The sequence below is a fragment of the Protobothrops mucrosquamatus genome, unplaced genomic scaffold, assembly GCF_001527695.2.
Source record: "Protobothrops mucrosquamatus isolate PMUCROS unplaced genomic scaffold, P.Mucros_1.0 scaffold5, whole genome shotgun sequence".
NCBI classification, from domain to species: domain Eukaryota; kingdom Metazoa; phylum Chordata; class Lepidosauria; order Squamata; family Viperidae; genus Protobothrops; species Protobothrops mucrosquamatus.
In genome coordinates this window covers 2251453-2323541 of record NW_015386392.1, presented here as the reverse complement: position 1 = coordinate 2323541, position 72089 = coordinate 2251453, and the positions used below count along the sequence as shown (strand labels likewise).

The 72089-nt window shown below is 40.7% G+C and overlaps 1 protein-coding gene across 2 annotated transcripts; it reads left to right on the top strand.

Annotated features, from left to right (window-relative positions):
- Positions 1–12653: 12653 nt before the first annotated feature.
- On the top strand, positions 12654–48657 carry ACTR3B (actin related protein 3B). 2 transcript variants are annotated; one of them, XM_029282951.1, is made up of 12 exons: positions 12654–12773; positions 21224–21279; positions 21776–21900; positions 28755–28865; positions 29727–29822; positions 31410–31517; positions 32948–33091; positions 34242–34415; positions 36114–36206; positions 43523–43648; positions 45184–45267; positions 48259–48657. In XM_029282951.1, the coding sequence occupies exons 1-12, from the start codon at positions 12730–12732 to the stop codon at positions 48487–48489; spliced, it is 1392 nt and encodes a 463-aa protein (XP_029138784.1). In that variant the 5' UTR covers positions 12654–12729; the 3' UTR covers positions 48490–48657. The 2 variants fall into 2 exon arrangements, with proteins under 2 accessions (XP_029138784.1, XP_015688037.1); XM_015832551.2 differs by having other exon boundaries at positions 48255–48380.
- Positions 48658–72089: the final 23432 nt, after the last annotated feature.

The following is a 72089-nucleotide window of genomic DNA, read 5'->3' as shown; positions in this document are numbered from 1 at the left end:
TAATTTATTTTAGTAATGACTTTTTAAAAAGCAAATATCAAATAATTAAGTTTCAGCTCTTGCCTTTCTCGTCTCTATGGAAGGATCAGTGATGAAAACCCTTTGTACTTTAGAGCAACGGTGTAATTATTTTTTATTGCAGCTTTCCACTTTCAATTTCCACAGAAAGAATTTTGACAAACGAAAATAGGATAGACAAAATTTAGCTAACAAATAAATCAGTTTTCTCAACCTTTGTCTCCAAAAAGGTTGGACAGGCCGTAGAATGGAAAGAATGCACATTCTGGAGAGAGATACGTTTCTGAGGATGGGCTCCAGCGTGAATCCAAAAGCTTGGAGGACGTCCCGGTGACCGACTCAGACTGGATCCAGCAACATTATCCTGGGACACTTATATTTTGCTTTCATTCGAAATGCATACTCTGTCCATGTAAGACCCAAATTTACAATATTACATTATATCTCCAATTAAAAGATTAAAAGATCAGGTGGCTAGTTACAAATAAGATTCAGAGGCTCTAAAATACCAGCATTTTTTAAAAAAATGCTCTTGAATTGAGCTTAGCTTTTGTGTACTCCATATCCATGGAATACTTTTGGTAATGTAGACATGGTTTATCATTACCTTTTTTTCCAGGATCTTTTTAAATTTCCCAATCTAGAATACAGCTCTGAGGTTTCCTGGTGGTATTCTATAAAGCACTAACCAAGGTAGATTTTGCTGATCTTCCCAATTCCAGACAAAGTTAACAAGCAGCTGCAATCAAATGACTGACAGTTTGCCTTGGTAAATTTATTTTTTTTTAAAATTGCTTAGTTTCTGCTTTTCTAACTACTTTGCAAATCATTCTTGCTATTTATTGTGGATTAAATTGTAGAGCTCCCCTATTATGGGCAATTGCCCTACAAGGGCTTGGATATTTTTGACAGAGAAAAAACAGCAAGTCCTTAAGTGCCGATGCAAATTATTATAATAATTTAAACACTAATGCACCTGTGTTTTGCATTCGTGTTTACGCTCTGGTTTTTAAGGGAAAGTTAAGTGCAGTGATTTAGCATCATGCTGTGTGCACTAACATCCTGGAAGAGCCAGCTAACAGAAAGAAATAAAAAGACAGAAGCCATACCAAAGCCAACCACTGTCACCACAGTTTCAAGCAATATTAAATATTAATCTTCATAAAAGGTTGTACTTTTGATCACACTCTAAAAACAGATTTTTAAAAACTCTACTGGCTGAATAAATTGCAGAATAAAAATTCCACTTTGCTATCTATTTGAGATCTTTTAATCTCACTTTTGCTGCAAAGAGTTCTAGGCAACATCACTTTTGCTTTCCATTATTGTCACTTTATATTTCAGAAGGGGTTCTGAGTGCTGGATTAAATTAGGAAAATAAGCAACCTAACAGAAAGCCTGTCGACCGTTTTAACAACTATTATAACCTCAAGGGTCAACCCTTGAGGTTTTGTCATAATTCACGGCACATAAAAAAGTTTTTCAGCTGTCTCAAGAGTTGTAAAAAAAATAATGAAACCAAACTTTAATAAACTTTGTGAGTTGCAAAGCAGAAAAATAAAAAAACTGAGGACACAACTAAATGACAGACATCCACAGACAAATTGTTGATTTCTTAAAGCTTTTAAAGCTCTTAAAGCCAGCCTGCTGTCTGTTGCAGAGTGAAATCAGCTCACATATTGTTTGGTAAAAAGCTTTACAGTTTTTTTCCAACCTGGATGGACTTAGCAAAGTTTTATCCAGTTTATGTCCTTCTGTTCTTTGGGTTGTTTGAATGGCACATAAAAAGAGGACATGAACTTTGTACCAACAGCTTTACAACTGACCTTCTTACCTTTTCCACAGCTGCCTTTATTAATGTCCACACATCTTTTGCAGCTCTGTGTTTGTGTAAGTTCCATGCACTTTGCATCCTGTACTGCAGGCAGATATTTTAAAGCAGAATTTCTCAGTTTTAGCAACTTTAAGTTGCGTGGACTTCAACTCCCAGAATTCCCCAGCCAGCGTCGCTGGGGAATTCTGGGAGTTGAAATCCATCCAGTTTAAAGTTGCTGAGGTTGAGAAGCACTCCGCTGACTTCATTTCCCATAATCCCCAACTACCCCGATGAAACTAGAAGGCCAACCTTTCTGGATGGAAAGCTGATTTAAAGCAAATGGACGTTTTTAGGGCCACAGGTCCATGCAACAAGAACAAAAAGGGACACTGGAGATAAGTGAGGAAGGGCGAAAGGAGGTGAATCTTTCACAGCAGAATCATAGTGGAGCCTCCATTATCTGGAGCAAGTATACCATCTCGTCTGATGGACACTCTCCATCAAGAAACGGTCTCAGTCTCCTCCCCTTCCCGCGCAGGAGCCGGCGAACCGGTACCTGCCTCACCTGGGCACCCGACTCCGACTTCGACAGCCCGCTGGTCATCGCTCAGGCCAGGAGAGCGCAAAAGCGCCCTTACCAAGGCGGTCACTGACCACTGGACCTCAACGCCTCCAGCGCGCATGCGTCACCCCGCCATTCGAGCAGGCGCGTTCGGCTCCTCAAGGCCGCTTCGCCAGAAGGATCTTGGTTAGGGCTCTTTGCCCGACGGCCACGAAATTCTGATCTGCGCATGCGCAACGCGCACTCCGGCTCTCTTGCGCCCCCGTGCAGTTCATAGCGCTTTGCCTTGGGTGGAGATTTTCATCCTCGTCTCTTTTGCTGCAAGTTTTGTTAGGCGGCAGCCAAGAGCTACTAATGGTTGTGTATCTCTGCTGCCCCCTAGTGGTTATCTACATTTGGCAGCTCAGACGACATCGACAGATAAAGGAGAATATTGCACTAAATGCTGTACTGTAGTGTACTGTACTATACTTGTACAGTACACTACAGTACAGCATTTAGTGCAATATATACTTGTAGTATCTGCAAATTAGTCACTTGCAACATAATTCCACATTTTCTGTTCTTGTAAATCAATCTTGCTTCCCCAAGGCTGATGCACTCCTTCTTACATGGCCTTTTTTTAAAAAAAAATCTGTTTTTGAAGACATCATCAACTGCATTGAACATAGATTTCTTAGCAAGGATGGAATTGTTGATAGGATTTTGGCACTACAAATCTAGCCAATGGACCTTTTGATCAGTGCTTTTCAAACCTAACAACTTTTAAGATGTGCAAACATTTAACTCCTAGAATTTCCCAGCCAGCATGTATCAGTTTTGTTCTTTCCTGGAAATACTCTTGTCATGGTCACTTATATTTTAATCAATTCACATGTGACTTCACTTATAACTACTAGTTTAGCAACAGTTCAAAGTTACAACTATGCTGAAAGAAGTGTCTTATAACCAGTCCTCACACTTAACAACCGTTGCAGCATTCCTACAGTCACATGGGCAAAATTCAGGCACTTGGAAATTGGCATGTAATTGTGATGTGATCACCATTTGCTACTTTCCTAGTCAGCTTCCAACAAGCAAAACCAGTGGGGCAATCCAGATTCACTTAACAACTATGTGATTCACTTAACATGGCAAAAAGGCCATAAAGGTGGACACAACTTACTTAAAAAATACCTTACAGTGGTACCTTGGTACTCAACTGCTTTGAAACTCATCAAATTTGATACTCAATGCATTTCGATATGAAAATTTTGTTCCGGTACTCATCGTTTGTTTTTTGCTCAATGCACAAGCTAGAACTTGTCAATGTTGACTGCCTTGTGGCTCACTATGTTATTCCTTATGGGAAAAATTTGTTTGGTACTCATTGCATCTCCCAGGGCAAATTAATGATGAGTATTGGGGTACCACTGGGATGGAACCTCTGATCTGAATTGTGGTTGCAAGTTAAGAACTACTTGTATTACAATGTGCTGCATAGGGGGCTTCCCTTGAAGATCACTCAGAATCAGCTCAGCTCATGTGGCTGCTTTGGAATTCAGAGTGTGGGCAATTGAGGGTGTGTGTATACAGGTATTCTCATACATTATCTCTGCTGGGCCAGCTGTACTGGTTACCAGTAACCTTTGGAGTACAGGTCTACAACATGTGTAGAGAAAGGGCGGGGCTTTGAACATGCAGTTACAGTGGCCATCTTGACTTTTTCATGCTTTCCCTGCAAACTCTATACTTCAGTGGTCCATAAATAGTGCACAATCTATACCACTAAAATAGTGCACAATCTATACCACCATCATGCCTTACGGAATTTGAAAAGGATCGTTGCAATTGTGCCCAGAGCTGATAATTTCTTTTGTGTCATGTTTCTGCTTTCAGAGTCAGAATCAGCTATGTATTTTAAGAGCCAACAATGAGCTGCATTTGCATGCAAAGCTGACTCCTAAGTTTAATTAAGCATAGTTTCCCAATTAGCCCTTATTTTATTTTTGTTTACCTGACCCTTTGCAGCAGCATCTAATCACATGGCTGGGTTTGCACGGTGCAGTGATCCATTATTTATGTTGAGCGAGCCCAGCCATAACTTTCAGACTAAAAATCTTAACCAAAACTCTTTGTTTGTCAACTGAGTGATTCATACATCAGGCAGAGGCAATAAAACACAAAGATATGACAACAGATCAATTGTCAGCAGAAGCAGCTATAGGACTGAAGGGCAAGGAAGGGGTCAATGATGAAACATGCATTGAGGTACATGTCAATACCAACCCTGTAATTTATCCTTTTGTGTCTGACATCAGCAAGGCTGTTAAAAAAAGTCAGGATAATGGCTATGAGACCATGAGATCAAAGCACTGTCTTTTTAAACATGCATTATGTGCATAAAATGATAGTGCTTTGATTACAGTTGTGGCTGCCGTTTTGAAACCTTCTCCAGACACCGCTGAAGATGAGCTGCAAATCCAGAAGTCTTTGTGATGTTTGCCTTGTGATGCTAGAATAAACTTTTTCTTTCTTTCTCTCTTTCTTTCTTTCCATTCTCTCTCTCTTTCAGTTTGTATTGTATACCAATAGTAAGTAGTACCCTGTAGAGCACTGCAGTTCTTCAGAATAATTCAGAGGAGGTGCTGCATAGGGTGCTGAACAAGAGACTCAGAATAAACCTTTCCTGGTTTGGCGGCTGTAAAGAGAAGTACCTTCAATAGGTTCTCCTGCTTCAATGGACGGGAGGGGGGCTGGACTAGAAGACCTCCAAGATCCCTTCCAGCTTCTATTCTATTCTATTCTATTCTATTCTATTCTATTCTATTCTATTCTATTCTGTTCTGTTCTGTTCTGTTCTGTTCTGTTCTCTTCTATTCACAAACTTGCAAGATTCTGTTAATGTAGCATCATAATAAAGTAGAATTAGCTCATCTGGACATGTTTCTTGTCTGCTCTACCTAGTAAGGCTGGCATGGTATCACTTAAAGCACAATGCTTACCTGGCAATGGCTAATATGCAATAAAAACGTACAAGTAGTTTTTGACTTAGAACCACTTGTTTAGTGACAGTTTGAAGTTACAACGGCACTTAAAAATGTTACTTATGACCGGTTTTTACATTTACAACCGTTGTGGCATCCCTATGGTCACATGATCAAGATTTGAGCACTTGGCAACTGGAATATATTTAGGATGGTTATAGCATCGTGACATCATGAGATCGCCATTTGTAACTTTCCCAGCCAACTTCCAATAAGCAAACTCAATGGGGGAAGCCAGATTCATTTAATCGCCACATAATTCACTTAACACCTGCAGTGATTCGCTTAACAAGTATGACCAAAAAAGTCATAAAACGGGGGAAAGCTCACTTAACAACTGCCCCCCTTAGCAATGGAAATTTTTGGGTCAGTTGTGGTTGTAAGTCATGGATTACCCGTATCCAGTGTTCGGAAGTTCATCAGTGTTTTGAGGGAGAAAACCAAAATGAACGGTGATGTTAGTTAGATTCAGCACTTCTCCAGTGCTGTCTTCAAAAACAAGCTCTTAATGGATTGTGGTAGTTAAAAAAGAAGACATATATTAGATCAATACCTTTCCCCTGTCACAATTGAGCCAGGCTCACATTTATTATCTGCTATATGGGACAGAAAATCAATTGTACCAGGTCATAGAGTCTTTTGTTTCTGCCTCTCAGGGGCTCTCCTGCCAAATATGTGTTTTTGTAACAAGTGCTACCAACTACAGGGCTTGAGAAATATGCTGCTTCGGCAAACTGATTCATCCAAGTTGCTGCAGATCAAAGAAAACGCAGAAAGAAGGGGTGTTATGTGCTTAAAAGATGATGTGGGCAGAGGAAAACAGTATTAGCCTAGTTTTCATTGGGCTGCAAAATCTGATCAACATGATTGTAAGGACCATCTTGACCTACTGGCTGGTATTTAGACAACATAGTTTGGATCATAAAATAGATCACCACTTTTAAGCCAACTCATTAGGCTGGTTTATGACCATGACCATCTGGAAAATTGGGCTAATTGAGTAAACAATATGAATAGGTCATGTGAACATAGGTCAGTGATGGCGAACCTTTTAGAGGCCGAGTGCCCAAACCACAACCCAAAACCCACTTATTTATCGCAAAGTGCCAGGGCATTGTGGTGCCCTTAGGGGGGGCATGGTATGGCCCACTAGGTGGGCATGGCTGGGGTGGGCATGGCCACCTCGATGCTGCTCATGGGGGGGACACCTGTGGGGGGCCGGGCAGGATTGGGGGAGATCCAGGGGGTCTCTGGTGGGTGGGGCGGTGGGCAGGAGGTCCAGCATAGATGGGGGGAGGCATACAATCCTAGCTGGGATTGGGGGGCCATGGCACCAATGGGGATCCGGCTTTCCTTGCTTGGGGTGGCCTTTGGCTTGCTGGGTGTGGGCATACTCTACCACCTCTACTCGAGCTTGCTAGCTGTCCGCTTCGCCTCCTTTGTGCTGGGTGCGGCTGCACACGTGCCCAACACCCTAATGGACCTGCGCAAGCTGCTGGCAGCGGCGGCACACGTGCCCACAGAGAGGGCTCAGAGTGCCACTTCTGGCATGCGTGCCATAGGTTCGCCACCACTGACATAGGTGGTCCTTGAATTACAACTGAAATTTAGCCTGGAATTAATGTTGTACGTTGTGCTGATTGTTAAACGAATCACTATTGAACCATGCCAAATGCAGGCCGGTTGGCAACACCCAAAATACAATCACATGACCTAATCTGGGGCCCCGGATGTCAAAACTCTGATTCCGGGTCATAAGTAGCCACAGCCCTAGAGACATCTGTCCTAACTTCAACTGGTTGCTAAGCAACTGGGCATAAGTCAGGGACTCCGTATGTATGTATGGCTTTACTATAACAAGCATTGCATTTCACATATTGTTTTTGTAATACATGACTCCTTTATTGTCTTTGTTTTGACTAACCCAGGGATATCTAACAAGGGGTCAAAAAGCCAATAGGGTAGTTGCCACTGCATGACACCCTCCACCCCCACCCCAGATACACCATAGGACAGGGGTCTTCAAAGTTGGCAACTTTATGACTTGTGGACTTCAACTCCCAGAATTCCTCAGCCAGCCTGGCTGGCTGAGGAATTCTGAGAGTTGAAGTCCACAAGTCTTAAAGTTGCCAACTTTGAAGACCCCTGCCATAGGACAATCAACAGTATTATTAGCCTCCTGGAACATGTGTATAAAAAATTGATATTGATAAAGAAAATTAAACAAGCTAGTTTCATTATTATCTTATATTCAAAGACTTTCCACTCTCAAATACATATGACCCAAACTCACATTATAGGTAATCCTCGACTTACAACTATTCATTTAGTGACCATTCAAAGTTACAACAGCAAAAAGCAACTTACGACTAGTTCTCACACTTAAAATTGCTGCAAGCCTTCCAATGGTTCCATGGCTCAAAATTTGGAGCGTGACCAATGGCATGTATTTATGACGGTTGCCTTGGTAACCTTCCCAGCCAGCTTCCGACAAGCAAAGTCAATGGGGAAAGCCAGATTTGCTTAATGACTGCATGATTCACTTAACAACTGCAGCGATTCACTTAACAACAACAGTAGCCAAAAAGATTATAAAATGGGGCAAAACTCAAAATGTTTTGATTTCCAGCTAAAAATATTATCTTTCCGCTTATAATTTATATTTTCCAATCTATTATAGGGTAAGATTCTCTCTCCAATATTCAACAGACTTTTTGATGGTTGTTTTGGATTGTTGCCTGAGTCCATTTGCAAATGGTTTTGTGCTTGATGTAAAACGAATGCTACTGCAGAATTCTTTTTGCAATCAATTATTTAGGGTTTATCAACATTAACGCAAAACAAGGGAGAGAGGGTGAGAAACAGAGACACATTGTGGCCCAAGATTTCGGCACAGTCTGGTCAAAAAGTCAAAGTGACAGTTGCAATGATTTAATCAAAGCTCTGATTGTATTTATGAGTGTTGCATAAAAATTCACCATCTTTTTTTAACCGCACTCTGTACACACTCCTAATTGTAGCATATGAACCACTGGGATCAAACACTAACTTTCGGTTTAAAAAAGTTCTATATAAATTACAGCCAAGAAAACTACAAGGTTGTGCCCAGGAGTCAACCATCACTCTGGATATTCCCCAACTTATAACTACAATTGGGACCACAGTTTCCATTACTAAACAAGGCTAAACAGATTGTTAAGTTGTGCCCAATTTTATGATCTTTTTTGCCATGCTTGTTAAGAAAATCATTGCAGTTGTTAATTGAATCATGCAGTCGTTAAGCGAATCTGGCTTTCCCCATTGACTTGGCTTGTTGGAAGCCAGCTGGGAAAGTCATCAATGATGGATCACATGACCTCAGGACAGTCCAACCATCGTAAATACATGTGGGTTTGCCAAGTGCCGGAATTCTGATAAGATGGTCATGGGATGCTGCAATGGTTTTAAGTGTACCAGTTTTAAGTCACTTTTTTCAATACCGTTGTAACTTTGATTGGTTGCTAAATGAAAGATTGTAAGTCGAGGATTACCTGTACGTAATTTCCTTTAAAGAAGAGGTCCAAGAAGATAAATTGACTTGTGTAATCAGTTACCCTAGTTCTGCTCGCCCTCTTACAGCAAGTCCTATTTAACTGCTATTATTAATTATGGCAAATGCTCTTTTTTAAAGATCATCTATATTCAACTTGTTGTCCAGTTTAGCCATTAGGTACATTTCTCAGTAGTTATCATGAAAGTGAAGAAGTAGGTACACAGGTAGTCCTTGACTTACAACCACAACAGTTTTGCGATCATAAATTGTGTCAGACATTTTTATGACTTTTATTGCAATGGCTGTTAAGGGATTTACCGCTTTCTTTTTTTATTATTAGTTTTATAATATAAAATGTGAAAATACAAAAGTAAATAGATGGGGGACAACAGTAGAAAAAGGAGAAACAAAAAAAGTGTGAAGAATGGGGAGGGGAAGAAACAAAAAGCATTGACTTCCGACTCTGTTGCAGTAAAATCAGACATTAAAATCAAATCTCAACTTTTTACCTTTCTATAGCAGTATGCAGTAGCCATTTCTGTATCAGCAAATCGGTAAAATCCAAACTCATGGTATCATTTTTTTCCACCTCAAGCACAAAGTCCAGAAGCGGTTTCCAAGCAGAAACAAAAGTACTTATGCTCTTTTCTTTTATCAGCACAGTCAATTTGGCCATCTCTGCTAATTCCATCAGTTTTTGTAACCATTCGTCCCACAACCAGTTGTAAATGCAAGCAGGTTAGCAAATACCCAAATTGCGATCACAAGACAATGGGGTGTGTGGCAATTGCCTTAAGTGCCAAGATAAGTGTGAGAACTGGTCTTTTTTTTAACCTTATTGTAATATCAAATGGCCGTAAAATGAATGGTTGTAAATCGAGGGCTATCTATTTTTAACTTGGACTTATAGAAAAATATTGGCACAGGCCTGTGGTTTTCCTTAGATTACATCACATCTGGATGAAGGAGGAATCTGCTGCAGCAGAACTTTATCTGGAGAAGTTCAATATTCTGGAGGTGGTGGAGCAGAGTTAAGTAAAATCTCTTAAGTCTTGGGGACTTCATGGGTGTGTCCTTGCAGTTTTCACAGAGACAATATGTAAATACGTAATTTCCCATTTCCTTCTTCTGGACTTGTTTTTTTTCCCCTTTCAAGTTTACTGTCCATTCTAGAACTATAGAATTTACAGATGCTGCCCACTTACTTTGTAAATTTTCTTTGTGTAAACTTCCTCCGTCCTGAGGTCATTCCTTTCTCGTCCTCTCTCTGTTTAACATTTATCAAATGGATAAATCAACAGAGATATTATCCTTTAAACATTTTCAGATAGATTGCTTGCCAGGTTCTGACATATTGATACAAAGATCTATATCACACATACAGCTCTTCTCAGATTCAAATCTTAGCCCCAATATTATGAAAATAAGAATTGGGTTGATCCAAAATGACCACAAACGCATGATTGAAGTTATGAAGTGTGTGATGGGATCTTGACTTTATTCATCCCTCTGGAGAGCTTCCTGACTGCTCCACAATAATCTAGCCTTTTATCATTTCCAAGCTGTAATTTCAATGGTTCATACAGCCCGATCCAGCTGTTTTCTGTCCCCTAAAAAGCCCAGCTTGTAAAATATGGAGCAGATTAGCTGTTTTTTGCTTCACCAGTAAGGACTGTTTCAAAAGAAAAAATCATAACTCTGCATCCCCATTATATTTTCTCCATAAATCTTCTTATATAACTACTCCTTGGTATTCCCCGTCTTTTGCAATATTTAGATCCAATGAAATTCCATTTCTATTACATGTTCATCTCCTGTGTGGGAAACTCCCACTTTCTCAGCTTGCAAGTAACTCATTTCCAACTTAAGAGGCCTCTGGATGTCTATGCTGATTTTCCACTTCCAAAGTGGACACCTCTGACACTGAATTCCTGATGTGGCTGTGAAAGTATTTTGGAATCTGGAGATCAGCTACAATATAGATCAGTGATTGGCGAACCTTTTAGAGACCGAGTGCCCAAACCGCAACCCAAAACCCACTTATTTATCGCAAAGTGCCAGGGCTGCATTAGCATTGTGGTGCCCTCGGGGGGGCATGGGGACGTGGCCCACTGGGTGGGCATGGCTGCGGTTGTCATGGCAGACTGGGTGGGCGTGGCTGGGGTGGGCATGGCCACCTCGATGTTGCTCATGGGGGGGACACCTGTGGGACCGGGCAGGGTTGGGGAGATCCAGGGAGTCTCTGGCGGGTGGGGCAGTAGGCAGGAGGCCCAGCATAGATGGGGGAGAGGCATACAATCCTAGCTGGGACTGGGGGGCTATGGCCCTGATGGGGATCCAGCTTTCCCTGCTCAGGGTGGCCTTTGGTTTGCTGGGTGTGGGCGTACTCTACCACCTCGAGCTTGCTAGCTGGCCACTTCGCCACCTTTGTGCTGGGTGGGGCTGCCGCTCTGGGCGGCGGCGGACTAATGGACCCGCACAAGCTGCTGGCAGCAATGGCGTGCTAGCCCACAGAGAGGGCTCTGAGTGCCGCCTCTGGCACGCGTGCCATAGGTTCGCCACCACTGATATAGATAGTCCTCAACTTAACAATAGTTTGTTTAGCGACCATTCAAAGTTACAACAGCATTGAAAAAATGTGACTTATGACAGTTTTTCATAGTAATGACCTTTGCAGCACCCCATGATCATGTGATCAAAATTCAGATGCTTGACAAAGCTGGTTCCATATTTATGACCCAAGGTCACGTGATCGCCTTTTGCAACCTTCTGACAAGCAAAGTCAATGGGGAAGCCAGATTCACTTAATAACTGGGTTACTAACTTATCAACTTCAGTGGTTCACTTAACAACTGTGGGAAGTCATAAAATGCGGCAAAACTCATTTAACAACTGTCTCACTTAACAACAGAAATTTTGGGCTCAATTGTGGTCGTAAGTCGAGGACTACCTGTACTTAGCAGCTTGCATTGGGATTTCATACCGTTAATTAATTCATTAAGCACACTTAACTCAAGGCAATGCTAAACAATATATAAAAGCAATGCAACAATAATAAGCATTTAAAAGCTTCAAGTTAGTCATCTTCTTAGTCACTTCAGAAATAAGACCCTTATTATTTAGATAAATAACAATTAAATATAGACATTTTTATCAAATATTAAAGTGATGTTAAAAAAATAATAAAACATTTTTTTAAAAAAAGAAATAAGACCCTGCGGTTTCCCTGGCCACAATTTTTGAGGATGGCTTTCCCTCCTCGTCTTCTTCCTACTGTAGGACTGAGAGAAAATGACCCTTGCCTTTGTGCATAGGGTGAAATCGGGGTCTCCTGGTTTCTAGCTGATGCCTTTAACGCCACACCAAATTGCTCCCCTTCCAATAATAAAACACACTAAGGATATACAGTACATCCCTAAGGTTAGGGCATTGTAATAAATATAACAATCTTGAAATCAGCATGAGTTGTGTTGCTTTGGCAAGCGATAAGAACAGCTGCCAAGGACTTTTAGCAGGCAATTTCCTGCTTTTCGAGGCGCCCGGATTTTTTTTTCTCCAGCTGGGGTTTCTCGCCCTGGGAAGCGGGCGGGTTACTGCCCAGCGGTGCCACCTCCCAAGATGGCCGCCAGGCAGCCTTGGCACGCCGCACACGTGGGCACCGAGGCTGGGCGCAGGCGCGCGGCTCCCGGCGCTGCCGGGCTGCTCGTAGCTGCGGCGGTCCCCGGGAATCGGGTTCGGGACGGGCTTTCCCTCCTGCCGGATCCCAGCGTCGAGCATGGCGAGCCGCCTGCCGCCCTGCGTCGTAGACACTGGCACCGGGTGAGTGAGCTCTGCGAAAGCCGAGGGCAAAAGCCGCTAAGGCGCGGGCTGCCCTTCGCGGGATCGCCTCCTCCTCCTCCTCACGCAGCACTAGCGGCTTGGCTGGGTTGGGCAGGGCTGCCCTGGTAGGGTCGGGCAAGTCGCCGCTCTCTGCTCTTCTCCTCCCATCTCAGATTCGGAACAGGTGGGCGGTTTGGCCCTTTCCCTAACCTCCTCCGCCCCCTTTCCTCCGCCAGCACTAGCGCCTTGGCTTTGCTCTCCTGGTAGACGGAGCTTTACTTTCGGTCCAGACATATCGGCTCTCTGCACCTGCTCCAGCCCTCCTCCTTGATCTCAGGACAGGGACGCTCTTTCTACCTCCTCCCAGCCCTGCTCTGGATTCAAACTCTGCCATCCTCATCTCACCCTGTGGCTGTACTAGGAGAGCTGAGGGTCCTTGTGCCAAATGGGGGCTTCTTCACACGACGGAGGGCTGCGCTAAAAAGAACCACGTGCTTTGCTTCTACGCGGTTTCCCCTCGCAATCCTGAACTAGTTGCAGGGCTCCGTCCTGCTTCTCTGCCCTCGCATTCCTGTCTTTTCACGCCTCCCCGAAGGACGACTTTTTTCTAGTGCCTCTGCTTCCCCCTAATGCCAGATCCCGCCTCAGCCCCCCCAGCAGTCTCATTCTGTTGTTTTTAGGAATAATTAGCTGGAGGCCCCAGAGATTAGTGAGGATTGCACCCCTCTTGAGTCACTTCTCCCTGCCCTTCCAGCCTGGGACCCATAATTGCCTCTCCTTGACTTCCTTGCAAGGACACACACCAAGGGGCAAATAGCTGTGTTCCTTCCTCTTCTGAAAAAGCAAACAAATTTCAAACTATCAGAAGTCAAGTAGAACCAGCCATTCGTCCTTGATTATAGAAGGAGAAAAAAAAAACAGTTAAGCATCTGTTTCTCCCATCCTTTCCCAGTTTTGTTACTGTCTCTAAAAATACACACTGAACTAGTTCTCTCTTATTTCTCAGCTTTCTGCCACACTTTCTTGCAAGCCCTGGAAATCCCCACAAAAAAAACAGCTCTCATTTTATAGCTCCATTTTCCACTCATTTAACATATAGGTTCCATTTCTTAATAATAATAATAATAATAATAATAATAATAATAATAATAATAATAATAATAATAATAATGATAAAGTTGGAAGGGACCTCGGAGGTCATCTAGTCCAACCTCCTTTGTTCTCCTTCAGAGAACAAAACTTGAGAACTGGGTTCCTTTGCTAAAGATTCTACTTGTCGTGGCAACTAGCTCAGTTTGCCATTCTATACAGGTACTCCTTATGATTATTATTGAGCTCAGAATTTCCATTGCTAAGCGAGACAGCTGTTGTGAGTGTTGCCCCATTTTGCGACCTTTTCTTGCCATAGTTGTTAAATGAATCACTGCAGTTATTTAGCTAGTAACACGATTGTTAAGTGAATCCGGCTTCCCCATTGACTTTGTTTGTCAGAATGTCGCAATGGTTTGAGCACATGACCCTGGGACACTGCAACCGTCATAAATACATGCCAATTTCCCAGCGTACAAATTTTGATCATGTGACCCTGGGGATGCTGCAGTAGTTATAAATGTGCATAAAGGTCATACGTCACTTTTTTCAATGCCATTGTAACTTCCAATGGTCAGTAAACGAATGGCTGAAATTGTGGGCTACCTGTATGTATATGTATTAGTATATTGCCTTTATTATTTTTACAAATAATTCAAGGCTGCGAATATATCCAATATATTCCTCCTCCTATTTCCCCCCAAACAACAGGTCTGTGAGGTTGGCTGGACTGAGAGAGAGTGAGTGGCCCAAGGTCACCCACAACTGGTTTTCATGCCTAAGGCAGGACTTGAACTCACAGTTTCCTGCTTTCTAGCCTGGGTGCCTTAACCACTAGACCAGAGTTCTCCAATCTTTCCAGGCTCGCAGCCCGGAGGGGAGAGCACCTTCCAAATTACTGCATGTGCGCGCGTGTACACGGACGCAAACTGGTGCAGTACTAGCGACCGCATTCGCGCATGCAGCATGCACATGCACGAACTGGGCGTACACGCCTCTCTGCGCTAGCGTTCCTGTTCGCACCCATGCACATGCGCAAACAGGGCTATGGGCATTAGCACGAATGAGGAATGCGTGCCCACGTGTGTGTGCCCTGGCCAGCCATTTCTGCAGCCCGCTGACCAAGTGCCCATAGGTTGGGGACTCCTGCAGTAGACTAAAGTGGGTGTCCTCAACTTATGGCCACAATTGGGACTAGAATTTTCATTGCTAAGTAAAGTGGTTGTTAAGTGTCTGAGCGTCTGAGTTTGGGACATTTTTGCCATGATTGTTAAGCTATAATTATTATAATTGTTTCGTGCATCCGGCTTTCCCCCATTGACTTTGCTTGTTGGAAGCTGGCTGGGAAGGTTGCAAATGGTGACCGCGTGACCTCTGGACTCTGCAAAAATGCCAGCTGCCAAATTCCCAAATTTTGATCATATGACCTGTGGGAATATTGCTAGGGTCATAAGTGTGAGGGCCAGTTGTAAGCCACTTTTCCCAGTGCCATTGTAACTTGACTGATCTTTCATACCATTTCACAAATTATTTTCAAAACATGTCTCATTTGGGAAAGACAAATTTTGCAACAGCTGGTTGCAATGACCCTGACTATTTGTTTTCAAATGTGCAAAATTAAATGCACAGTTTATATTGCTCGGTTTCACATGTTGGATTTTGTGTTGAATTTTTCTTTTTAGTTCGTCATCAACACTTTTTTTATGTGATGAAGCATGAGCTTAGCTCTGTCGTTCCCCAAATAATATGAATTATTGGACAAAAGGAATCTTTGCTCCCTTGAGAAATCTTTCTTTTTTCTCAAAGGTTTGTAAATTCTGTTTATTTTGGTTCCTGGTTTGCTTTTTTTCTGAAGACGTAACATTAATAAGTAAAATTTCATTAAGCAGCACAAACTTCATCATGCTGTCACAATCTGTGAATGTTTTTATCCTGATCCTGAAACAGATCAAACATAGAAAAAAGACAAAACTTAATATATGAAATCAACATTAATTAATACATTAATCCAGACAACCAATGGGAAGAAATCCCAGGGTAATTAAAGAATTAAATTACACGTCAGGCATTATTTGCAAAACTATAGATAAGAGTAGAGAAGAGTGATTAAGGGCCTCCTTCTTTTATTACCATAACATAAACATGTATTTAAAGTCACCTTATTGTGGGAAGGAAACAGTAATAAGAGTGAAGCAATGAAAACCAAATCAGAATTCCTAAGATATAAGGATGGCTGTGCATCCTGGTTTTAGAAGTGCAGGGATAGTCCTTGATTTGCAATCATTCCTTAAGTCATTCAAATCATTCAAATTCATTCAAAGTCATTGCACTGAAAAAATAGACTTATGACCAGTTCTCACACTTATGACCGTTGCAGCAGTCCCACAGTCACATGATCAAAATTTGTGCGTTTTACAACCGTCATGAATTTGTAATGTTTGCAAAGTCCTGGGATCCTGGGATTATCATTTTCACCATTGCTTGCTTCTGACAAGCAATGTCAACGGAGGAAGACAGATTTGCTTAATGACTGCACGATTCACTTAACAACTGCAGTGATTTGCTCATAACTGTGGCAAAAAATCATAAAATGGGGCACAATTTGGTTAACAACTGCTTTGTTTAGTAATGGAAATTTTCTGCTCGCTTTTGGTTATAAATGTACCTACAAGCCCATCAGATGTATAATCTTCTATATGGACAATCTTTTCTTTGTTAATATAGAAGTGAAATAGAAAAGGGCTATTTCTGATTTCTATTGTACCTAATAATCAGTTATCCAAATTACTACAGTGGTTGCATCAGTCTGTATCCCTGATGGGTTGTAAGGATGTTAGATGCTAATAAATCTGCGTCTCTGTGTCATGCAGTCCAATATTGTTTTGGTAACTGATAGATCCTTTGTTCATTAAGGGCTTGTCCTCCTTCTAAACTCCATAGTATTGTTGGGATAGTTTTATTTTGGATTTTTTTTGTTTTAGATTTTTTTTTATCCTCTCTTTATTTTTATAAATAACTCAAGGCACTGACATACTTAATACTCCTTCTGTTTTTCCCAACAAAAGTAACCCTGTAAGGTGGGCTGGCTGAAAGTCATCCGGTTTTCATGCCTAAAGTGGAACTAGAATTCACAGTCTCCTCTGGTGACTGGCCCAAAGTCACCCAGCCAGCTTTCATGCCTAAGGCAGGATTAGAACTCACAGTTTCCTGATAATTGGCTCAAAGCCACGCAGCCGGCTTTCATGCCTAAGGAGGGACTAAAACTCACAGTCTTCTGGTGATTGGCCCAAAGTCACCTGGGGAGGGGACTAGAACTCTTAGTCTCCTGGTTTCTAGCCTGGTGGTTTAACCACTAGACCAGGGGTAGACAACCTTGGCTCTTTTATGACTCGTGGACTTCAACTCCCAGAATTCCTGAGCCAGCCATGCTGAGGGGAAAGGGAGAGTTTCCAAGCTGAGCCATGCTGGCTCAGGAATTCTGGGAGTTGAAGTCCACGAGTCATAAAAGAGCCAAGGTTGCCTACCCCTTCATTAGACCAAATTTAGGCGGATCCATTAATAGCTGCATAACACAACACTATCTGCCTGTTTCAATTCTCCTTTTAGTTTCTATCAATCCTCTCTCTTCTGCAGTTCTAGAGATCAGCTTACACATTGACCCTAAAGTCAGGAGGCATTCTGATCTATTTAAAACTTCCTAGATGGCATGCCTCTGATGTTATTCAATCTGACTGAGGTGGCATTGCATATATTAATGAAGGCCTAATCTAGTAATCCCATATTTAATTACATTTAGATGAGTAATCTGGTCAGCTTCCAGGCTTTTCATTTTTGGTGTAGAGTTTGCAATTGAATCAATATTGCTAAATATATCTGTATTTCAGGAGAAGGTCTCCATGAACTTGCTAGGACTTCTGAGAAACCTGCTGAGGATTGCCCTGTAAATCGATACAACCTCTCAGAATATATCTGGATTGCAAGATCAAAGTCCTGTATACCATATCAGATAATGACATTAATTCTAGAGAGGTAGTGACACGTTAGATTGATTTCACTTCAGGTGCCAAAACGTCTCTGAACATTGCATGCAAAGCAGGCATAACCAAAATGTGTTCCTACGGAGCAGAACCTGAGATTTGAAGAAAGAGGTTGGGAGCAGTCTTGAAAATTCCATTTTTAGGCATTCTCTTCTATTTTTGGCATTCTTCAGTTGGCTAAGACTAACAGTGAGGCTATGAGGCTGTATTTGTAAACTGTAGACATTTGGAGGGTAGCAGGTTGGTGAGGGTTGCCCTGAGTCCGCAAGGAGAAGGGCGGGATATAAATATAAACAATAAATAAATAAATAAATAAAGTGATTTAAGATCTACCATTTTGATGGGAAGATATGAGAGTCATACTATTTTTACTTATTTTATTTCTTAATTACATTTCGATCTCATCTTTATTACCTCATAAGTAACTCAAGGCAATGAATTTACTTAATACTCCTTCCTTATCCCATTTTCCCCACAACAACAATCCTGTGAGGTAGTTTGTGCTCAGAGAGAGGGAGTGACTCAAGTTACCTAGTTGATTTTTATAGCTAATGCAGGACCTGAACTCACAATCTCTAGTAATTGGCCCAAAGTCACCCAGCTAGCTGGGTGAGGGATTAGAACTCACAATGTCTTGATTTCTAAGTTAGGACTAATCAAACTGACAATTTTCTTAAAAATAAAGTTTCCTGTTTGTGTTGAGTTTTAACTCTGATCACTTTATGGCTGTAACCATGCAGATCCCTGAGGCAGGGTCTCAAAACTGGAAGACTGCTATCATGTCCCCCCTAGTCCTTCTATTCTCTAGACTGGCCATTCCCAAATCCTGCAATTAGGTAGATTAATCCAATTTGCTGGTTCAATTTTGATGAAATTATGGAACCAGCTCTAGATAGTTTATTTAGATAGTTTTCTGTGTACGTGTCTATGGGGGCTGGAATTAGATATTGTCTCAAAGCAAAATGCTTGGAAATTGGCATGTATTTATGATAGTTGAGGTGTCCTGGGATCAAGGGATCACCATTTGCATCCTTCCCAGATGGCTTCCAACAAGCAAAGTCAATGGGGGAAGCTGGATTCACTTAACGACTGCATGATTCACTTAACAGCTACAGTGATTTGCTTAATAACTGGTAAAATCAGGCGTGATTCACTTAACAACTGTCCTGCTTAGCACTCAAAGTTCTGTTCTCAGTTGAGGTCAAAAGTTGAGGACAACCTGTAGAGCTGTTACAAAGAATGATAGATCCTGAGCTTCAGTCCGATTCTTGCTTGTAAATCTAAAAGATCATTGTCTGACCCTTCAATTCAAGGTTCTCTGTGGCTGAGAGGCTAAATAAGATTACAGAGCCATCATCCTTGGAATTAGACATGGTGGCTGAACTTCAACCTTAAACTGGGCATAGATGGAAATATGGAGGGCTGTTCCATATAATCTTCTCAAGGACCTTCCAGGCAGGCCAGTTCTCAAAAGCACGGGAGATGATGCACCTTGTTCAGTCCACAGTTTTAAGTTACTCAGGACTAATTACTTCCATTGATTTTAGTGAAGCCAAAGCATTAATCTATAATGTTAAAATCAGTATATAGTAATTAGTAATCGAAAGAATTATAAATTATATTCAATCCAATAGTGAAGTAATCAAAGACTAAGCAGAATTAGGGATGATAGGAAACCAGGCCGCCCAAGAACACGGTGGCTGGACACCATCAAAGCTGACAGCAGAGCATAGAACAACTCAAAGAAGCAGTGCAAGATCGGAAGATGTGGAGAGATCAGGCCCATAGAGTCGCCAAGAGTCAAACATGACTGAATGAATAACATCACCACCATCGAGCAGAATTAAACATCACATTAATCTAATAATTACTCTTTAGACATTCTCGAAGGCTTATCATTTTGGGGCTCACTGACCCATTAGAAAGTTTTGCAAATATAAGCAATGGAAAAATTGGACATGCAGTTATGGTCTTTAGCCCTGGGCTTAGAGGATGAGGATCCAGGGGTCTTCAGACTTGGCCCTTTTATGACTTGTGAACTTCAACTCCCAGAATTCCTCAGCCAGACATGGTGGCTGAGGAATTCTGGGAGTTGAAGTCCACAAGTCATAAAAGGGCCAAGTTTGAAGACCCCTGGTGTGATCAGTAAGTGTGTTGTGTTGAAAACTGAATGCTTAGCATTAAAGCAAGGCCTAGAAACGCAGGTAATCAATAAACACATGGAATGCAGCCTATGTGTTTCTTCTTTCGAACTCATGCTTGCCTTCAAGCAGTAGTTAAAGTAGTTTAGTTTCCATGTTGTTCTTAGAGCATATTACAATATTCTAGCATATTTTGAGCTACAGTTTTATTACTAGATTTTCATCTGATCTTTATTGCTTTATCAGTAACTCAAGGTGACAAACACATCCAACACACCTTCCTTCTGCAATGTTCCCTACAACGACCAGGCTGGGCTGAGAGAGGGACTGCACAAAGTCACCCAGCTGGCTTTGATGCCTAAGGTGGGATTAGAACTCACCATCTCCTGGTGATTGGCCCAAAGTCACCCAGACAGCTATCATGTCTGAGGTAGGACTAGAACTTACAGTCTCTTGGTTTCTAGCCAGCACCTTAACCAACACATCAACCATCATTCTCAGGTAGAATTACTGATGACCAGGAATAAAGGAAGGCCAGTCTTCAAATTTCTATGGGTAGCAGGCCAAGATGTTGCTTACCTTTAAACTAAACTGAAATCCATTCTTCTCAGATTTTGATCAATATTCTGGTACCATCCTTCCGGACACTTTGGAACAAAGATACTCAATTTATCATTACCAAAATACCTTACAAACACACTTTAAAGCAGAGGTCTCCAACCCTGGCAACTTTAAGACTTATGGACTTCAACTCCCAGAATTCCTAAGCCAGCATGGAAGTTGAAGTCCACAAGTCTTAAAGTTGCCAAGGTTGGACACCCTTGCTTTCAAGATTTTAGCAGTGGTGATGGTGAAATAAGATTTATTTATGGCCATCCCTGTTGCAGATTGATTTTGAAAAAGGAGTCTTATATACATTTGCATTTGTTCCAAGTCTTCTACTGTTTATGTTGCCTTTCTCCAGGGCAGGTGTAGAAACCCAGCAATTTGGATGAAGAGGCGTATTTGTGCTTTACGAAATGTTATGCATTTACCTACATGAAATTCTTGATCACAATATGTCTTTATTTTATACAGAAAAAGCTGGCACAACATGATGCATTTATTTACAAGCTGATTTGTATACACTTGGCTTGGCTAAACCACACCGAGTCTCTGATTATCCACTTGCTTCTTATTCTAGGTACACAAAACTGGGTTACGCCGGAAATACTGAACCACAATTTATTATCCCATCATGTAAGTAGAGGGTGCTCTGTTTTCAAAATACGTGCTCATCAGTGGAAAGAGACAAGCATTTGGCTTCTGTACTGTCTAGTGAGTTTCCTTGGGGGGTTGAGGGTGGGATGTGTGGGTCTCTTTCTGTGAAGTAGTATTTACAACATTAGTGTCCTTGGCTAGTATGGAGCTGGAGAGACAAAGGTCTCCTTGCCAAGACTGGCCCTCATTAAGCCACTTTCTGGTTGCTATGACAAATCCTCTTTCCTTCCTATCTCTATTATGTGGCTGCCAGAGATCTGCCTTGACGAACAAGTGACTTCCTTTTTTACCTGACACCATGGATACAGCTTGAAAGACTTTTCACTTGGGGTACCCTGTGGGCAGCTTGTATTCTGAATTGAAGATGCCATCTGGCTGTGGGACAAAGCACCTCTCTAACAGCAAATATTTAATTGTTCCCCAAAGCAAGGATATCAACAGGCTTGATTATTTGCTTTGCAACTCTTTCATTTAGGCATTGCAATAAGAGAATCGGCCAAAGTAGGTGACCAGGCACAGAGGAGACTGGCCCAAGGCGTGGATGATCTAGACTTTTTCATTGGAGATGAAGCTCTCATTAAACCCACCTATGCTGTAAAGGTAAAGTTGGAGTGAATAATGGGAGTGTCGGGCACAAAGAATCAGAAACATATGTTGAGTTTTGCTTTCAGAAGATTTATTGCTCAAAACTATACTTGAGAATCTCATCAGTTAAAGTTCAGTACTAAATTGGCACCAGTTAAGAACAGAATTCAAGAGAGGTTGGACTTAGATGTAATGGGAACGTAATGACTCTAAGCTAATGAGGTGCTTAACTCCACCCCCCAGCTCTGCCTGCTCTTCTCATACATTGAGCTTTCAAAGGAATGGATCAGCAGCCAGTTCTTTGCATTTCAGACATCCGCAGAAAGGATTCAAATAAATCAAGATGATGGATGTGCCCACATGATTGAAGCCCTGCTCCTTTTTGCAGGAAGTCCTTGACTTATGATCAGTCATTTAGTGACCATTTGACAGACATAAAAAAGGCTGCTTACAACCTGGATTTGAAGTGCCAATGTACTCCCCAGGATCTTGTGACTGCATTTTTGGATGCTCAGCAACTTGCCTGCACTTATGACTGATTGCAGAAGTACATGGTCACATGACTGCAATTTATGACACTTTTGCTGGAAACTGATGCTTATTTATAGTTTCCAGCAAAAAAAAAAAAAAAAGCAAACAATGGGTTCACTTAATGACTGTGGTGTTTACAACTGCTGTGCTCTCTTAATGACCACTGTAAAAAAGATTGTAAAATGGGGTGTGGTCACATGATGACCTGCTTAACGACTGTCAGACTTACGATTGAAATTGCAGGCTTAATTACAGTTGTAAGGTAGTTGTAAGAACTACCTTTACATGCATATAAATTACATTGAAGTACCCGCTATCTTGATTGTTTTGGCCCTCCTCTGCAGATGTTCTTTTAACCCATGTAAAGTTTTTGGCACATTCTGGGTCCTTAATCTTTCTGTACCGTAGAACCCTTTGAGACTGCGGAAAGCTACGTATAGCTTCCCAGAAAAGTATATTTGAAGGCCTGCCATAAACTATATAGATGTAGATTACATCACAGAGCATTGATGCTCAAATACAGTTATCCAAATATTAAAGAATAATTCAGATAATTTTAGCGAGTGATACTGATGTTTTTGGAGTTTTTAGGCTGTCAGTTGACTTTGTTATCTAGTTTCATTATTGGATGGAAAATTAGAGAGTGGTGAAAATAAAAGTCATAATTTATTTTCCTTTTGAATTCATGGACCCCTAAAATCTCAGGTGAAAACCCCCTGCTTTAACTCTAACTAAACAACTTCTAGAATTCCCATTCAGCCCAGTCATTAGGCAGTTGTAGTCCCAGCCAATCTCGAAGGCTATTTGAAGTTCACTTCGAATTATGAATTATTGCATCAATTTTATCCCCGTTCCCTGAATTTTTTTTATAGATATTTCATTAGTTTTTAACTATAACAATCTCCAGTGCCTGGTGTACAGCGTGTTGTCTTGGTTTATATTTTAACAAGAAAAAAAGGACAATAATAATTAATTAATAATCAGTAATAATTAAATTTGATAATTTCAAAATTAATATATTAATTAATGATACATTACTTTGATCTTCCTTTCTCCCATTTGTATTCTCCTTCTTCAACCTTAGCCAAAATATAATTCTTATATTTTCAATATATAAATGATTAGATATAGGCATTTTTTATATTTATACAAATAATAATAATCTCTCTCTATATAACATTTTTTTCAGCTTATATTATTCTCATAACCATCATCTCATTAGTTCAGCATACATCCTATTTTTATAATTTTTGTTTGCTTAAATTCCCTTATATTCAATCCAATTCTTATCAGTCATAATTTCTTCATATTAGTCATCTAACTGTCCAAATTTTCCCATTTAAGTACCTCCCAATATTTTATATCATGCATTATAAAAATACTATACTTTTTATCTATCTTATAATATCTAGATATAACATCCTTTTTAATCAGTTTATATTTCACTTATATACAGTGCTTTTTTTCTAAAAAAAAAAAAAAAGGTGCCGGAACTCACACACATCATAAAACCCGCCTTGCCTACCCTACAAGGTTCCATCCAAAAAAGGTGCCGGAACTCCGTTCTGGGCGTTCTATGAGAAAAAAAGCCCTGCTTATATATTAATAAAAGTTACATCAACCTACTATTTTAACATTTCATATTTTATAAAGCATACTATATTACTTAAATCTCTTATCCTTCTTGTTATAAGGCCCCTTTGTGTTCAAAATTCTCTGTTCTTTTAGCCATATTCAAACAAATGTTTATTCACGTAATAGTCCATCTGGTAGGACGAGTCAAATCTCTTGTATCTGTCTCTACCCTTCTTCTTTTGCCGAATAATTTTCCAAGTTGATGTAATCCGCCTATCCAGCAGTTCCTGTAGTTTTACAAATGTTGTTGGGAATACAAAAGATGAAATAAGTAAGATAAATACTTTCTGCCTCCCCAACTTTGATGGCTCTCCTAATAATTCCATTTTTCTTGTTGTATCAGAACCTTGAAGCTTTTTTCCTGTTTGTGTCAAATTGTAATTCTTTTCCTTTGTTGTTTCATCAATTTGATCATACTCTTCTAATTTGTAGTCGGCTGTCTGATTTTTTTGTTCCTTTCTTATTATTTCCTGGGTGTTTTTTAATTGAAATTTAGATTGGAAATATGCTTATTTAAATCAACAAAGTTGTTTTGGATTTCCTTGTGGTTTGAGTCTATTGTCATTTGTATTTGTCCTAACATTATATATATTTTCTCCTGGAAAGTATTTATCTTGCTCTGAAGTGTTGCTTCTGGAGGCCCTTGATTTTCCAGGCTATGTCCTTCAGGACAAAATATTGAATGTGGCATCCTGTCATTTTTTGATACGTATGTGATATCCATGTTGTCTCCTCCCCTTCAAGTAATCTTTCATCAATGTTTTAATTCAAAAATAAATGTATCAGTCAGTCAAAATTACAGTTCAGTATGTTAAGCCACTTTAAATCCTTCCTACAGATTCTCCTCTAAAAGATTAGCCAAAAAGCCAAGGTTTTTCTTTTCCATAAACAGTTCTTAGATTTAAGCAACAATCCAGGTTTTTTTTTCTTTCAAACACTTTTTAATCTTATAGCTGACTCTTCCTTTGTTCCCAGCTGTCTTAAAGGTTATTTGCATTTCAATGGAACAACTTTTTCTTTGTTTCTAGGCAATTTCTGAGTCCTTATTGTTAGTGTTCTATTCTCTGAGTCTCCACTAAATGTCAGCAGTTATTTCTTTTTTCAGTTTTTCTTTCAATCAAAAAGTTATTTTTGTTATATATTTTTATAATTCGATCAAAATTTTTTTAGGGTATAATCTTGACAGTTTTTTAGTTCCTAAATTTGTCCAGACTGATGTATTTTAAATCAAATTTTAATATATTTCTTCCTTCCTTTAATATTAATTCACCGCTTCCATCTGTAAGGGAATGGGGATATAGTCACCTCCCTTCACTTCTGGAGGTTTTCTTCCTTCTGGGGATCTTTTCAAGGATTTAGATAGTAGATAGAAGAAAGAAGATCAATACTCTCACCAATTCCAAGCACGCTGTTCACGGATGTTTAGGTTCGTGCTCTGGGACTTTCGGCTGCAAGCAGCTTGGGCTAGATGCTGATCTCATGCTAGCCTGTCTCCTGTCGGGTTTGGAGGGCTTTCCCCAGATCAAACGAAGCGATTGCCGTCACTTTGTGATCCATGGGGTGCCCCTCCTTCACGGTCACCTCTCCGGGGCAACTTCAGACCATCTAGGGTCCCCCAAGCAGGAAGAAACTAGCTGTGGGGAGCGGAGGTCCGCTCTCGTGCGGCTATGCACTGCGGGCACAAAACCAGAAGTCTCCCCATTCCCTGAAATTTAGTTTTCCTTTGATCTCCTCTTCCAAAGGCTAATGTAGGCCTTTCTACTTTGCCCCGGCATTTGTGTATCTATGCAGATTCTTAGTCATCCAGGTCATGATTGTCTCAAAGGTGCTTTTTCGAAAAGCAGCTGGACTGTTTTTTTTCCTTGAGGAAGCCATTTTGTAAAATGTTTTTCTCAAGGAAAAAGGCAAAGTCTAGTTGCCTTTTGAAAAAGCACCTTTGAGATTAATATATCTCCCTGCCTCTTGCTTTCCCTAATACTTACAATAAAGATGCATTTATTGGAAGGAAGATCCAGCAGAAGAGATTTTTGAGGAAACCAAAGGCCATTTGTAGGAGTAGGAACAGATTTGGCAGAGAATTGGGTTAGAGATTTACCAGACCATTTGAAGTTACAACAGCATTGAAAAAAGTAACTAATGACCTTTTTTTTTAAAAAAAAAAATTTTAATTGATTTTTAATTGAAAAACAAAAACATAAATCTTTTATCACAATATCAACCAGAAAGAAAAAAAAATCAACACCAATCAATACATTCACGGACGTGTCCGGTGTCCCCCTCCCGCACCACCCTCTCACTTACCTACACCTTCCTCCTCCCTATCCTACCACCACTCCTCCTCCCTCCCTCTTACCTACCTCCCTTTCCCCCTCAGCCATCCCGTCAGTGCAGTTGGGGTATCACCGGGCACCTCCTTAGAAAATCATACATATATATACATATAAATCTATAATGCCAACCTACCCCTTTCCCCCCTCCCCCCCCCAGGACTTCCCAGAGCTAATCTAGGAAATAAATGCACAATCATCCAATACTAATCAAAACTACTCATTATTACTACACACTAGTACAAAATTACTGTGACTCTAAAATAACATTAGATTACAACAAAAAGAAAAATTTTAAAGTTATATCAATATAAATATACCTAATTTTATTCTAAGTTTTTAATCAAAANGTGACATTTCTTTTTGATCCAAATTGTCCATAATACCCAATAGAAATAACTGCGGTGTGAATTTTATCTTTTTCTTAAAAATCTGTTGAATATTCCACCAAATCTTAATCCAAAAAGCTTTAACATCCCTACATGTCCACCAGATGTGATAATAAGTAGCATCCATACTACCACATCTCCAACATTTTGGTTGCAGGTTTGGATACATGCAAGACAATTTTTGAGGATCTAAATGCCATCTATAAAACATTTTGTAGAAATTTTCCCTTAAGTTCTGTGCTTGAGTGAACTTGACATTTCTTACCCAAATTTTCTCCCAAGTTTCCAATTTAATTGGTTCTTGAATATTTTGAGCCCATTTAATCATACAATCTTTAACCAATTCCATTTCCGAATCAAATTCTATCAAAACACTGTATATTCTCCTAATATGGGCTCTACTTTGATCTTTAATCTGTTTTATCAAGTTCACATCTTCTATCATTAAACCCAATTTTTGGTCTATATGCCATCTCTCAACAAGTTGAAGATGTAACAACCAGGACTGGAGAACCTTATCCTGTTTTAACTCCTCCAATGATTTAATTTGCCAGTCCTGCCCTCTTAACCTAAGTAACTCTTTATAAACAATACCTTGTAATTTAACTCCCCTTACTATTCCTTGTATTGCATGTTCCGGAATAGCCCACATAGGGATCTTAAAATTTAACTTATGCGAATACTTTTTCCAAACTCTCAAAAGTGCAATTCTTAAAATATGAGATTTAAAAGCCCGATCAATTTTCTTATCAAAAAATAAGTAAGCATGCCATCCATAATATAAATCCCAACCCTCAAGTATCAAAATGACTAATGACCTTTTTTGATGCTTATGAGCGTTGCAGCATCCTCATGGTGATGTGATCAAAATTCGAGCCCTTAGCAACTGGCATGTATTTATTATGACAACTGCACTGTCCCAGAGTCATGTGATCACCATTTATAGCCTTCCAAGATGGCTTCAGATAAGCAAAACCAATGGGGAGAGTAGGATTTGCTTAACGACCACCTGATTCATTAACAACTGCAGTGATTCACTCAACTTTGGCAAAAAGGTTGTAAAATATGGCAAAACTCATTTATCAACTGCCTTGTTTAACAATGGAAATTTTGGGCTCAATTGTGGTCACAAGCCAAGGACTACTGGTATTGTTTGTTACAAATTCATTAGAAGGAAGAAACTAGTAAGATGTAAAAGGTTGTCCCAAAGGTGCTTTTTCAGGAGACAACTGGACTTTCTTGTTTTTCTTTGAAGATGTTTTGCTTCTCATCCAAGAAGCTTCTTCAGCTCTGACTAGATGGTGGGGAATGGAAGGATTCCCCAGATGTCTGCAAGAAATATAAATCCCTCCATTCCTCACCATCCAGTCAGAGCTAAAGAAGCTTCTTGGATGAGAAGCAAAACATCTTCAAAGAAAAACAAGGAAGTCCAGATGCCTCCTGAAAAAGCACCTTTGGGACAACCTTGACCTGGATGACTGAGAATCTCCATAGACATGTAAAAGGGAATGATGCATAGAATCTGATCTTTTCTTTGGGTTCCTTGAGCTGGGCTATGAAAGAAATTTGCAGGACATTCTTCCTAAGGTTGGATCTTGGAGAGCAAAAAGTATGGCTGGCTCAGGAATTCTGGGAGTTGAAGTCCACAAGTCATAAAAGAGCCAAGGTTCCCCACCCCTGGTCTAAGGCACTGGAACTGTCCCCTTAAACCCTTCTCAGATTTAACTGGGATGTCTATGTCCAAGTGAGGCCATTCTTTTAAAGCTCCATTGAACTCCTAGGAATGTGAAGGAACCTCTCGTTTTCAGGGCCATAGTATATCATGTATCTTTCATATCAAAGTCCGAGGCACAAGTTTCACCCAAATTATAATGTTGCACAAGGTACTGATTGAGTGAGGTGATAGAAGAGACCTTTGTTTCTTCAAGGTAAAGATGACAGTTTCGTTCATGGAATGATGCTGTGGTTCCTTTCTCCTTCTTTTCAGTGGCCTATCCGACATGGCATGGTTGAAGACTGGGATCTTATGGAAAGGTTCATGGAACATATTATTTTTAAATATCTTCGAGCTGAACCAGAAGATCATTATTTTTTAATGGTAAGACCAACAGGCCAATGGTACCCTATATCAGGGGTCCTCAACTGGCTGAGGAATTCTGGGAGTTGAAGTCCACTAGTCTTAAAAGTTGACAAGGTTGAGGACCCCTGCCCCATATCATGTTTAACCAGGGCTTTTTTTCTCAGAGAAAAGGTGGTGGAACTCACCTCCCTCCCCTGGCCACGCCCCCACCCAAACCTGGCCACGCCCTTCTTGCTCGGGCAGGGTCGCCTAGGAAACGGGCCAGGGGCGCGCCGACCGAGCCTCCCTATGGCCGCGGTTGTGAGCCAGGCAGGGGCAGAGAGCTGCGAGTGCGAGCGCCCCCCCCCAGATGTTGCGCCCGGTGCGGCCGGCCCGGAAAAAGGTGCCGGAACGCGGTTCCGCCGCGTTCCGGCTGAAAAAAAGCCCTGTGTTTAACTATTATTTATATCACATTTTGACATTAGTAATATAAGCACACACTTAAAAGAAAAAAAATGGGAAAGTCCCCATCACAAATGGTTGGAACTTGGAGCAGGATTTATTTGACAAATAGATTCACAATCCTGATTTTACACACTGTCCCTTTAAAAAAAAAATATCCTAAGAATCTCTATAAAAAGTTTATTAGAATCAGGAGAGCCAAAGTGAGAGAATATGTTAAGCAATAAAGAAAACAAAAAAGAGATGGTAAATATTCAACACCAGTTTAATTGTTGCCAATATATTCAAAAAATTTTAACCGTCAGTTCGCTAACTGTATTCTTGTCAAAACTTTAGCTGTCAGAAGAGAGAATTTCAATGAACACATATGCTATCTATCAACCTTGATAAAATATGTGATTGCTATCTTCTTTATTTAACTCTGTCTTTTGAAAATAGACTGAACCTCCACTGAACACACCTGAAAACCGAGAATATCTTGCAGAGATCATGTTTGAATCATTTAACATACCTGGACTTTATATTGCTGTGCAGGTAAAATCAAATCGGTTCTTCCTGTGATGCTGCTTTTGGCCCTGGAAACAAGAGGCTTCTCTGTGCATTTAGTTCTGTTTTTTCAGAATATGTTCTGGAAGAGGGTGTCCAAAAGATGAATATGGCAGTTGCAACACCTGTTAAAAAGGAACAGAGTTTGGATCATACAGTTGCAGGTCCCATCTTGACTTTTTTTTTAAACCTCCCAGCAAAGTTTCTGTGATTGATGTAGTGAACGTTACTGCTAAAGATCTGATCTTATATAAATAGAAAGAGGAAGCGATGTCATTCTTACAAAGTCAATTTGATTTTAGGAAGGAAGGAAGGAGGGAAAGGAAGAAAGGAAGGAAGGAAGGAAGGCTTTTGCTGTGATCTCACTATATTTTATCTCTGTAGCAAAGATTATTTTATTGAACTATTTTTCCAAATTTTTATGTTTTGCATTATTGCATAATTTTAGCCTTCCTTCCTTCCTTCCTTCCTTCCTTCCTTCCTTCCTTCCTTCCTTCCTTCCTTCCTTCCTTCCTTCCTTCCTTCCTTCCTTCCTTCCTTCCTTCCTTCCTTCCTTCTCTCCTGATCTGGTCTTCCACTACTAGATCTTCTGTCCAAGATTTACTAGGTCAAAACTTCCTTAGCTTTCCTGAGTTTAGCCAAGGTCAGCTAAATGCTATCCTTAGCTGAATTTATCAATAATAAAAATCCATATTAATTTCTTACAAATGTAACTGTCATCACTTTCCCCTGCTCCCAAACTTTATGTAATTATAATTTGCTGAAGATATTATTCCATTGATCCTTTTTATAAAATTAATATCTAAAATTCTTGGAAACAGAGAAAATTACTAGAAGAATGAGTCTTCCTTCCTTCCTTCCTTCCTTCCTTCCTTCCTTCCTTCCTTCCTTCCTTCCTTCCTTCCTTCCTTCCTTCCTTCCATAGCTTCACAAAGACTAGGGGAAACTGTTGGTTCCAGTTAATGTTATCAACATGTTTGGGGCCATTTCTTTGGAAAGATGTTTCTTCTTCCACCACAAATAGTGCCTTATTGAATCAAGGCAGCCCTGTTCCTTTCCTGTCTAGACACTGCTCCAGGAATCTGACATAGTCTTGCGATTATTTTGGTTTGTGGACTAACTAGCATGGGGACCAGAGAGAACATCTGTAGAAGTGGAAGGCATTATTCTAGGACAGTGTTTCTCAACCATAGCAAGACCTGTGGACTTCAACTCCCAGAATTTCCCAGTGGGCATGCTCGCTGAGGAATTCTGGGAATTGAAGTCCACAGCTGTTAAAGTTGGTCCAGGAAATATTGATTCAGGAAGACCAGTCTGCCATTCTACAGAAGGCATAGAAAGTGCTTTTATTTTTAATGTTATTTTATTAAAATGTCTTTTAGGTTTTCTTTTCTTTGGTTTTTTAAAAAAGAGGAAAGATTGATTGATTGATTGATTGATTGATTGATTGATTGATTGATTGATTGATTGATTGATTGTATAGAGTCCCACTTGGGCTGGGAATTTACCAACTCTTCGGGAAATTGGTGAGAAATTCTGTATTACTGTCGTATTTTTTCAAATTACCTTTCACAGGCAGTGCTAGCCTTAGCTGCATCCTGGACTTCACGACAAGTTGGCAACCGTACCTTAACTGGCACAGTTGTTGACAGTGGTGATGGGGTGACTCACGTCATTCCAGTGGTAAGTATGATGTACACGTAGCCCTCGGCTTAGGATCATTCATTTAACGATGGGTCAAAATTACAGTGGCCTTGGAAAAAATGATTGTGCTCTCAATGATTATACTCACCATTCCCACAGTCACATGACTCCTTATGGGATCACAATTTGGGAGCTTGGCAACCAGCTCTCATTGATGAGTGATTGCAGTGTCCTACAGTCACACAATCACAGTTTGCAATCTTTTATGCTGATTTTTGGCAAAAAGAAAATGTCCATTGCGAAAAACTGGATTTGGTTAACATGATTTGCTTAACAAGTGCAGTGATACACTTAATGTTTGCTGCAAAAATTGTCATAAATTTGGGTCCAAGTTGACTGCAATGACTTATTATGGAAATTCCAGTCTCAGTTGGGGTCATAAGTTAAGGGAGTACCTGTATGCTCTTAGTTTTGTTTTGGGGTACTGCTGGTTACACCAGAAAGTAAGTTTTAGGTCTAAAGAGGTGAGGAAATGTATTAAGATAGTGCAATGGCTTCGGAGGATGTACTTGGGAAGACATGAACACAACACCTGTGTGTGGCTGTTTAAAGCAAACACATCAGCTTACAGAAGCTTCTGTGTCATGCCTGAAACCATAGAATTTATTATCAATCTTGTAAATTCGCAGGATTCTTTTTTTCCGCCATGTATATGTATGTATACATTCAGACTAGACTGTGATGTTTCTCTGTGTCATATATGTGTGTGTATGTGGGTATATGCATAATGGTATTTTTTTGAGAGCTGAATGCAACACAATTTCATTTTAGTGTATGCTGATTAGTGTACATTTAAAGTGACAATAAAGTTCCTAATTCTATTCTATTCTATTCTATTCTATTCTATTCTTCTAAGGTGGTGTGCCATCTTGACTTTTTTTGTTTGCTCTTTAAAGTTCTATTAAGTAATATATATAGTTTTAACTTATAACCATTCATTTAGTGACCATTTGAAGCTACAAGAATGCTGAAAAAAGTGACTTACAACCAGTGCTCATACTTACAACTGTTGCAGTATCTCCATGATTAACTGATCAAAATCTGGGCACTTGATCAAAACCTGGGCACTTGGCAACTGGCATGTATTTTCGATGGTTGTCATGTCCTGAGGTCACATGCTCAATGGAGCAAGCTATGTTCACTTAACAACTGCATGATTCGCTTAACAACTGCAGTAATTCACTTAACAACCATGGCAAAAATATTATAAAATGAGGCATAATTCACTTAACAACAAGTGAATTTTTAAGCAACACTTGCTTAACAATGGAAATTCTGGTTCCAACTGTGGTTGTAAATCAAGGACTACTGTAACTGATTGAAAAGCAGGATGCACTCAGCCTCAGATTCTGAACTGGTTATACTGTTGGACATCTAAAGCTGAGTAACTTTCTCCCCCCCTTTGGAAGGCAGAAGGTTACGTAATTGGCAGCTGCATCAAGCACATCCCCATTGCAGGAAGAGACATCACGTATTTTATTCAGCAACTCCTAAGGGAAAGGGAGATGGGGATCCCTCCAGAGCAATCCCTGGAAACAGCAAAGGCTATAAAGGTAAATACTTTCTATTTCTCTAAATTCTCTAGAAATACTGAACAAATTGTGGGGGAAATGGGTGAAATGTAAAGTGTGCTTCCCATGGTTTCTGGATATACCATTTATTTTAAAATGATGGTACAAGGGACTTGTAAAACATTCTGTCACAAAATACCTCAATCCCAGAATAGGTTGCTCCAGCCTCAAAACAGATTGTTTTTCACAGAAGCGTTCCAACAATTAGTTCCAACATTTCCAAAATCCTTGGAATAGCCTGATTAGGAACTGGGATCTTCTGTGAAGGCTGCCTTTGGAGACAAGGAAATGCTTAGAGTGTCTAGTAGTTAAGGCTAGAAATGTGGAGACTGTGAGTCCTAGTCCTGCCCTAGGCATGAAAGCTGGCTGTGTGTCTTTGGGCCAATCACCAGGACACTGTGAATTCTAGTCCTACCTTAGGCATGGAAGCTGGCAGGGAGTCTTTGGGCCAGTCAGTCTCTTTCAGCCCAACCCACCTCATAGGGTTGTTGTGGGGAATATAAGAGGAGGAAGGAGTATTAGGTATCTTTGCCACCTTGAATTATTTTTAAAAATAGTAAAAGTAGGATTAAATAATAATAATAAAAAACTTTTAAGATAGTTGGACTTCAACTCCCAGCACACTGGGGAATGAATGTAAATGTCAGCCTCACTAGATGGACTTGACCAAGAAATCAAAACTAAAACTATGTTGATTGAGATTGGATATAATAACAGAATCTTGCAAGTCGGATTGAGCTGTAAGCCTGTCAACACTGCTAACATCGGATATTCTTGCTTTGACAACATATGGAGATGCAGCCATTTTCCTTCTTACGTTATATTCTTAGAATTAGATGATACTGGGGAGGGGGAGGAGGAAAGGAGCAACAGCAATTTGAAGGGGCGGCCTTGAAATGCAAAATATTGCCCAACCCCATTAAGTCAACATAGCTCACCAGTTCTCTGATCATTTTTTTTTACTCATGGCTTTCAGGTCCTGATAATAAACATTTTTTTCTTCAACATTGTACAATATAGGACCTCCAAATGAGCTGTTAGAATGCAGAATCACTTCCAGAGAAGTTACACTTTTAATCTTACCTTCTTTCATCCAATGAGACAATTCCCTTCTTTATTTTATCGTTTGCAGGAAAAGTACTGTTATATTTGTCCTGACATAGTAAAAGAATTTGCAAAGTATGATGTTGATCCCCACAAATGGATTAAGCAATACACAGGGATCAATGCCATCAATAAAAACACATTTACGATAGATGTCGGCTATGAAAGATTCCTTGGGCCGGAGGTTTTCTTTCATCCAGAGGTAAGAGACAAGATTGCTATAGTAGAAGTCATTGCAGTAGTAGTAGTAGTAGTAGTAGTAGTAGTGGTAGTAGTTGCAAGGGTGGTAATAAGAAAGCAGGAGGGCAGGCAGGAGGCAGACAGGAAGGAAAGAAGGCAATGGTACTCATGGGTGTAAGGCACCATCTTATGGCCAAATTATTTTCTAACAGTGTTAGAAAATGCACAACTTCCACTTGATATAGATTAGTCATTCTCAACCTTAGTAAGTTTAAGATGCCCAGAACTGAAGGGAGGCTGGCTGGGGAATTCTGGGTGTTGAAGTCCACCCATTCTAAAGTTCCCAAAATTAAAAAAACATTGCTTTAGGTACTGTAGAACTGCATCAAATTATTATTATTATTTTTGTTTTTGACATGATGTTTATTCTGGACAGAAGGCCGTTCATCTCTTTTGGCCACCTCTTCTTTGACCAGCAGAATTAATGGCTACAGTTAAGATCCACATTGTAGTATGGCCATATCCTTTATCATCCAACCCAGGCCTTTTATGTGGGGAAAGGTGAAAAACTAGCTGGGAATGAAGACTGAAGGGAAACAGATGTGGAAGGCTTATGAGTTAGCTGCTGTGGGGAAGAAAGGGGCATCTTGCAAGGGAAGAATAGTGGAGAGTGTCTGGGGCTGATTTTGCACTCACAAAGTGCTGGCCTTGCTAAACAACTGTTATTAATAATCCTACTTCACTAAGAAATGAAAAATCCAGGACAAACACTAAAGCAGATGGAATGCTAGGATAACAAGCATAAACTGAGATGATCCAAGAAAACCAGAATGGTTGGTCACCTTGTCCGTGAGAAACTCTTTTTAAGAAGAGATTGGACCACCATTTGTCTGAAACGATATAGGGTTTCCTGCTTGAGTAGGGGGTTGGACTAGAAGACCACCAAGGTCCCTTCCAACTCTGCCATTCGGTTAAATTTAAAGTGTCAGAGCTGTTATTGACAAACTCAGCTGGCTTTGTTTTTCAGGAGCTCTGATGATGTAAGTTTTTATAAATCAGTACAGAAAGTGGATGAACTTGTCAATTTTCTAACCCAGCAACGGGAGAAATAAATGATGCTTCCCTGCCCAGCTATGTGGAATCCAGAGAAGTTCCCCCCCCCACCTTTGACAGTTCCTTGTTATTATTGGTTGCATGTCACTTCTTTTGCTCACCTACAACAGATCTTGTCAGCTCCCAAGGAAGGACCTATGACAAGAATTGGGACCAGAATGTCTGCCACTATGTGATGATATTGTTAAATGAGTTGCACCTGATTTTGTGACCTTTTTGCCATGGTTCTTAAACAAATCACATGGTTATAAAGCGAATCCACTTCCCCCATTGACATTGCTTGTCAGAAACTTATTGGCAAGGTCACAAATTCCAATCATATGACTCCAGGATGCTGCAACCGTTGTACATATATGTGCCAGAATTTTGATCACATGACAGTGAGGATGCTGTGACAGTCGTAAACACAAGGACCAGTCATAAGTCACATTTTTCAGCAGCGTAACTTCAAAGGGTCATTAAACCAATGGCCATAATACAAGAATTACCGGCACACTTTTTTCAGCTGTTATAACTTCAGCTGTTATACGTTTAAACCAGTTTTCATAATTCCAGTGCTTTCTATATGTGCATTACTTGATTATCTGCCTCTCTTATTTATTTTTAGTTTGCCAATCCAGATTTTATGGACTCTATTTCGAACGTTGTGGATGAAGTTATACAGAACTGTCCCATTGATGTTCGGCGTCCTTTGTATAAGGTACACAGAGAGACAGAATTATTAAATGACATTCAGGTGAAATTTGAAGTCTCACACCATGTGTGTCTTCCTGCTGGTTTGATTAGTAGCTTGTAGATAGAGGGATAAACAGAAATAGATTACGATCTTGAAAACATACTTTTGGTAAAACTGCTTTTATTTTCCGTGTTGTTCCAACACTGAACATTTCTGAACATTATTAGGTGTCCAGCTATGGATTCAGCTTTTCTCATGCTTTTACAGTTCATCAGTTCTTGGAGAAGTAGACAAAAATCACACATTTATTTTTTATTTGTTTTATTATACTTAACAAATTTGGAGCCTGCTCATCTCACTGACAAGATATTTTTACCTTGATGGTTCCTGGTTTATGATCCAAGGGGCACTGATGACCCACAAAATATGGCAGGTGACTATTGAGGTAGGCAAAAATGAAATGAAGATATTATAAAAATATTTATATTTTAATCTAGTTGCTGGAGATGGCCTATCCTCACAGACTTTTGGTAGCCTCATAATTCTGAAAATATTATGAGATTTACTGATCTCGTGAAATTTCAGCTATTAAAAAATAAACTTTTAATAATTAAATCCATGCATATGTTTGTCGAGTCGAATAGAATGGAATTAGAATAGAACAGAGTAGAAAGAATAGAATATTTTATTTGGTCAAGTGCAATTAGACATACAAGGAATTTGTCTTACATAGCTTTATTTTTATTTCTTTTATTTTTATTAAAAAAAAACTTGTAGAGATAAACATATTTAAAATGGTAATGTAATTTAGCAGAAAAAGATTCATTTAAATTTCCTTGCCTACTATCTCTGTGCATTCTTAGCTAGTTTATTTCTTAGCCATCCTAGCACCCTTAAGTTATCTTGCTGTGATTAAATATTAGTTGGCATTTTCATACAAGTAAGGAGGTACATATTTCATTTTCTGACCTGGGAAGAGAAAACCTTTTGTAATGGAATGCATGGATAATCTTGGGGAAAAGGGGGAAGATATGTTGGCCAAGAAACAAGGTCATCATCTTCAAAGGCCTTTATAGCGTGGGTTCAGGGTATCTGAAGAATTGCCTTACTCCAATGGTATTAACCGCCCCACTCATTCCAGCAGAAAGGGCCTACTATGGATCCCGTTAGCCACAGAAATTTGGCTGGCAAGGTCCAGGAGAAGAGCCTTTTCTGTTGTGGCTCCCAGCCTTTGGAATAGTCTTCCATCAGAGGCCTTCCTGGCCTTCTGGAAGACTCTAAAAACTTGGCTGTGCTGCTTGGTCTGGGCCCTAATACAATGCGATTGGCTGACAGAATAGAGATGATTCTCACCTCCAGGCTGCCCATCATTTTGGTTCTTAACTTTTAATCTTTTTATTCAAATTTTAATTTTTTTTAGTACTTTTAAACTTTTTGCTATGCAGTGATAGCTTAGAGCTCAACTGCTTTGAAACTCATCGAATTTGGTACTCAATGCATTTTGACATGAAAATTTTGTCCTAGTACTCATTGTTTATTTGGTACTGTTGCTTGATTTGTTTAGTTTGTTTGTACACACAAACTAGAACTTGTCAGTGTTGGCTGCTTGTGACTCACTACATTATTCCTTATGGGAAAATTGTTTGGTACTCATCATTTTTAGTACTCATCGTGCGTCCTGGAACCAATTAACGATGAGTACTGAGGTACCACTATGTTGTAAGCTGAAAGAAGAGGGAGTCAAGCTATTTTCCAAAGGCCCTGAGGCAGGACAAGAAGCAATGGAAACTAATCAGTGAGAGAAGCAACCTAGAACTAAGGAGAAATTTCCTGGTAGAACAATTTATCAGTGGAACAACCTGCCTCCAGAAGTTGTATATGCTCCAACACTGGAGATTTTCAAGAAGAGACTGGACAACCATTTGTCTGAAATGGTATAAGGTTTCCTGCCTGAGCAGGGGGTTGGACTCGAAGACCTCCAAGGTCCCTTCCAACTCTGTCATTCTGTTATTCTGTTAGATGGGTGGAATAGAAATTTAATAAATAAAATAAAATAAAATAAAATAATAAAATAAAATAAAATAAACAACCAGGCAAGAAGGGGAGGTGCCCTCAGTAGCTTAATTGCCACAGATAGCAAGGATCCACCTTCACTTACTTATAACTGGGTCAAGCAGCTAAAAAAGGCTATGGGGAATTTCTACCCTTAGACTTGCAAGATTCTATTAATGTAGCCCTACAATAAAGTAGGATTGATCTATCTTGTGTCAGAAATTCAGAAATCTCCTCTTTCTTTCTAGAGATACCTCTGGTAGAATCTCATTTATTATGTTTCTAAGAGTTAAGGAAACATGACCTCTTTTAATTCCACTACTGCTTTTTTCCCCTTGAGAAGCATATCATGTGCAATTTTCTTTTTCATGAATTTATTCTGTAGATTTCGTTAATGTCCAAAGTTTTCTCTACTTCCAACTGAAGATAAGTGTTGAGCAAGTTTTCCATTTCGCTTTTGAGATTTTCTTTCACCCAATCCTTAGATACCCTGCTAAAGTTCTTTTTACTATTCTATTTCACTATTTCCAGTTTAGCTTCCAATATATTTGGAATAGAAATTTAATAAATAAACAAAATATTTAGCATTTTCAATTTCTCTGATTTAATGATGTCTTTTTGTATCCTGCCTACAGATCTTTTTCATTTCTTTATCCTGGTGTTCTAACGTGGCCATTCAGTTGTCCTATTTATCAATAAAGTCACCTTTAAGAGAATCCATTTTTATTTCAAAATCTTGTTTTAATTGTACCCAGAATTTCTTTTCATTAAAAAGCAATGGAACAAGGTACAGTTAGTCCTTGATCTATATCAGTCATAAGTCACTTATTTTTTTTAGTGTGGTTGTAACTTTGAATGGTCACTAAATGTATGGTTGTAAGCCAAGGACGACCAGTATACAATTAAGAGTAAGATTTAAAAAAGTGATACATAGATATAATATATAAATTCCAGATAATAGTGTGAGAAAAAAGATATAATGAAAACCCTTAAAAGAAGACTACAGTCTAGTTCTAAGCATTCAGTTCTTAAAAGTTTTTTAAAATACTGTTTATACTAAAACCCAAACTCTGTCTGCCTATCTTAATTTAAATTTAATTTCAAAATGGAAAACCCCCAAGTACTTATTCCTTATCTTGGAGCCCCCTCTTGTGGCAAGAAAACAATCTCATAAAGTTCATAAAAAAAGAATTTAAAAGTTTGATCAAATAATTACAGATGAAACAAAGCTGTTTGCATTAGGAATATAACCTGGTTGCAGGAAATAAAATAAAAATAAGATAAATAGAATCACAATAAAAATACATTGTTCTCAGATTAGTAAAATCATTATTAGTAAAATTGTATTGAAAATACAATTTCTTTATCAATCTGTGATGCTTGTTGAACTAGAAAGAGTAAAATAAAATATAAGAACTATTTCCTTTGCTAAAAACTTTCTAGCTATATTAATCAAATCTACTGTAATTTGCTACTGTCCATGTCCCTCCTATAGGCAAATTTATAATTTTAAAACCATTATTTTAAAAAATGTTAAACTCTCGAACACTGGAAAAAAGGAGTCAGTTGTAAAAATAAATAGGGCTGGCCTTCTGAATTCTAAAAACATAAATGTACAAATTCCAAAACTGAAGAGCAAAGCTCAAATGTTCAAAAGGTAGCTAATGAAAAAAATTCAAGTTAGTAGATTATTGAGTGAAGTAATCCTTAGTAAAGAGAGTTCAACTTTGCTGACACTTAGTCATCACTATCCATAGATGACATTTGGAGCAGGCTATAAATCACTCTGAAGATTTTATAGTGTTAACAATAGAAGAGAATATTTGTCGTTCATGGTTGAACTTTGGCGTCCTTGGTGCTCTCTGAATTTGGTTGTTTTCTTGCAGACGTTTCATTATCCAATTTACTAACATCATCAGTGCTAGTGGGTGTGGGGTTTGCTCCTGTACTTGCATTGATTATGTTACCTAGTTGGGTAATGAAATGGCTGCAAGAAAACAACCAAGCTCAGAGAGCACATGTTTATAGTGTTCTGGGGTCATCTTCTTTGGAATAATCTCCAGTTCTTCTCTTGGGTATCTTGACATTTAATCATAATCAAGAATGAAAAAGGGAAACTGGAAACAATTTGTCCACTGAAGAAGACCCCTTCTTGATTTCATGAATGAAGCAATACCGTTTTGTAGTAGACGTTGTCTTAAAGTACCTTCATAAAAGGAATTTCAAATGAAAGCCCTTTTTGTATATCTTACATATATATCTTTTGTATATCTTTTGTATATTTACTATTTACTATTGCTTTCTAGCCATAACATATTTGTGGATTAATTAGTTTTGTTGTACCATACACAATATAGGCATTTCTAGTTAACATTAACACCTACTTTATTACCCTTTTGTTTTTATTAACTGCTGGGCAAACTTTTCTCCATGAATAATGGATGGATCATCCAAAAGTTTCATTTCTGACCTTCAGTTTTATAGTACATTATTATTCAAATCATTTTTACCCCAGGTGCTACAATTCAATGTAGAAGTTATGGAGATTATTTTCTGCATCAAAATTCATCAGTTTCCCATATTCCATCATCAACTGGGTTTATATGTGCTGTAGTAAATTCTCTGATTCTCTTTTCCAATGTTTAGGCTAGTGATGGCGAACCTTTTAGAGACCGAGTGCCCAAACTGCAACCCAAAACCCACTTATGCATCGTCGGTTGCCGGGTGGCTGTGGCCCATTGGGTGGGCATGGCTGCGGTGGTAACGGCAGACTGGGTGGGACTAAAAAGTTCAATCAATCAATTCCAATTTTGCAAGATCTTTTTTTTTTCCTGCGAGAAGTTGAAATTGATTGATTGATTGAACCTCTTTTTTTTGTGTACACAGTGGCAGAGGCCTAAAGCGAAAAGGTTTTATAAAACCCAGCTGAAGGCCTAGGACTGGGGTGATGGCGTGCGTGCCCACAGAGAGGGCTCTGAGTGCCGCCTCTGGCACCCGTGCCATAGGTTCGCCACCACTGGTTTAGGCAGATCTTATTAACCATTCTAGATTTATTTGCTATTAGGTAGCAGACATTTTCTATGTTCCTTGACTTATGACCACAATTGGAACCAGAATTTCTGCTGTTAAGTCATGCCCAATTTTGTGATCTTTTTACCATGGTTGCTAAGTGAATCACTGCTGGCGTTAAATGAATCGCCCAGTTGTTAAATGAATACGACTTCCACCATTGACTTTGCTTGTCAGAAGCTGGTTGGGAAAGTTACAAATGGTGATCACGTAACCCTGGGATGCTGCAACGTTCGTACATACAGTATATGCTAATTGCCAAGCACCCGAATTTGTTCGTGTGACTGTGGGGATGTTGCAACAGTTGTAAATGTGAGGACCGGTTGTAAGTAACGTGTTTTCAGTCATGGTCTAAGGTTCATGAGCAGAGGACTGCCTGTATTGCTGTGGCTGAGATAAAGGAATTAATAAAGGCTAATTCTCATTAGCCTTTCTAGTCATTTGAAAGAAGTAAACCAACCATTTTCTCAAAATCCATATCAGTTTAATTAGCCCTCATTATTGCAATCTGCCATGTGAGGGAAAAGGATTGGGCCTTAAGTCTATTTAACATAATAAATATTACATACATGTGTACCCTTCTATAGACTAAGGTAAATTATTGAGGTGAGATAAAATGTCCATGACCTTCTCAGTTATGGAAATTTGGAATTCTTTGTTCTAAAATATCTGATTAATTTTCACCGTATCTTCAAACGCCCACTTAAGATCTTATAATGTGTTGGTTTGGACTACTGTTTCTTAACTTGACAAGTTTAAGATGTGTGGGCTTCAACTCCCACAAGCTGGCTGGGGAATTCTGGGAGTTGAAGTCCACCCATCTTATAGTAGCCAAATTGAGAAACACTGGTCCATGCTTAAATTAATGTGTTCCTTCTCCAATTTAGCTGCTGCTTTCTTTCACTTCTGATTCGATTCATTTTGTAATGGAGATCCTTATTTTAAGCTATATCTTGAATGCTAAGAGAGCTACCTCACACATAGCTGGAAAATTGTGATCAAAATAATTTTGAGAGACTGTTGCTGAGCTGCAGTAAGAAGGCTGTACTTGAGAGCAAATTTGCTGAGATTAATAGTGGGCAATCGCTCCTAATGGTGGGCATTTATATGTTTTCATTGCCTTTGCTGTAGATTAGAATTTGATAAAAATGTTTTAAATCAGGCATGTGCAACCCGAGACCCACAGACAGCTAGTAATATAGCCCAAGATATGTATACTGAAGAAGAATTGTCTTGGGCCGCATATAAAATATAGTGTAATTACTGTATATAAGTCACATAATAATGTTAAGTTAAGTATAGTTTATAGTAAAATATAGTTAGTGTATATAAATCACATAATTATATGATTGTATGATTTATATACAGTAACTATATTATATATTTTATATGCGGCCCAAGATAATTCCTCTTCAGTGCAGCCCAGGCAAGCCAAAAGTAAGTGGACGTTCAATGTGAAGGTAGATGCATCTATGGGGTATCTGTGTCAAAAAATGGCATCTTTGCACTAGAAACTCATGTAAATATTCATAAGTGAAATGCTTGTGAAATTTTGATTGCACTTTGTGCGGTGATGATGGCCACCAACTTAGTTTTTTTGATCTCCCTGCAGAATGACCATCAGTAGATCAGTCATGTCATACAGGAAGTCCTTCATTTACTACTGGTCACTTAGTGACCATTGGTAGTTACCATAGATCCCCCCCAACGATAGTTATGACTTGATTTTGAAATTATGATGCCCGCAGCCACATATACACTCCCTCCCTGTGGTCATGTGATCACATTTTGGGGACTTGACAGCCGTCTCATTTTTACAGCTGGTTGCTATGGTCTGTGGTCACATGATTGTGGTTTTCAATGTTTTTTTGCTGGTTTTCGACGTTTGTTTTAGTTTTCAGCAAAAACTGCCCTTGGGGTAAAATGGATTCACTTAAGACCATGGCATTTGCTTAACAACCGCCACAAAAATATCATAAAATCAGGCCTAATCATGTAGTGACCCACTTAATGACTGCAATATCTTCCGAACATAATTCCAGGCTCAATAATGGTTGTAAGTTGAGAACTATCTGTATGGCTGCACCTGACCTATCACATTTGTGTCCTGCTGTTCCTCAAGGAACAGCCTAGAGAGAGAAGATCTATAGATCTGATTGTTTTAAAAAAAAAGTTTGGTTGTATTGTCTAAAGCCCCAAAATGTTTCTTTGTCATGTAGAATGTGGTGCTTTCAGGAGGATCTACAATGTTTAGAGATTTTGGTCGTCGTTTACAGAGGGACTTGAAAAGAGCAGTAGATGCTCGACTAAAAATCAGTGAAGAACTCAGCGGTGGTCGAATAAAGGTAAATTGATTTTATTTCCCATTAAATGCCTGAACAAACAAAGGGAGAGCCCTGAACTGATTAGCAAGGCCTGTAAATCAGATGACATTTTTATATGCTAATTGCATTTATTCAGGCCAGTATCCCATTCTAAAATGATTGACAAAGAAGAACATTGTATTATTTATATGATGAGAGTCAGTTGAATTCTTCAGGTTTAAAGAAATGTCCAATATCCAGAAAATGCTAGAACATTTTCAGCTCAGCTTATTATTTTGTAACAAAAGTGAGATTTTCGGCAGTCAAAGGTCTGGTTGCAAAAATTTAGTTCAAAGGATTTCATTCTGGTTAATAGGAGTGGAGTAGAGGATGAATGAGAGTCATTTCGGTGTGGCAGTTAGGGCATCAGGCTAACAAGTGGGAGACTGTGAGTTCTAGTTCTGCTATCAAGGCTGCTAACATCGGATGTTCTTGCTTGACAATATATGAAGAAGCAGACATGTTTTATTTAACCTGTGTATCACTTCCAGAGTTAAAGTCAGACAATGTTAGAAGGGAGGGGGGAAAATATGTACTCGGGGGATAGTTAGCCATAACAATATTTCAGTACAGTATTTCCAAGGTCAGTTGTAACCAGAGGAGATACAGGAGGGAAAGTTCACACTTCAAACTAATTGGAGAACGTGATTGATGACTGTTAAATGAAGGAGTGAGTTATGCTTTATTACGGGTGATTGGGGGAGGGATAATTCAGTTTTTGGCTTCATTATGTACATGCAGAAGCTATGTAGCAATAAAAGGATTCTTTAAGGTAAACAAGGCCTCAAAGTTCTTTGAAAAGCTTCTTCTTTTGGAACCATGACATCTGCCTTAGACGCAAAGCCACTCTTTCTCAGCCCTAAGAAGAAGGCAATGGCAAATCACGTCTGAAAATCTTGCCAAGAAAACTGAGGGATTTTGTCCAGCTAGTTGCCAGGAGTCACGACAGGAAGGGAAAAAAAGAAAGAAAAAGAAAGAAAGAAATAGAAAGATCTAAAGTTAAGAAAGGAACGGAAGGAAGAAAGGAAGGAAATAGGAAAGGAAGAAAGAAAGAAAGAAAGAAAGAAAGAAAGAAAGAAAGAAAGAAAGAAAGAAAGAAAGAAAGAAAGAAAGAAAGAAAAAGAAAGAGAAAAGAGGATCAATATTTTCTCTTTGCTGGACCATATATATCCAAGCTGTGATTGTAGCAACAGGGTAAAAAGAAATAGCAGAACTCACAATATTTTAGGCGGGTGCTTGAATTCGGCAAATATAATTTTACATTCTTTCTGTTAGAATAATAAAGCCTCTTGCATTAGGAATGGAGAGCTCAAATCTTGAGTATTGGGCCATAGAGATTTGCAACCCACATTGCTGGAATCTGAGCCAGCTTTATTAATTCCGCACAGATGGTTATTCAGAATCTCTTCTTCCATAATAACTCATTAAACACAGTGTGCTGTTCCAACTGGTAGGCCTGGTTAACTCAGCCTGTGTTGTGTTCTGATAATATTCTGTTTTTGTTTTGTGTTTTGCAGCCCAAACCTGTGGAGGTTCAAGTGATCAGTCATCACATGCAGCGTTATGCCGTCTGGTTTGGCGGATCTATGCTTGCGTCGACGGTATGTCTTTTATTAAATCAGCTGGTCCTAGGAAAACTGCACATCATCTGTTCGATTCCTAGGCAAGGAATTGGCTTCTTTATTGTTCCCACCAGCAAATAAACTCACTGTTTTTCCCATTACTGGTTAGACTTACACCTTGCATTACTGTAATAAGATCAATATGGAGAGAACAAATTTTGTTTGGCAAAATCTGGAAAAAAATTACATTTCTCAGTTAAAAAAAGAATCAGGGACTGCTAAAGATATCTGATTAGATTTGTCTAAATCCAAAGAACATACAGGTAATTCTCACAACTGGTTCCTTAATCACCATCCAGTGTACCTCCCCATAGCTACCTATGACTCATTTTTAGGGCTACAATGATCACATCACATGAGCTGCATGTTGGGCACTTGGCAACCTGCTCACCTTTGCAGCTTTTGGCAGTGTCTCACAGTCACATAACTGTGATTAGTGACTTTTTTGGCTAGTTTCTAGTGTTTTACTTCCAATTTTCAGCAAAAAAATGTCTGTTGGGGAAAAACAGATTTGTTTAACAATCATGGCGTTTACTTAATGATTGCAGCGTTTCCTTAAAAGAAAGGTCATAACTCTGAATCTGATCATGTGGTGCCTTGGCTTACAACCACAATCTTATAATTCCGGACTCAATTCCGGTCATAAGTTGAGGATTTCATGCAGGGCACAAACTTAGATGATCTGCATTTAAGAAGTAGTCCTAAGCATCTTAAGATGTTTGCAATTGGCAATTGCTGTTTTCAAAGCCCAGGACCACATAAATACGAAGCATAGAATAGCCCAAAGCAGACATTCTGGTAGAGAGAAATTCTCTGAGGATGGGCTACAGCAGGAGTCTGAAAGCTTGGAAGACTAAATCTCTGGTTCCAGTGACTGACCCAGATTGGTTCCTTCAGCATTATCCTGGGACACGTATATTTGCCTTTGTTCCCCAGCAACTCTGCTTCAAATTCCAGTATTTGAGGGGCTGCAACAAAGAAGGCGGCAAGTACCAAAGCACCAGAAGGCAAGACAAGAAACAACGGATGGAAATTAATCAAGGAGAGAAGCAACCTAGAACTAAGGAGAAACTTCCCAACAGTGAGGACAATTAACCAGTGGAACAGCTTGCCTTCAGAGGTTGTGGATGCTCCATCACTGGAGGTTTTTAAGAAGAGATTGGACAGCCATCTATCTGAAATGGTATAGGGTCTCCTGCTTGAGCATGGGGTTGGACTAGAAGACCTCTAAGGTCCCTTCCAGCTCTATTCTGATTAACTGAAACTTCTCCAGCCTTGAGTCTTGGCTAACTGCTCTAACTGTACTGAATTGCTGTCGTAGAACACTTTTTACAATTCTGTAGTCAGTTCATGAAAACTCAGAAAGGTGCATCACCTTTTCACCTTCTAATTTGGAATAGCTCCTAGCCAATCTGAGACTTCCAAGTTCAGAACCAGCTCTTTCTGGTGGTAACTCAACAGAAGCAAAAATAGTAAGTCAGATAGGACTTTTGACAAATAGAACATAATTCTTTATTGGTCAACTGATAGCAGTGTTCCAATATCTCAGGGGCTGCCATAAAGAAGAGGGAGTCAGGCTATTTTCCAAAGCGCCTGAAGGCAGGACAAGAAGCAATGGGTGGAAACTAATCAAGGAGAGAAGCAACCTAGAACTAAGGAGAAACTTTCTGACAGTGAGAACAATTAACCAGTGGAACAACCTGCCTCCAGAAGCGGTGAATGCTCCAACACTGGAAGTTTTTAAGAAGAGACTGGGCAGCCATTTGTCCAAAATGGTATAGGGTTTCCTGCCTGAGCAGGGGATTGGACTAGATGACCTTCAAGGTCCCTTCCAACTTTACTTTACTATTATTATTAACTGTGATTGGACGCACAAGGAATTTGTCTCTGGTGTATAAGCTCTCATGTACATACAAGCAAGAAGTGATAAATCATGATCATAGTCATAAAATACAATCATCATAAATCATAAGATACAATATTCAGGGGTGATCATAGGATGCTAAATAAGCAATCAACATAAATCATAATAGGATACTAAATAAAAGCAATCAACATAAAATATAAGATACTACAGTTATAGTCATAAGATGCTAAACAAGACATCCCAGGGCAGTGGTGGCGAACCGATGGCACGTGTGCCAGAGGCAGCACTCAGAGCCGTCACCGCAGTCCTGCCTCTCCTCGTGGCCCCCTCCTCACCAGCAACCCCCCCAGAGGAGAGTCGCCCCGAGCGCGGCCCACGCAGAGCAGTGCAGCCAAGGACATGGCAGCCGAGCAGCGGGAATGAGACGCCGCCCTCGCACCCCGTCGCATGCAGATGATGCTATGGGCAGAGGGCATGGCCACCATGGCACTGCTGGGCTGCCTGAGCGATCTGCGGCGGGCCATGGAGGAGGTGAATGGCCCTGCGGGCAGGTGGGGTAGGGCGGGCTGGGGGCAGGGGCGGAGCTAGCAGGACGGGGTGGGGCAGGGCGGTAGCGATTTTTGGGCACTCAGTCTCTAAAAGGTTCGCCATCACTGTCCCAGGGCATAAGACAGTGTTGTGGGAATTAATTGTTTAGCAGAGTTATGGCATGGGAGATAAACTTTTATTCTATTTTGAGAAATCATGGCGTAAGAGTAGACTTCAGCAAGTTTTCATGCATGTAATGACTTTGCATCGTAGTATAACGTCTGCTAGAAATGGAACAAAGCCTTTCTGTATTACTTTCTTTAAATTTCTGTTCCTTGTCCAAAGGGCTTTTGCTAAAAAAATATCTTAAGTATATGTGTCTCTTTCTTTCAAAATTAACTGCCATTCTATCTTTGCCCTGTGTAGTAAATTCCTGCTATTTCCAAGGAAGATAAATGCACTATGAAGGTGATCATGTACTACCAATTTTTCTTCTGGATTGGTTCATTTTCTTGATCGTACGTTTTCACGTGCAGCAGCTTCTGATCTATCCTTAATTTTTTTTTCTCAGCCAGAGTTCTTTGACGTGTGTCACACCAAGAAAGCCTACGAGGAATATGGTCCTGGCATTTGCCGTCATAATCCTGTTTTTGGAATTATGTCATAAGATTCACAGTGCAGCATCAACACGGTGCAGCATCATGGTGCAACTCTGGGGTCTGATGGTGAACTTTCTGCTGACAAGGAGGAGAGAGACTTGGTGCAAATACCAAAACTCGGTGTGGTGTGGATGCTTCCCTACCTAGAATATGCATTAGAATCAGGGACTTCAAAGCAATGGACCGGCTAGAACTCAATGGAGAAAAATGACTCAACTTGATTGTTAAATTAACTCCTTTCTGCAAGTTAGCTTCTAGTATATAACATTCGCTTTGGTAGAAAGGGTGAAAGCAGAAACTGTTTAGATCAGTGTTTCTCAACCTTAGCAATTTTAAGATGTGTGGACTGCAACTTCCCATGCTGGCTGGAGAATTTTGGGAGTTGTGGTCCAGACATCTTAAAAGTTGCCAGGGTTGAGAAACAATAGCCTAGATCAGGGGTCTTCAAACTTGGCCCTTTTATGACTTGTGGACTTCAACTTCCAGAATTCCTCAGCCAAGCATGACGGCTGAGGAATTCTGGGAGTTGAAGTCCACAAGTCATAAAAGGGCCAAGTTTGAAGACCACTGGCCTGGATGAACAGAAATCCAGATAAGAACCCAAAACGTGATTTTGTTCCTCCTGAATCTGACATTAGTTTTAACCTTATATTGCAGTGTTTCTCAACTTTGACAATTTTAACCTGGGTGGACATCAACTCCCAGAATTCTTGGCTGTTATAGTGAATTTGGCAAGAGGAAAGCTTAGCCATTGTAAAATTGGTGTCTTGTTTCATTAAAAAAACACCCCACATTTGCAATATACAAAGGTTTTGAAAGTCTTATACTAATGATTATGTTTGTGGTTGGTTTTTCTGCATAAGAGTACAAATATCATAATGCCCAATTTGCGGAAGTGATCTGAGTGTTTAGGTAAGGCCTATAATATCATGTTAACAAGCTACCCAGTGCTATTTGAGAGTGAGATGAGCAGCTTATAAATATAATAATAAGTCTCCCTTGCCACTAGTACAAAACCTAAGATTCTTTGAAGATGTTATGGGTTTTTTTAATGGCAATGTTTATATTGGGCTGAACATGTTCTGCTTCTGGAATTAATTTGTAAGATTTATTCCTGCTATTTATTTGATTTTGGGGGTTATTGTTTTAAAAAGTTTTAAAAATGGGAATTGATGGTGAAATAAAAACAGTTAATGTGTTCACAAACAGCTGTACTTGTTATATTTTATCTTGTTAAGGCCCTTTTCTCCATTTAAAATAGTCCATATTTTGCTATAGAGTGGGGCTAATTTCTCAATACATTCCTGGAGAAGATATAATATGATTTTTTTGATTAATTTCAGGAAGAACCTAATGCAGTTGAGTGAAGAGTCAACCCAATGCTGACCTTTCTTTTTTTTAAATTGGCGACTAAAATTGTGGCTGGAAAGCAGTCATTTTGCCAATGAATTTTGGCAGTATATTACAGAGATAGTCTGGCAGTGGTGGGATTCAGCCAATTCGCACCAGTTCGGTAGAACTGGTAGCTAATTTTTTGTTGCCCAGGCCCAGAATGGACTTCCGGAAGCGGCATCCACACAGAGAACCGGTTGTTCACATATTTGAATCCTACCACTGTAGTCTGGGTGTTATGAAAGGGAACTGTGCTTTGCCCACACCTGCTGTGAGTGAACATTTGCTAGCACTCGTTCACCACATTTGTATAAACAGCAGGTTCAGTGACCCAGTTCTTTCCCTCTGCTTAGCAAATTCTGCTAAAAGATTATTCCAATTTCTGGTCTTGGGCGGTTCAAAGCAGACAGAATCTTTTGTCCCTGGATTCTTTAGTGGAATCCATTTTTATTTTTATTTTTTAAACAAGCCTTTAAATAAGGCTGTAAGAGGACAATTACAACATATAAAATATTTGCAATTTCTTTCAATTAGACTAGTTTGACACATCCATGCCTTCACTGGATCTGATTGGACAAAATAACCTTTTAGTCAAATACGGGACCTGTCTTCAGAATTATTTCATTATTATAAGATGTGATTACTTCATCATGAAATACAGACATGGGCCGGATACAGTGATATTTATGTAATAGTAGAAAACCCATGAGCCACTGGATCGTGGTTTCAGAGATGTTTCCTTACCTAACAATAACAACAACAACAACAACAATAAAGTTGGAAGGGACCTTGGAGGTCATCTAGTCCAACCCCCTGCTCAGGCAGGAAACCCTATACCATTTCAGACAAATGGCTGTCCAGTCTCTTCTTAAAAACTTCCATTGTTGAAGCATTCACTGCTTCTGGAGGCAGGTTGTTCCACTGGTTAATTGTTCTAACTGTCAGGAAGTTTCTCCTTAGTTCTAGGTTGCTTCTCTCCTTGATTAGTTTCCATCCGTTGCTTCTCGTCCTGCCTTCAGGCGCCTTGGAGAATAGCTTGACTCCCTCTTCTTTGTGGCAGCCCCTGAGATACTGGAACACTGCTATCATGTCCCCCCTCGTCCTTCTCTTCATTAAACTAGACATACCCAATTCCAGCAACTGTTCCTTATATGTTTTAGCCTCCAATGCCCTGATCATCTTTTTTGCTCTTCTCTGCAGTCTTTCTAGAGCAGGGGTGTCAAACTGCTGGCCCGTGGGCCGGACGCATCACGAAACCTCGCCCATCCCATTCCCGGCAATGGGGAAAAAGTTCCGATATGTTGCGCGACATCATGTGACGTCGCGAGTTTGACATGTCTGTTCTAGAGTCCCAACATCTTTTTTACATTGTGGCGACCAAAACTGGATGCAGACCAAAATGTGGCCCCGCCGCACCCCCCGACCTTAGCAATGCCTCCCTTGCAGCCTTGTGCACCATCCCAACCTGTGCTGTGCTCATGCAACCTGTGCACCTTCCCTGACCCGTGATGTGCTTCTTATCCGCCCTTGGGCACCTTTCCTGATCCACATGGCACCTCTCTTGCACTCCCACACATCCTCCTTAACCTGTGCAGTGCCTGCCATGTACATACAGGTAGTCCTCAACTTACAACCACAACTGAGCCCAAAATTTATGTTGCTAAGTGAGAAATTTGTTAAGTGAGTTGTTTTGCTCCATATTGACGACTTTTCTCTCCACGTTTAAGTGAATCGCTGCAGTTGTTAAATTAGTCACATGGTTGTTAAATGAATCTGGCTTCCCCACTGACTTTGCTTGTCAGAAGGTCATAAAAGGGGTTCACGTGAGTCCAGGACCCTGCAGCTGTCATAAATGCGAGTTAATTGTCAAGCATCCGAATTTAAATCACATGACCATGGTCATAAGTATGAAAAACGATCATAAGTCACTTTTTTTCAGTGCCGTTGTAACTTCGAACAGCCACTAAATGAACTGTTGTAAGTCGAGGACTACCTGTATTTGCACTCTTGTGCATCCTCCCTATCCCATGTGGTGCCTCCTTGCACTTCTGTGCTCACCCTCCTGAACCCGCTTGGCACCCCTCATGCATTCGCCCCCTTGTGCATCCTCTCCAAATTATGTGGTGTCTCTCCCTCCCTCCATTGTGTCCTCCCTGACCTACTTGGTGCCTCTTGGACACCCCCACATCCTTCCCCACCTGCACCCACCTCTTGTGTACCCTGTTGCTCTCTTGCACAACTTGCCCATCCTAGGCAGGGCCCCTCACACACACTTCCTGTCCTGCATAGCGCTTACTCTGTTACCCCTGCACACCTCACTCTGTCCTTGAAAATGAAACAATCACAACTTTTCCAAGTTTCTGTCCTATAGGAGTGATAGGTCCTGGATTTGGGATGCATTCTATAAGCTCATTTGAGATAAATGTCATGCACCAGTGAAATCAGAAGATCCAGGCAGTTCAGATAAGAATAAAGATTTATTCCAAGCTTATGTTCTCTGCAAGAATCCGAACTACTAACGGCCAAAGGAAATTGGAGGTCGATAAGAGTCAAAGGAATTCAAGCTGGGCTGGACTTAGACCTCTTGTGGACATGAAGGGACTCGAGACTGATGATGCGTTTGACCCCTCCCTCGGGTTCAGCAAGGTCATCTCCTACAGATACCTTGGTTCAAAAACCGTTGCTCTATGATGTGCTGTTTTCCCCAGCTAAGGATCACAAACAGACACAAGAACTGTAGTAGTAAATAAACTAAAAATTGCTAACACTGTAATAGTTTAGGTAAGTTAAACCTTTAGAGATTAAAAAAGATTATATCAGTATTGGATATAAATTCTGAAATTCTGAAATGTTAATATATATTATATTGGGTTGCTTGAATTGCATAATTAAAGCTGAGTATAGCACTTAGTGACAATTGCTGTTGTTTACTACTGTGGGATCCCATCGCTGGATGAATGGTAAGATCATGGATCTTACCCAGTTTTACTCTAAGGATGTGCAATAATCAGCAATGGGGAAGGACTGGATGAGTCAGCCAAAAATGTGCACGTAATAACTTTTGTTTAATCATCCTGATTTGACATTTTTAAGAAATATCTGGTTGGCTTTCCATACACTAGCTATCCTCTAGGCTGCCTCACTGGTAAATATTTAATGACCCTTGGGGTTCTTTGTGATAAATTTGAAAAATGTGGTGCATATGTCTCACCATCAAAGTTTCAATTAGACTCAATTAGCAAAGCTTTGACGTGATGGGAAGTGCTGATCCTTCTGTAAATAATTCATTCTTTATGATCACGCTGTTCTCTCTTGTCTAGAAAAAGAGCACAGGGGTGCCAAACGAGTGTCTGAAGGCACTAAAGCGAAAAGCTGGCTCAGATTCACCCTGGAGAGCAACAGAAACAGGAATAAATAATCTGCAATTTAATTGTCAACTGGAAAGCATTACATAACACTAGAGAGTGGGAAACAAAGCTACGAACTCTTGCTTTGGAATATGGCTGTGAAAGGCCTATTTTGTTTAAGGTCACATAGTTTGAGTTGAGCAGTCTGCTGAATCAATTAATCAGAATACAAAATACAGAATAACAGAATTGGAAGGGACCTTAGAGGTCTTCTAGTCCAACCCCCTGCTCAAGCAGGAGATCCTATACCAGTGATGGCAAACTTTTTAAAGACCGAGTGCCCAAACTGCAACCCAAAACCCACTTATGTATCGCCGAGTGCTGGGTGGCCCGCTGGGTGGCCGTGGCCCGCTGGGTGTGGCTATGGTGGTCATGGCAGATGGGTGGGCAAGGCCAGGGTGGGCGTGGCCAGCTCACTGTTGCTCCTGGGGAGGGACGCCTGTGCAGGCCGGGCAGGGTTGGGGGAGATCCAGGGCATTTCTGGCGGGTGGGGCGGTGGGCAGGAAGCTCGTCCTGCGGGGTGAGGCGAGGCAAGGCAAGGCAGGGCAGGGGTGCCATTGTCTCAGGGCAAGGCGAGGCAGGGGCCAGGGCGGCTGCTGCCTGACACCATTGGCTCCCGCATGGGTATTGGGATGCATCCGGCCATGTGGGACCTCAACGAGTTAGCAGGCGGCTGGTTGAAGAGGATGGTTGCCATCTCCAGGGCATGGTGTGCATGCCCATAGAGAGGGCTCTGAGTGCCGCCTCTGGCACGCGTGCCATAGGTTCGCCACCACTGTCCTATACTATTCTGGACAAATGGCTGTCCAATCTCTTCTTAAAAACCTCCAGTGATGGACACCCACAATTTTTGAAGGCAACCCCATTCACTGATTAATTGTTCTCACTAGTCAGGAAATTTCTCCTTGGTTCTAAGTTGGATCTCTCTTTGATTAGTCTCCATCAGTTACTTTTTGTCCTGCTCTCTGGGGCTCTGGAGAGTAAGTTGATCCCTTCTTCTGTGTGACAGCCCCTCAAAGATTGGAAGATTGCTTTCATGTCACCCCTTGTCCTTCTCTTCATTAGACTAGACCTACCCAATTCCTATTACCATTCTTAATATGTTTTAGCCTCCAGTCTCATAATCATATTTGTTCTTCTTTCCTGTGATCTTTTTAGAATCTCAACATCCTCTTTTTGTATCGTGGTAACCAAAACTGGACACATTATTCCAAGTGTCATCTTACCAAAGTGGTATAAAGCAGTACTAACTTTGATACTACCCTTCTGCAACATAGGACTGCAATTGAGTGAAATAATTAATCACATAGTCAAATTTTCATTTAGAGGACCTTGACATAGCAGCCTGCATGTGTGAGGTACTGGTGCTATATATGTAAAGAAGTCATTTCTGTGAAAGAATGACAGAAAAGAATGCAAATGACATACATTGTGCCATTTGCGTGACGTCATCACACTAATGACGGAGTTCTGCAGTTATTTGCTGTCCAATTTGACAAACATTTGTGATGAACGTCTGCTCCCTTCCCTATTGTTATAATGTGTAACAGTAGTAGTAATAACAACATTAGTGAAATGAATATCATTTTTATGTATTTAAATAAATGAAAAGAATGTATTTAAATAATTTTTAAGGCCATCCAGCTCAGTGCAGTGACTTTAGGGGACTAATAATGCATTAAATAAAATGACCATAACGTAGTACAGCACAATGTGACTAAGTCTCTAAACCAAGTATACCTCCATCAAGGATTTTTTAAAAATAAATTTGTACGATCACCCAACTCCCTAACAGCTTTGGGTGGCATATAATAAAATCAATGATAAAAACAATGCAAATAAAAAACCCACCAATGTCCAGTAGAAGCAAAGCATCCAATCTAAAAATTACTGTACATAGGAACTAACAGTGCAATCAGGCCCAGATTCTGGTGCTGCTTAGGGGCCTGATGGATCTTGGGGAGAAACTTCTCCCAGAAGGCTGGTGCTGTGAGGCCAAAGCGCCTGAAGACAGGACAAGAAGCAACGGGTGGAAACTGATCAAGGAGAGAAGCAACCTAGAACTAAGGAGAAACTTCCTGACAGTTAGAACAATTAACCAGTGGAACAACCTGCCTCCAGAAGCGGTGAATGCTCCAATACTGGAAGTTTTTAAGAAGAGACTGGATTGACCAAGGGGTTGGACTAGATGACCTCCAAGGTCCCTTCCAACTTTATTATTATTATTATTGTTGTTGTTGTTGTTGTTGTTGTTGTTATCTTTATCCCACTTATTAAGCCCCTCAAATGTTGTTATTTAATGGAAGAGACCTGGAACATTCCAGTTCTTCTGCAAGACTGGCAGAAGTAACCTTAGACAACCAGATCCCATAGATGACCAGGTCCTCTGCTAGTAGGATTTCTCCAGAGAACATCAACTTTCCTGGGGACAAATATGTTGTGACGTACAACCACAATTGAGCCCAATATTTCCGTGGTTAAGCAAGACTGTTGTTAAGTGCGTTTTGCCTCATTTTTCAACCTCTCTTGCTATAGATGTTAAATGGATCGCTGCAGTTGTTAAGTTAGTAACAAAGGTGTTAAGTGAACCTGGCTTCCCCATTAACTTTACTTGTCAGGAGGTCGCAAAAGGGGATCATGTGATCCCGGGAGGATGCAACTGTCATAAATACATGCCAGTTGCCAAGCATCCAAATTCTGATCACGTGACCAGATTGGTGCTGCAACGGTTGTGTGAAAAACATTCGTAAGCCCCTTTTTTCAGTGCTGTTGTAGCTTCAAATGGTTACTAAACAAATGGTTGTAAATTGAGGAGTACCTGTATTTCTCAGAGAACTCTAGATCCTCCAAAGACAGATCTTCCAGTGAAACTTGAGAAGACAGAATGGGTGTCTTGTTGTTGTTCTCAGTTCATATACTGGAAGTCCTTGACTTATGACTGTAGTGGAACCTGGCCTTCGGGGCCATAACTCATGTCAGTCAAAAAATAGGTCAGTCACATGACCAACCTGATTTTACTACCTTTTTTATGGCAGCTGTCAAGTGAAGGTGGTGATTGTAAAGTGACTGCCATGTTCACTAAGAGACTGCCATGGTTGTTAAGTAAACCAATGCTTTGCTATGGGTGCAGTTTTGCTAAATACCAGAAGGAAATGCTAGTTTCCCACAAATTGTTGTAAACCACAATCACAATAACTGTGGGATTCTGTCAAAGGCCATAAATGCAGCCTGGTTTCCAAGCTTCTTAATTTGCTCATGTGACCACAAGAGGGGGAACAACTGCTGGAACTTTGAATCCGCATTGTAAATAGTTCAGGTAGGTTAATTGTAACTTGGAATGGTCACTAAATGACCATTTGTAAGTTGTAGGAATAAAAGTGAAGAAGTGTGGTAGATAGTTCTCTTGGTCCTGATCATTATCTGCCTTTCCCAGCAATTATAATTATTCCTGAGGGAAAAGCCCACACATTTTATATACTAGGGCTTGTGCAGCACTCTGGATTTGCTCTTAACAAAGGTGCTTCAAAGCACCTTCCTCCCACCTTTAATTTTCCATGTCATCTTGGAAATAGATGTGGCTGCTTTAAGCTGTTTCTGACAGGAGCTCCACTGATGATCTTGTAGGTTCTAGAGCAACATCTGGAGATTGATTAAAAAATGTCCCACGGATCTATTCAATACATGAATCTTTTGTCCCATGTCTAAAATAGAATAGAATATCTTTATTATCATTGTGTATCTCACAACGAAATTAAGTGCTGTCCACAGTTCTTACACACAAGTAAGAACCATAAGTAAAAGCATACATCATATACAGACATCCTTCACATTCTATTCACCATTGCGCTGCCCCTAATATTGTACTTCAATGTTGCACTATACAGTAGTATTTAATATGATTACAGCTCTGGGAAGAGAGGGCAGCCAATAATCCTCTGGGCGATGGTAATGACCCTCTGGAGCACTTTCCTATCTGCTACCGTGCAGCAGGCAAACCACACACAAATACAATAGGTTAGAATGCTCTCTATGGAGCAGCGGTAGAAGGTCACCAGCAGTTTTTCATTCAGTTGTTGTTTCCTGAGAAGTCTCGAGAAATTTAATCTCTTCTGGGCCTTCTTAACCAATGCTATAACATGAGCACTCCAGGTCAGGTCCTCCTTTATGGTAACACCTGGAAACCTAAAGCTGGCCACCTGCTCCACATGGTCTCTGATGATGATCAGGGGCTGAACGTCTGATCTATTCCTCCTGTAGTCTACTATAAGCTCCTTGGTCTTAGTGATGTTGAGAACCAAATTATTGCCTCTGCACCATAAGAGCAACCGCTCCACTTCATCCCGGTAGGCAGACTCATCCCACTTGGAGATAAGTCCCACCACTGTTGTATCATCCGCAAATTTAACAATAATAATATTGCTGGGATGAGTGGGGTGCAGTTATAAGTGAAGAGAGTGTAAAGTAGGGGGCTCAACACACAGCCCTGTGAGGAGCCTGTATTAAGAATATGGGCTGAAGAGATATAGTTGCCTAATCTAACCCTCTGGGCACGGCCAGACAGGAAGTTCATAATCCAAAGGCAGATTGAATGTGAAAGTCCAAGGTTGACAAATTTAGACACTAGTGTGTATGGAAGAATTGTGTTAAATGCAGAGCTAAAATCTTACATAGGTCCCCCGCTGCTCCAGATGAGTCAGAGCAGTCTACTCGGTCTCTCAGCTGCTCTTGGCAGATAATGTGACTTTTCTCCTTCTATTCCCTTATGGTAGATAAGTTCTCCCTCACTTCTTCCATCGATCCATGCTATGGCCTGGCCTTCAATACATCAAATGCTGGTGGCAATTAAAGGATTAGAGGCAGGCTATAATTACATTCCTGTGCAATGAAGTTCTTCAGTAATTCTGCTGCTGCCTAGGCCGTAATTATACTGCCTTTGCCCTGATGAGCCAGGATTAATGGGGGGGGGGGGTCATAATCAGTAGTCTTGAATATGTACTTCCAAACTAATTCTTTATACACAACCCAAGAAAATTATTGCTTGATTCAAGCAATATCTTGCTTGATTCAAGCAATATCTTGCTTATCTTGGTGGCCATCAGAAATGAATAAGACATAGATACAACGAACATGATATTATAGTTTCCCAAGCTTCACATTTTAAAGCAACCTCCATAACTGGCGCCCTCCAAAGATAATGAGACTTCAATTCCTAGAATTCCTTAGCATGCTGGCTAGGAATGTTGGTAATTGATATAAAAAATTCTTAAAGGATACCACTAGTAAGCTTGTCTGTCTGTCTGACCACCTTCTTCAGGAAGTCAGGGTTGAAGCCTCAAAGGAAGGTGAATATATTCCAACTGATCTTGAATCCTCAGGGTCTAGTTAGGATCTTCATCATAAATGAGGAGATAGTGATCACTGTGCATCTTCTAAATGCAGTAAACAATGCTTCTTTGAGTGAGTAAGTATCCCCTGTTACCTCTGAAAGCAGCTGTTTTCACCAGTTTTCAGGGATATCCTCAGCAAATTCTAGCAACCTGTGAGTTCCAAATTGAGGACAGGATTTGGTGATGGCACAGAACCAGGAAATCCTCAATATCTACTGTGTTTCCCTGGAAGTAAGGCCTACCCCAAAAATAAGCCCTAGCTTGATTTTTGCGGGGTGGGCCTAATATAAGCCCTTCCCCAAAAATAAGCCCAAGTTTTGGGATGAGTCACACACTTAAAAATCAAGCTGGAATGGGGGTGTGGCAGCCAGGCCTCTCCTCGCTGGTCCTCTTCTTCTGCGGCGTCTTCTGCAGCAGGCCTGCATTTCTCAGTCACAGGCCTTTCCGGAAGGCCTCTGCAGCCGAGGACCTAGCTATGGATTCAATCCATAGCTTGGTACTTGGCTGCATAGGCCTGATTGCAAAATTCAGGCCAGAATGCAGCTGCAGAATGAAGTTGCTCCTTCGGTGGCAGAAGAAGTGGATCGGCTGGGCGGGGCTGTCGGTGCTGAAGGTGAGTAAGATATTCCCTGAAAATAAGACCTGGTGCCTCTTTTGGAGGCAAAAAAAAAAAGAAGAAGACCCGTTCTTATTTTCAAGGAAACACGAGTAATTATGGAGGGCTATATTTCCCATTGTTACTTAAGGTATGCCCCAAACCAGCTACCAGTCCCTAACATTTATCTAGTCAGCTGTTTTGTGTCAGCTGTTTGCCAAAGTGCGAAATAAGGTATGAGCGTCCTTACCTCCCAGCAAGTAATGGAATTAGAGATGGAGCCTTCTGGTGTATTTCAACAGAATGATTGAGAACAGTCCTAAAAACCTAGAGAGCCATTTCCATGATAACCCTGTTCAGAAATTTTAATTAGGAACAGAAATTGGGATTTTTCTTGTGTTGCATTGGTGCTTCCAACGCCACAGGAAAACAATTAACTTTCTTATTGGATCCATACATTACTTCCTAGAGAGGGTAAATACGATAGTGAAAGCTTCTTTGTATTAATCGCTGCCTTTTGGCCTCCATAGAAAACCAGTTAGTTGGAGCTGATGAAACTATTAGGAAGCTAATATGAACATAAAACTTTTATCTTCTCTACCAAAAAGGATAGGATACTCAAAAATGCTTTTGTGCTATGTATACGATTCCTGCACAAGACTTAAATTCTGATAAGAAGGCACTTAACTGAAACATTGATTGAGGAAATGCCTGGGACATCAATCTCTACATTGTCATAGCAATGAGATATACAACATTTTCAAGATCTGTTTTTGATAGCACTGAAGACTTCAGCTGAATCTGGCCTTTTGAGGAATAGAGGCAGGCCCATTGTTCAAAGCTCTGAGTGAATTTATATTTTAGAAATTAGATTCCTGCCTCTATTCACATGAACAAAGTAGTCTACCCAGAAATACATCCTTTGCATATTGATGGGGTTTTGTGCTTCTCCAAAAACACATTTTCCAAACTGAATTAATTAATAAATAATTCAAATAGGGGTTGGTGGGTTTTTTGGTGGTTTCTTAATTTCAAAAAGCAAAGCAAATCCTCAGTCTCCATGTACCACTATACATGAATGTCTATGGGATTTCTTGTGTGTTTCATGATATCTTCATGCAAATAACATGAATGTCATCCCCCACATCATTCACATAGTGCTGGGGTGTCAAACTCAATTTCTTTGAGGGCCACATCAACATTATGGTTTCCCTCAAAGGGCCAGTTGCTGTCCCCTTCTCTCCCTCGGGCTTGCCCCACAGAAGCCTCCCCTATTCTACCCCCTTCTTTCCTTTGGGTTTGCCCCACAGAAGCCTCCCCTATCCTATCCCCTTCTCTCCCTTTGGCTTGCCCCACAGAAGCCTCCCCTATTCTACCCCCTTCTTTCCTTTGGGTTTGCCCCACAGAAGCCTCCCCTATTCTACCCCTTCTCTCCTTCGGGCTTGCCCCACAGAAGCCTTCCCTATTCTACCCCCTTCTCTCCTTCGGGCTTGCCCCACAGAAACCTATCCCCCCTATTGTACCCCCTTTTCTCCTTTGGGCTTGCCCCACAGAAGCCTCTCCTCTCCTCCTTTTCACACAGCGCTCATCGGCTGGAGCTGCTTGCGCTGATTCTGGGGTCCCAACTAAGCCCCGACAGCCCCTCAGCTCCAGCTGACTTTTCTCCCAAACACTGCATGTGGCTGCTGGCCATCCCCAAGGCAGCTGGAAGCCCCAATCAGCTGGAACCACGTGCACTGATCCCGGGGCCTCAGCAGTACCCCAGCCACACCGCAGCTGCAGCTGACTCTCCCCTGGGCCTCTCTGGCACTGCTGCTGCTTCAGCTTACCCTCTTTCCCCATGGCTACATAATCAATCACCTCCTCCTCCTAGTCCAGGGCTTTTCAACCTTTTCACCCATTGTACCACTTTTAGGATATGGCAATATCCGAGTACCACCAGTCGCCTAGCAAGGTGTCAAAAACACGATGACCAAAAAAAAAAAAAAAGGGAAAAAGTGATAAAGTACAGGTAGTCCTCGATTTACAACAGTTCACTTAGTGACTGTTCGAAGTTACAATGGCACTGAAAAAAGTGCCCCCCAAGCCACAGCCGAGCAAGACACCTGCCTACCCACCCGGTGGCATTCTTCCTCCTGTACAAGGTTTTCATTGTTGTGAGGCATTTCTGTTGGGGGATTGGCAGTGGGGGTGGGGTGGGGGGGTGTTTGGTTTTTATTCCCCCCGTCTGCTGGGTGGTTGCAGCAGGTTTTGGTCACTTCACATGACCCTGGGACACTGTGACCATCATAAATATGAATCAGTTGCCAAGCATCTGAATGTAAATCACAAGACCCTGGAGATGCTGCAACATTCCAGCTGATCAGCGCTTCTTCTGGGCTCAGCGGAAGTGCCAGGATCAGCGCCGAGCTCCAGCTGGAGCCTGGCACCGATCCTGGTGCTTCCACTGAGCCTTGATAGCCCTGCAGCTCCAGCCATCTCTCACTCAGGCTTGTGCGGTGCTGCCACTGGTTCAGCTCATTCCCTTCCCCCGCTACCACTTTTCTAGGATGTTCGCGTACCACCTGCCAGGTGCCAATGTACCACAGGTGGTACCCGTTCCACTGGTTGAAAAGCCCTGTCCTAGTCCACCTGCGAGCCAAATCTAAACACATTATGAGCCGGATCTGGCTTGCGGGCCTTGAGTTTGCCCTGTCTGATCTAGTGTATCATCTAGATACAACTGATGCTACAACTGATGCTAGTGACAACTCATTTTAAGTGATGATTTCATGGTATCTATTGAAGGCCTACGCTACTGGAAGAAACATTCAACCTTCAGTAGCTGTAAATAGATTTTCCTCAAATACTTCAACCGCTGTGGGGATATGGAATGTTTAAAAATGCAACACTGCAGCTGAAATTAAATAGTTGATAGTCTAGGGCTCACCTCCAGATGGAGTCATTAAGATAAAGTGTGTCAGTGAGAACAATTGATCAATGGAACGGCTTGCCTCTTGGAGTTGTGGATGCTCCATCGCTGGAGGTTTTCAAGAAAAGATTGGACAGCCATTTGTCCAGGGTGGTATAAGGACTAGAAGACCTCCAGGGTACCTTCCAGCTGTATGATTCTATGTTCTGTGCATTGTCATAAAATACAATTGCAAGAAGAATTAAACAGGAAATGGGGATGTGAATGACAGTCCAATTGTCCATGCAAATGAAAAAATACATGAAATGAACACTTCCAAATGTATACATGTGCTCATGTATACATGTGCCACTTATGTGTGTGTATTTTAAATTCATAAATTTATATTTTTGTTTATTAAAGCTGCTAAAAGAAGTCTATCAGAAAAAGAAACAAGACCAGCACATTACTAATTTCACAGCTTTACCTGTTAAATAGACTCAGAGACATTAGCTTTAATGAATTACATCTCAAATTACAGTAAGCTTTGAGGTCTGCTAGCTCTACCCAACATTATTCTTTCCAGATTGTTTAGGATGGATGGTTGTTTAATAGAAAAAACTTCAAAGAGAGCTAGAGGGAGCTCTTTCATTGTGTAAAAGTTTCAGTGAATCTCCTGGACAAGCTCAATCTGCACCCATGCTGCATATGAGCCCAATTCAATGTCCGTTCATTTCAAAGTTTGATTGCAATAGAAATATCACTTCCAATTAAAGTATATCTAATCTATTGATGATGAAACTAGAGGTAGTTCTCAACTTATAATCACAGCAGGGACTGACAAATTTGTTGTTAAATGGTGAGGTCATTGTGCAAAATATCAGGTGACTGCACCCGATTTCACAACCTATTTTGCCATGATCTTTAAGCAAATCATGGTGATTATTAAGCAACCCACCATGGTCATTATTTTATTTAGTGATTGGCATCTGCAGAGGTCATACAATCATTAATATATGACCATAATAAAACACATCACACATACAAACAAATATATATATGTATATAAAATATTTGGGGAATATAATATATGACGTAAAATATTAAATTAAGGTAAAACCAATCGTACTGATCCCTGGTCACTTTGCTTGTTGGAAGCCAGCTGGAAAGGTTGCAAATGGCAATCTTATGACCCCAGGATGCTTCAATCCTCATAAGTACATGTTGGTTACCAAGCACTGGAATTTTGATCATATGTGGGGACACTGCACAATCATAAGTGTGACGGATTGTAAGTCACTTTTTTCAGTACTGTCATAACAGTCACATTAGCAACTGTTCAAAATTAGGTCATAAAACCATGATGTAGGATGCTACCAATGGCTGTAATTGTGGTATGGTGGCCGAGCACCTGAAGTGCAGGGGTAACCAGACCATTGAAATTTGAAATCCAGGTCATAAATACCCCCTGGGAAGGACTAAGAACTGGCTGTAAGTCAAGGACTACCAGAATAACAAAGTGTAGAAAGAAAAATCTTCATCAGGGTCCAGTCCAAGCTGGGAATAATCAAAATGGAGACTGCTTTAGAAAGAAGGTTGTAGTTTATTGAAAAGGAGAGCCAGACAGAAAGATGGCTCTGGAAAAAAACTGATCACATGGAGCAGAGTGGTGGGCTTTTATACCTTCTGGGGCTCTTTAGGTTGTTTCCTGTTCCTGTTTGAGGCTTTGTATTTCCTGTGTCATGTACTTTGATCTGAGTCTAAGTGTCACGTGATCTTGATTCTATCCCTCTGTTAATGCAGCCTAGCACTGTGTTGGCCTTTTTGGCAGCTGCAGCACACTGCAGGCTCATATTTAAGTGATTGTCCACTAGGACTCCGAGGTCCCTTTCACAGTTACTACTATTGAGCAAAGTACCCCCTATACTATACCTGTACATTTGGTTTTTCTTGCCTAAATGTAGAACCTTACTTTTTCACCATTGAATTTCATTTTGTTAGATAGCGCCCAGTGTTCAAGTCTGTCCAGATCCTCCTGTATCTTAAGCCTGTCTTCTGGAGTGTTGGCTATTCCTGCCAGCTTGGTGTCATCTGCAAATTTGATGATTTCCCCATCTATCCCCTCGTCCAAATCGTTGATGAAGATGTTGAAGAGCACTGGGCCCAGAACAGAGCCCTGGGGTACCCCACTACACACTTCCCTCCATCTAGATGTGGTTCCATTGAGGACCACACGCTGAGTACGGCCGATCAGCCAGCTACAGATCCATCTGGTGGTGATGCTGTCTGACCCACATTTTTCTATCTTATCAAGTAGTAGGTTGTGATCTACTTTATCAAATGCCTTACTGAAGTCCAAGTAATACAATGCAGTGAGCCATGTGCAGATCTGTACATTGGGGAAACAAAACAACCATTTCATAACGCATGGCACAACATAGGAGAAAAGCCCATCAGGACAAGATTCAGCAGTTCATCTGCTTTTAAAAACAAAGGCCACTCTTTCGAAGATAGCAAAGTCCACATTTTGGACAAAGAGGACCGCTGGTTTGAAAGAGGGGGTCAAAGAGGCCATCTATGTCAAAATTGAACAGCCCTCTCTCAACAGAGGGGGAGGGATACAACATCATCTATCTCCAGTCTACAACACAGTCCTTTCAACAGTTCCAAGAAGGCTGCTCACCTATTTGCACTACTCAGGTGACCCTGACAACACAGATAAGCCTCCAGGGCCTTCAACGATTCTCTAAAAGAATGCAAATGACCAGCTGTCTGCAAGGAATATAAATCCTGCCATTCCCCACCATCCAGTCAGAGCTGAAGAAGCTTCTTGGATGAGAAGCGAAACGTCTTCAAAAAAACCCAAGAAAGTTTAGTTGCCTTGTGAAAAATGCACCTTGACCTGGATGACTAAGAATCTCCATAGACATAAGCCAGAGTGATTGTTGTGGGGAAAATAGGAGGAGGAAAGAGTATTAGGGGTGTTGCTATTTTGAGTTAATTATAAAAATAATAAAGGATAAAATACATCTTTTTTTAAAAAAAGATAAATTGGTCTGTACTGCCCTTGGTGGCCAACGTTTACCACTACAGTAATCGCAAAGGAAACTCTTAATTCAAAGAAGGGTGAAGTGGGCTTCAAAGGATAGATTGCCAAATTCCCAAGATGCAGTGTTTCTCAACTGTTGCAACTTTAAGATGTGTAGATTTCAACACCCAGAATGGCTGTGGAGGGGGACTTCTAGGAGTTGAAGTCCACAGATCTTAAAACAACTGCCTTACATGTAAGGAAAGCAGTGAGATGTAGAAAGAGAATGTAGGATTTTCTCTAAATCTATTTCTGTGTTAATTTTATAAGATTCTTAATCTCAGGTCACTTTCTTCTCCCTTTATCCCAGGCAGATAACCCCCCCCCCCATTTTTTTTATTCTGCTCCTGATAAAATATAGGTACTAACTAGGTGAAAAACCAAAAGTACACATATAGATTGGGTGAAACTAAGCTTAATAGCAGCAAATGTGAGAGGGATCTTGGAGTCTTAGTGGACAATCAATTAAATATGTGGCAATAGTGTGCGGCGGCAGCCAAACAAGCCAATGCAAACCTAAATTGCATTAACAGAAGAATTCAATCAAGATCACTTGAGGTACTAATACCACTCTATAAAAGCCTTAGTAAGACCACTCCTAGAATACTGCAACCAGTTTTGGTCTCCACACTATAAAAAAGATGTTGAGACTCTGGAGAGAGTGCAGAGAAGAGCAACAAAGATGATTAGGGGACTGGAGGCTAAAAAACACATAAAGGTTACTAGAATTGGGTATGTCTAGTTTAATTAAAAGAAGAACTAGGGGTGACATGATAGCAGTGTTCCAATATCTGAGGGGCTGTCACAGAGAGGAGGGGGTCAACCTATTTTCCAAAGCACCTGAAGGCCAGACAAGGAATAACGGATGGAAATTGATCAAGGAGAGATTCAACCTGGAAATAAGGAGAAATTTCTTGACAGAACTATCAACCAATGGAACAGACTGCCTTCAGATGTTGTTGGTGTTTCATCACTGGAGGCTTTCAAGAAGAGACTGGACTACCATCTATCAAAAATGGTGTAGGGACTCCTGCTTGGGCAGGGGGTTGGACTAGATCAGGGTTCCCAACCACCCCTGGGGGTACGAGACGATATTCCAGGGGGTGCAAAAACTTGGGTTTTCAAAATTATACTATATATGCGTAATTTGTTGCTGTTATTTTGAACTTTTGTAAGGGGTGCGAGAATATATCAGAAGCGTTCTGGGATGCGGGGTACAGAAAAGGTTGGGAACCACTGGACTAGATGACTTACAAGGTCCTTTCCAACTCTGTTTATTCTATTCTATTCTATTCTATTCTATTCTATTCTATTCTAGTCTAGTCTAGTCTAGTCTAGTCTAGTCTAGTCTAGTCTAGTCTAGTCTAGTCTCATAGATTTTCCTAAATAAACCTCCTTTATTTCTGGACCGGGACGCTTTGCGCACAGTCACTCAGGCTCTCGTCACCTCTCGCCTGGACTACTGTAACGCTCTTTACATGGGGCTCCCCATGGGGAGTATCCGGAGGCTCCAGCTGGTCCAGAATGCGGCCGCGCGGGCGGTGCTGGGGGCGACACGTCGCTCCCATGTAACACCGCTGCTGCGCGAGCTGCACTGGCNATTGTTAATGATTTTAAAGTTTCAGGGGATTTTTAAGGATAATTTTAATTGATCGGCCTATTTAAATATTTCTTTTTAATTCGGCTTTTAATTATTGTATTTGTATTGTAGTTTTATGAGGCTGTTAGCCGCCCTGAGTCCCATGAGGAGAAGGGCGGGGTATAAATTAAATTATAAATAAATAAATAAATAAATAAAACCTTTACTAATCGTTGAAACCAGATTCCTCCAATCAGGAATGCTCACATGCACTCTCTGAACACTTCTGTATTACATATGGCCTTTTTTGGTGAGAGTTCCTGACAACAACCTTGTGAGGTCGATCAGGCCAAGAGAATGTGACTGTCTTCCAGTCAGTTCTGTGTCTGGTGACTTGATCCTGGATCTCATTTCTAGGGGAAAGCACTCTCTGTCACACACAAGCCTTGGTGAAAATAATGTACAACAGGCCTTCAGAGGAAAAGACGAGATAAGGTTTCAGGTAGGGTTGTGTATATTCAAAGGAAAAGGCACCAGAATGAATGCAAATCTTCATGCCACATTTGGTGGCATTATCAAAAACTAATCATTGCCATCCAGCACAGTCCATCAAGGTGATTGTGGGCATTGACTGTGGGTGGTTGTGATGTCACAAAGAGAGAGTAGTTGATTGGCTGGGAAGACAGATAAGCAAATGGGCAGTTAGTCCTTGCAAGGAAAGGGGCTGGGAAGTATTTAAGATCTATCCAATGTAGCCACGGGGGAGGGGGGGACTTTTGAAGGGTACAAATTAGGGAATTCCCATCACTTTCCCATTTCATCTCAACCTCCTCTTGGATTGAGCTTGTAGGGTCCAACTGAGCATCATCCTTAGAATTTTACAATTTAAAAAGGAATAAGTTGTACTTCAACCTGAAATGGGCCAACTGAAAGTTGGCAGCATGACGTAGTAAGTCCTATTCCACGTTTCCAGTTTGGTAAAATAAGGTTTGTTTCTGGAAGATCAATAGAATTTTTATTTGGAACAGGATCTTTTACAGTGATCGATCAAGATGGTGACTTGACCTCCACAAAGCAGGCCAGCTGGTCTCGTTTTCTGAGGTGGGTCCAGTGGAGAGACAGAACGGTGAGGCACAAGCTCAAGGTAAGGGCCCTTCCATTTTTCCAACATTTTTCTCCTCAACTCAGCTATCTGACTTCACAGAGTGTGGCATGGCAACCTTGACAAGGTAAGTCCTTTTCCTAGGATCCAGTCTAGTGAAATATATTTGGTTTCTGGAAGAGAGACTGCGAGGATCATTCTGGAAGAAGAAAAGCTTCTTGGAGTCAAGAAAAAAATTCAACTTTTGGTACTGGTAGTTGGTATAGTTGTCCTTCCTTTCTTTCTTTATCTCTTCCTTAAACATATTGCTGACATGGGAGTTTTGTGGTCCAACTGAGTGAGACATGGAGCTAGAAGGCATTATGCTGAAATGTAGCACAAATTGTTCTTGAATAACATGAGAATTTTATTTTGGAACAGGATCTTTTCCAATGATCTATCAAGATGGTGACTTGATCTTCACAAAGCAGACCAGCTGGTCTGGGTTTCTGAGGTAGGTCCAGATGGAGAGACAGAAGGGTGAGGCACAAGCTCAAGGTAAGGATCCTTCCATTTTTCCAATATTTTTCTCCTCAACTCAGTTGTCTGACTGTACAGAGTGTGGCATGGCAACCTTGACAAGGTAAGTCCTTTTCCTAGGTTCCAGTCTAGTGAAATATACTTGGTTTCTGGAAGAGAGACTGCGAGGATCATTCTGGAAGAAGAAAAGCTACCCACCGCTTTGGAGTCAAGAGAAAAATTCAACTTTTGGTATTGGTAGTTGGTATAGTTCTTCTTCTTCCATTCCTTCTTTATTTCTTCCTTCAATACGCTGCTGACATTGGGGTTCTGTGGTCCAACTGAGTGAGACATGGAGGTAGAAGGCAATATCCTGAAATGTAGCACAAATTGCTCTTGAATAACATGAGAATTTTTATTTGGAACAGGATCTTTTCCAATGATCGATCAAGATGGTGACTTGACCTTCACAAATCAGACCAGCTGGTCTGGTTTTCTGAGGTGGGTACAGATGGAGAGACAGAACGGTGAGACACAAGCTCAAGGTAAGGGCCCTTCCATTTTTCCAATATTTTTCTCTTCAACTCTGTTTTCTCAGTGAACTGAGTGCAGCATGACATGGTAAGTCCTATTCCACGTTTCCAGTCTAGTAAAATGGGGTTCATTTCTGGAAGAGACTTCAAGTGTCATTCCAAGAGACAAAATGTTGGTCATCGCTGTGGAATCAAGAGAAAACTTCAATTTTCGGCATTGTTAGAGGGCATTTCTCTCCTTCTCTCCTATTCTTTCTTCATTTCTTCCTTAAACATGTTGCTGACATGGGAGTTCTGTGGTCCAACTGAGTGAGACATGGAGCTAGAATGCATTATCCTGAAATGTAGCACAAATTGCTCTTGAATAACATGAGAAATTTTATTTGGAACAGGATCTTTTCCAATGATCGATCAAGATGGTGACCTGACCTTCACAAAGTAGACCAGCTGGTCTGGTTTTCTGAGGTGGGTCCACATGGAGAGACAGAAGGGTGAGGCACAAGCTCAAGGTAAGGGTCCTTCCATTTTTCCAATATTTTTCTCCTCAACTCAGCTGTCTGACTGCACAGAGTGTGGCATGGCAACCTTGACAAGGTAAGTCCTTTTCCTAGGATCCAGTCTAGTGAAATATACTTGGTTTCTAGAAGAGAGACTGCGCGGATCATTCTTGGAGAAGAAGAGCTACTCACCGCTTTGGAGTCAAAATTCAACTTTTGGTATTGGTAGTTGGCATAGTTCTCCTTCTTCCATTCCTTCTTTATTTCTTCCTAGAATACACTGCTGATATGGGGGTTCTATGGTCCAACTGAGTGAGATATGGAGGTAGAAGGCAATATCTGGAAATGTAGCACAAATTGCTCTTGAATAACATGAGAATTTTTATTTGGAACAGGATCTTTTCCAATGATCTATCAGGTTGGTGACATGACCTTCACAAATCAGACCAGCTGGTCTGTTTCTCTGAGTTGGGTCCAGATGGAGAGACAGAAGGGTGAGGCACAAGCTCAAGGTAAGGGCCCTTCCATTTTTCCAATATTTTTCTCTTCAACTCTGTTTTCTCAGTGAACTGAGTGCAGCATGACATGGTAAGTCCTATTCCACGTTTCCAGTCTAGAAGAGACTTCAAGTGTCATTCCAAGAGACAAAATGTTGGTCATCGCTGTGGAGTCAAGAGAAAATTTCAATTTTCGGCATTGTTAGAGGGCATTTCTCTCCTTCTCTCCTATTCTTTCTTCATTTCTTCCTTAAACATGGGAGTTCTGTGGTCCAACTGAGTGAGACATGGAGCTAGAATGCATTATCCTGAAATGTAGCACAAATTGCTCTTGAATAACATGAGAATTTTTATTTGGAACAGGATCTTTTCCAATGATCGATCAAGATGGTGACTTGACCTTCACAAAGTAGACCAGCTGGTCTGGTTTTCTGAGGTGGGTCCACATGGAGAGACAGAACAGTGAGGCACAAGCTCAAGGTAAGGGTCCTTCCATTTTTCCAATATTTTTCTCCTTAACTCAGCTGTCTGACTGCACAGAGTGTGGCATGGCAACCTTGACAAGGTAAGTCCTTTTCCTAGGTTCCAGTCTAGTGAAATATACTTGTTTTCTGGAAGAGAGACTGCGAGGATCATTCTGGAAGAAGAAAAGCTTTGGAGTCAAGAGAAAAATTCAACTCTTGGTACTGGTAGTTGGCATAGTTCTTCTTCCATTCCTTCTTTATTTCTTCCTTCAATAGGCTGCTGACATTGGGGTTCTGTGGTCCAATTGAGTGAGACATGGAGCTAGAAGGCAATATCCTGAAATGTAGCACAAATTGCTCTTGAATAACAATAGAATTTTTATTTGGAACAGGATCTTTTTCAACGATCGACCAAGATGGTGACTTGACCTTCACAAAGCAGACCAGCTGGTCTGGTTTTCTGAGGTGGGTCCAGATGGAGAGTCAGAAGGGTGAGGCACAAGCTCAAGGTAAGGATCCTTGACCCCCAGCTGGTCTTTTTCTCTGAGTTTGGTCCAGATGGAGAGGCAGAAGGGTGAGGCAAAACCTCAAGGTAAGGGCCCTTCCATTTTTCCAATATTTTTCTCTTCAACTCTGTTTTCTCAGTGAACTAAATGCAGCATGACATGGTAAGTCCTATTCCATGTTTCCAGTCTAGTAAAATGGGGTTCATTTCTGGAAGAGACTTCAAGTGTCATTCCAAGAGACAAAATGTTGGTCATCGCTGTGGAATCAAGAGAAAACTTCAATTTTCGGCATTGTTAGAGGGCATTTCTCTCCTTCTCTCCTATTCTTTCTTCATTTCTTCCTTAAACATGTTGCTGACATGGGAGTTCTGTGGTCCAACTGAGTGAGATATGGAGCTAGAATGCATTATCCTGAAATATAGCACAAATTGCTCTTGAATAACATGAGAAATTTTATTTGGAACAGGATCTTTTCCAATGATCGATCAAGATGGTGACCTGACCTTCACAAAGTAGACCAGCTGGTCTGGTTTTCTGAGGTGGGTCCACATGGAGAGACAGAAGGGTGAGGCACAAGCTCAAGGTAAGGGTCCTTCCATTTTTCCAATATTTTTCTCCTCAACTCAGCTGTCTGACTGCACAGAGTGTGGCATGGCAACCTTGACAAGGTAAGTCCTTTTCCTAGGATCCAGTCTAGTGAAATATACTTGGTTTCTAGAAGAGAGACTGTGCGGATCATTCTTGGAGAAGAAGAGCTACTCACCGCTTTGGAGTCAAAATTCAACTTTTGGTATTGGTAGTTGGCATAGTTCTCCTTCCATTCCTTCTTTATTTCTTCCTAGAATACACTGCTGATATGGGGGTTCTATGGTCCAACTTTGTGAGATATGGAGGTAGAAGGCAATATCTGGAAATGTAGCACAAATTGCTCTTGAATAACATGAGAATTTTTATTTGGAACAGGATCTTTTCCAATGATCTATCAGGTTGGTGACATGACCTTCACAAATCAGACCAGCTGGTCTGTTTCTCTGAGTTGGGTCCAGATGGAGAGACAGAAGGGTGAGGCACAAGCTCAAGGTAAGGGCCCTTCCATTTTTCCAATATTTTTCTCTTCAACTCTGTTTTCTCAGTGAACTGAGTGCAGCATGACATGGTAAGTCCTATTCCACGTTTCCAGTCTAGTAAAATGGGGTTCGTTTCTGGAAGAGACTTCAAGTGTCATTCCAAGAGACAAAATGTTGGTCATCGCTGTGGAGTCAAGAGAAAATTTCAATTTTCGGCATTGTTAGAGGGCATTTCTCTCCTCTCC

Bases quoted from the DNA above. Each gene is read 5' to 3' on its own strand.
- ACTR3B (XM_029282951.1), top strand. From the start codon at position 12,730: ATGGCGAGCCGCCTGCCGCCCTGCGTCGTAGACACTGGCACCGG. The intron at 33,092-34,241 runs GTAAATACTTTC...TATCGTTTGCAG, and splicing joins AAACAGCAAAGGCTATAAAG to GAAAAGTACTGTTATATTTG. The intron at 43,649-45,183 runs GTAAATTGATTT...TGTGTTTTGCAG, and splicing joins TCAGCGGTGGTCGAATAAAG to CCCAAACCTGTGGAGGTTCA.